Source organism: Apium graveolens, chromosome 9 (assembly GCF_009905375.1).
Source record: "Apium graveolens cultivar Ventura chromosome 9, ASM990537v1, whole genome shotgun sequence".
Taxonomy (NCBI): Eukaryota; Viridiplantae; Streptophyta; class Magnoliopsida; order Apiales; family Apiaceae; genus Apium; species Apium graveolens.
In genome coordinates this window covers 20438024-20506278 of record NC_133655.1, presented here as the reverse complement: position 1 = coordinate 20506278, position 68255 = coordinate 20438024, and the positions used below count along the sequence as shown (strand labels likewise).

General features: G+C 35.5%; 4 protein-coding genes across 4 annotated transcripts; 2 read left to right on the top strand and 2 right to left on the bottom strand.

The window, feature by feature from the left end:
• The first annotated feature begins 48002 nt into the window (after positions 1-48002).
• On the top strand, positions 48003-49226 carry LOC141686844 (early nodulin-like protein 21). The gene is made up of 2 exons (XM_074491931.1): positions 48003-48297; positions 48437-49226. Exons 1-2 carry the CDS (start codon positions 48090-48092, stop codon positions 48751-48753), a joined length of 525 nt encoding a protein of 174 aa, XP_074348032.1. The 5' UTR covers positions 48003-48089; the 3' UTR covers positions 48754-49226.
• A 128-nt stretch (positions 49227-49354) lies between these two features.
• LOC141686843 (GPI mannosyltransferase 1-like) lies at positions 49355-56566 on the bottom strand. The gene is made up of 9 exons (XM_074491930.1): positions 56172-56566; positions 54496-54775; positions 54077-54259; positions 53616-53692; positions 53240-53396; positions 51799-52158; positions 51438-51711; positions 50939-50988; positions 49355-49522 (listed from the first exon to the last, which is right to left on the bottom strand). The coding sequence occupies exons 2-6, from the start codon at positions 54764-54766 to the stop codon at positions 52127-52129; spliced, it is 720 nt and encodes a 239-aa protein (XP_074348031.1). The 5' UTR covers positions 54767-54775; positions 56172-56566; the 3' UTR covers positions 49355-49522; positions 50939-50988; positions 51438-51711; positions 51799-52126.
• Positions 56567-56595: 29 nt separating this feature from the next.
• LOC141686841 (succinate dehydrogenase [ubiquinone] iron-sulfur subunit 2, mitochondrial) lies at positions 56596-61360 on the top strand. Its single transcript, XM_074491928.1, has 2 exons — positions 56596-57360; positions 60801-61360. The coding sequence occupies exons 1-2, from the start codon at positions 56699-56701 to the stop codon at positions 60973-60975; spliced, it is 837 nt and encodes a 278-aa protein (XP_074348029.1). The 5' UTR covers positions 56596-56698; the 3' UTR covers positions 60976-61360.
• Positions 61361-62335: 975 nt separating this feature from the next.
• Positions 62336-65897, bottom strand: LOC141686840 (uncharacterized). Its single transcript, XM_074491927.1, has 4 exons — positions 65355-65897; positions 64104-64278; positions 63162-63439; positions 62336-63007 (listed from the first exon to the last, which is right to left on the bottom strand). The coding sequence occupies exons 1-4, from the start codon at positions 65763-65765 to the stop codon at positions 62900-62902; spliced, it is 972 nt and encodes a 323-aa protein (XP_074348028.1). The 5' UTR covers positions 65766-65897; the 3' UTR covers positions 62336-62899.
• Between the last annotated feature and the right edge of the window lie 2358 nt (positions 65898-68255).

Sequence of the window (68255 nt, the reverse complement as noted above, 5' to 3'; positions counted from 1 at the left end):
TCAAGTAATTTCTTATCATCAAAAGAGACATTGATAGATTCCATGACAACCTTTGTTCTTAAATTGTAGACTCTGAAGGCTTTTTTGGAAAGGGATATCCAACAAAAATTCCTTCATCAACTTTTATATCAAATTTGGATAGCTGTTCAGGATGAGTCTTAAGGAAAAAACACTTGCATCCAAATACATGAAAGTACTTCAGATTTGGCTTCTTTTTCTTCACCATCTCATATGGTGTCTTTCCATGCTTGTTGATAAGTGTTGCATTCTGAGTAAAATAAGTAGTCTGCACAGCTTTAGCCCAAAAGTAGGTTGGTAACTTTGCTTCATCAAGCATAGTTCTTGCAGCTTCAATAAGAGTTCTATTCTTTCTTTCAACAACTCTATTTTGCTGTAGAGTTCCAGGAGCAGAGAATTCCTGCTTTATTCCATGGTCTTTGCAGAACTCTTCCATAATCATATTCTTGAACTCAGTGCCATTATCACTTCTTATGATTTTCACAGAGTCTTTGACCAATTTATCCAGTTGTTTGACATGATCAATCAAGATAGATGCAGTTTCACTTTTTGTGGCAAGAAATACATCCATGTGTATCTGGTAAACTCATATACTATGAACATAGCATATTTCTTCTTTGCAATAGACATAACATTCACTGGACCAAATAGATAAACATGTAGTAGTGAAAAGGCTCAAGAATTGAAGATCCAGTCTTCCTCTTGAATGAAGATTTTCTTTGTTTTGCCTTTTGACATGAATCACAAAGGCCATCAGGAGCAAATACTGATTTTGGCAGTCCTCTCACAAGATCTTTCTTGACTAGTTCATTTATATTGTTAAAATTTAAATGAGAGAGTTTCTTGTGCCAATCCCAGCTTTCTTCAATTGATGCTCTACTTAACAGACATATTGCAGAACCATCAGAACTTGTTGAAAGCTTGGCTTCATAAATATTACCATGCATGTATCCCTTTAGAACAACTTTGCCTGTAGATTTGCTTACAACTTCACAGTGTTCTTCAAAGAAATCTACATGATAACCTCTGTCACAGCTTTGACTAACACTCAGCAGATTGTATTTAAGTCCTGAGATTAGAGCTACTTTTTTAGTGATGACATTCCTAAGATTGATATTTCCATGTCTCAGAGTTTTCCCATGTTGTCATCTCCATAAGACACTCCTGGGCCAGCCTTCTCCACAAAGTCTGAAAGCAGAGCTTTATTTCCAGTCATATGTCCAGAACATCCACTGTCCATAACTAGGATGTTTTTCCTGTTGCCCTGCAATCACAAAGACAACTAATGATTAGTTGCAAGGACCCAGCTTGCTTGGATCCTTTGGCCTTATTAAATTTGTTAGCATTTGCAGCGGATTTAACTTCATATATTATGCTAACATTTTTCATATCAGATTTTACAGTATCAGACTTTGCATCAGAACTTACAATAGAAGGAATAATGCTAACTTTCTTTAAAGAAGGTTTTATTTTAATAATCATAGTACAAACTATGATATTCCTTACAAGTATAAATGGAATGTCATAAACTACCACAATGAAAACAAGGATTTTGTGTTTTAAACCTAAAAGACTGACTCTTACTCCTGATTTAGGAGGTAAAGAGTTTATATTCTTATTCTTCTTGTAAAAAGAAGCAAGATGGTTAGAGTTTTCACAGTTATAGCATTTCTTTCTAGGAGCATTATGAACAGGCTTATAATTATTGCTTTTATTCACACCTTCCTTTCCATTCCTATTTTTCCTAGGTGGCTTGACCTTGTTTACATTCTTAATCTCTTTCAGCTTATACTTAAGCTGTTTCCTTGTCATTAAGCCTATGTTAACTTCAGCTGGTTTATCCTATTTTAACTTATCAGAAGTTGGCTCTGCCTTAACTTCTGTCTCAATATCTTTCATCTTTTCAGAATCAGACTTTACAGTTTTAGCTACAAACTTAACAGGATTTACCTTTGGCTTATTAGTCTATTTAACAATAATTGGCTTAATTTTTTCAGTTCCTGTTTCACTTTTATCATCTCCATAACCTAAGCCCTCTTTCCAGTTTCCACTACTTAGTAAATTCTGAGTTCATCTGCCAGAGTTAGTCCAAGTCCTGATAATCTCTCTTTCCTTTTCTAACTCAGGTTTTAGAGATTGATTCAATTTTAACACTTCATCTCTAACATAAAAAAGCATCATCTCTTTCTTTCTGAGTTTGATGGAACATAACAAACTCCTTTTCTAAATAGTCATTCCTTTTCTTAAAAGCCAGATTTTCAAAAGTTAACCTATCACATGTTAAAGTCTGATCTCTATAGCTAATTAATATGGTTTTAAGATAAGATCTCAACTACGTAATATCATCAGTATGAAAAGCATAAGTTGTTTGAGGTACCTTTAACTCAGCAACATCAGAACTGCTATCGGCATTTGCCATCAAGGCATAGTTCGCCTCATCTTCAGAATCTGAAGTGTCTGTCCAGTTTTTCTTCTTTGTGATAAGTGCCTTGCCTTTGTCACCTTTTCCTTTCTTGCAATCAGGAGATATGTGGCCTTTCTCACCACAATTGTAGCATTTAACATTTGAGTAATCTCCTCTGTCAGACTTTCCTGCTTTGCCTTCAGATTTTCTGAATCCCTTTTTATCAGAGCTTCCACTTTTCCTGGAAAACTTCTTTCCCCTTCTGAATTTCCTGTAGGCTATCTTTGTGATACCCTTCACCATAAGAGCAAACAATTTCATCATCTCTCATCAGCATCCATCTCAGATAGACTTTCAGTTTCTGAATCCTCATCATTATCAGAACTTGATGACTCAGTATCAGACTTTATGATGAGAGCCTTTCCTTTGCCTTTCTTTGAGACAACCACTTTCGGGGATTCCTCCTCAGCCTTAAGAGCAACTATTCTTGACTTTCTCCCATGCCTCTTGTTTCTTTGTTCCATCTCAAGTTCATGAGTTTTAAGCATACCATAAATTTCATTAAGAATAGTTTCATTAATAACATAGTTGTCTCTTATAGAAGTTGCCTTCAAATCCAAACTTTCAGGAAGAGCTAAAAGGAATTTAAGATTAGAATCTTCAAGATCATATTCCTTATCCACCAGTGACAGATCATTCAAGAGTTTGACAAATCTGTCATATAAACCAGTTAATGACTCATCAGGTTTTGAGTCAAAGTGTTCATACTCTTGAGTGAGTATAGTCCTCCTGTTTTTTAATTGCATCAGTTCCCTAGCATCTTGTCTCCAAGGCATCCCATATCTCCTTTGCAGTCTTGCAGTTAATTACCCTGTTTGACATGACATTATCAATGGCACTATGCAGCAAATGCCTTACCTTTGCATCCTTGGTAATAGATGAGATATCTTCAGCTGTATACTCACTTTTCTCCTTTGGTACAGTCTTTGCTGGCTGATCTGCAACTACAACAGAGAGCTTGGATGGCTTATGTGGCCCTTCATTAATTCTGTCAAGGTATTCTGGATCTGTAGCTTCCAGAAACATAGCCATCCTTACTATCCATATGGGATACTCAGAAGATCTCAGTATGGGAACCCTAATAGTCTCATATCGACTATAGATTTGAGTCTTTGGAGTTTCTTCAGTTTTGATGGGCTTGGTTGGAGTTTGTTCTTCTTCAGACATGATTGTTTTGGATCTTTACTGTATATGTGTTAACAGATTGGCTCTGATACCACTTGTTAGGTCATACACACTGTAGAAGGGGGTTGAATACAGTGTATACTACAATCAAATCGAATTAAGAACACAAGTATGAAACACAGAATAATCTTATTAATAAAACAGTATTGCAATGGAATCGTTCTCTCTCAGTGAGGAACAAATATCACGAGAGCTGCTAGGGTTACAATGAATAATATTCTCGATAACAATAACACATCTAGTGTAAAACCTATGCTGTGTTTATATACCACACAGTTACAAGATAATCTTCTAATTGATATCAAATATAAGTATGTATCCTAAAATATATCAATTAGTTATCTTTTCCTCCAAGTCTTCTATTCTTCATAGAATTCTTCTATAATATCCCATATTTTCAAATATTATTATTATTATTATTTGAAGTTGTTTATGTGATTTTTATGTGAATTTTAGTGAATTATATGGTAATTGGAATTGATATTTTGGATGTTTATATGGAATATCCTTTGAGTATTTTAATTTTTATATGTTTAGAATAAAATATAGATAGTTGTGATATTTTCTGGTAATTTTTGGACTGTTATATGATTTTTAATGATTTATAGATTTATTAATTATTTCTTATTATTTATTATAAATAAAAATTATTTATAAAGCTGGGAATCGTCCAACTTCAACTGTTTTTGCATTTTTATAACCCGAAACTCTTCCGAAAACTCCTTCCTACCCTAATCTGGTAATTCTGGACATTTTCCGAGTTTTAACTTTTTCAATCCGGATTACGGTTTGACCCGTACGTGTCCCAACGCAAAATTTTTGATACGATAATCATTTCGATAGATGAATAAACCCGAATTCTCGAGAGACGGGATATTTTTACATTATTTTCGTATATGGTGTTTTATGAAAAGCCCGGTTTTGATGATTATCTAATTTTGGTATTAATTGTATCGTTTTATAGTTATGTAGCGGATAAGTAATCTATTTCGGATCGTTTTGTATTCACTTAACGGCTAAACAACAAATTTATCGATCCAATATGATCCAATGCGTACCAATATTCTATAAGTATAAATAGCTTTTATATTTATTAATAATTATTATTAAAAATCAGTTTTTATTTTTTTTTATTTTTCAGAAAATCAGATTTTTCTCTCAAGAATTAGGGTTAGGGTTTTGATTTGTTCTTGAAGATTAAAGCAAATTTGGAAATGATTATGTGGTCCAAATCACAAGTGTGAATATCCATTTTGAAGCCCTCGATCTTCTCTTTGTTAATCTACCATCAAATCGTTTCAATGATTGGTAAAATTTCAATCTCGAATTTTAGGGTTCATCTTCGAATTTGGGGCTTTTCGTTTAACTGATTTTTGGGTTTTTTGATGATATAGATAGCTTCACTATGTCGTTTACAGTCGAATCATGTATATAATTGTCTTGTTTGATTGTTGGAATAGCTAACCGAGTTCTTGGTTTTTGGGTATTTTTATTTTCAATTTCTGGATTTTGAATGCTAGTTCGATTGATTGTGATTATCCAGACTGATTCTATGTGTGAATAGCTTCATTTTCGTATATAGATTGCGGGATTTGGTTGTTAGTTGCGTATTTTGCAAATTTCCGATGAGGTTGCCGGCGTTAATGGCGAATTTGTCCTGAATATTGTTTTCGGCCTGATTTGTTGTTATTGCGTTGAACTAATTTCTGGAAAGCTTGGGAACGTTTTTGCTATTGAATGGATCAAAAGAGGCCGTTTTGGCTCAAATGGAACTCGCCGGGAAAGACTGCAGTCGCCGGAAACAGCAGAAATTCCGGCATGTTCTTGAGCCTCGGCGGCTGTTCTTCCTTAACCCGGTTAATCCGGTGACCCGACCCGTTTTCCTGATTGTACAACCCGGTTTAGATCTTGTTTTCTCCTATTCCAAAATCAAAAACATGTTTCTGCAGTTTTCATTTTATTTTAAATCAAAATTCAGTATTTTTTATTTATTCTAAAAAAAATTCATTTTTATTTTGAAAATCATTATTTTAATTCTGAATTCTTTTTATTTATTTATTCAAAAATAAATCCAAATTATTTAACTAATTAATTTTAGTTGATAATTAATTTTTTAATTAGTAAATTAATTTAAATATTAATGATAATTAATTTAATTAGTTATTAATTGATTATTTAATTAGATTTAATTACTTATTTTGATTTAAGAATTCCGAAAAATAGTTTGAGCTATAAAATATTATTTTAAATTATTTTCCAGGCTCGATAATTCTTATAAAATTATTTTCGGGTGTTTGAGCCCTATTATTTAATTATAAAATGATTTAGAGACTCGTTTTAATTCTGAAAAAAGGTTCAAAAATTCATATTAAATAAACCGTTTGTATTTAATACAAAACAAACACCTCTAGACTTAGAAAAATATTCTGCTTTTATTAAAAATACTTTCGAGACCCATATCCTTTTGTTTCGAAAGGTCACTCATTTTGCAAGTTATTTTGAGTCAATTGATCAATAAATCATATTTTGACCCGATTTCAGTTTTAAACATACCAAGTGGAACCTTTTAGCAAACCGAGGCGTGTGTTATATGAATTATATGATACGTGAGTTATGTGCTTATGTGCTATGTGAATTACGAGCGTACATGAGTCAAGAGTCTTGTGTTTGACTGTTTTATTTATGTGTGGGCTATCGTATGGGTAGACGATAGGCTTTTGACGCGCAGTTCGTCGAGTGATTATCATCTAGGCGATTAAAGTTATATCTTTTAATTACAGATGCGGATTAGAAAGGCATATGTTAAGCCTATTTGTTTATTCGAGGATTTAACTCAACTCAAATAAGAATGTAATAAGTAAATAGTGGATCTATCGTCAGAGAGATCTCACAGAGTTATATCTGTCAAAGGATTCAGAAACAAGGTTCATCTACAGACTTGAGGAATTAGTTCACTGGAAGAAGTTCAAGAAACTGATCATGCCTCAGTGATATAATCAAGAGTGTGGATTTAATCAAGTGACAGAGATCTCGTCAGGGTATTAATTAATTACAGGGATTTAATCTGAAGAAAATCAGAGTATCAAAGTCAAGACATGAAGCAACGTCACGGAAGTTAGTCACTCATGAACCACACAGTACATCGAGTGTCAACATTGAAGTGGTGGAATTTATTCATATATTTCAGTGATTTTCAGAAGATTTACAGAAGAGTGGTTGCTGTTCAAGAGTAGTATTAATTCTCTTTTAATTAATTAAGTCATTTAATTTAATTAAGAGAATAAATTATATCTGCAAAGATTAATTTATTGATTAATTGAATTAATTGATTAATTAATTCAGAATTAATATTAAGGATTTTCAGAATTATTATTAGATTAAAATCTATTAATAATTCAGTAAGACAATTTGATTTGAACTACTATGACAATCGGTATGACAATTGATAGTCATACCGAAAGTCTTGCTAGTTCATTCTGATTGTCTTGCTAGCTATTGGGATTGTCTTGCTAGTTCAAAAGGATAGTCTCACCGAAAGTCCTACCAGTTCAAATGGATTGTCATACCAGTTCATTTGATTGTCTTGCCGAAAGTCTTGCTGAGTAAACTAGATGGTTTTGTTTACTTAAACAACAAAACACAGCAGAAGACAATAATGCAATTATTCAACAAAAACACAAGTCAAGAACTCAGCAGAAAAAAAGGCTCAAACATTTTATTTTTCATCTGTTTTATTCAAGATCAAAATTCTAGATTGAAAAGTTAAATCCAATCCACTAGAATTATTTATCTTGTTCTTGTGTATCTATCTAGCGGATTAAAATCCCTAGAACTTAATCTCAAATCGCATTTAGCATTTGATCTTTTAATTGCAAAAATAGAAAAAGTTCATGTCGAATTTATTCTAGATTTGTAATAATTGATTTGAGATTAATTCCTTGTAACCGATACCGTAGTTGTAACACCTTTCAAGTTTAATAAAAGTTTTATTTAACTTGAATTTTGTTTCACATTTTTATTCCGCATTTTATTCGATTAAACGGTATTGTTTGCATTCAACCCCCCTTCTACAAACAAATTGGGACCTAACAATTGGTATCAGAGCCTTCTGATTAACGTACAAATCTAGATCCTAGACTTTTGTGTTTCTTTCACTTCTTGAATTTTTTATTCACTCAAAAAATTCATAATGACTACACAAAAAGTTGGAACCGTTAAAATTCCACTTTTCGATAAAGAAAATTATGTATGTGGAAGAAGAAGATGCTACTGTTTTTACAAGTGGCTAATCCCAAATATTTGCAAGTGTTAAAGAAGGGTCCAAAAATTCCTATGGTTATTGAACCAGAGGTAATAGAAAATGATGTGGTGATCACCAAAGCGAGAACTTATGTGAAAGATCCTGAGGATTTCTCTCCTGCTGAAATAGAAGAAGCCTCCCTGGATGCTAGCCTTCAATTAATTTTAGTAGATTCCCTTAATCCCTTGATGAATAGACATGTGATGAATTGTAAAGATTCCAAACATATCTGGGAAACTATTGAGATTATTAATGAAGGCACAGAGGAAGTTAGGGAGAACAAGCTAGAAATCATAACCTCTGAGTATGAATACTTTAAATCCAACCCAGGAGAAGGAATCACTGAAGTGTTTGAGAGGTACAATGCATTGATCAACAACCTGAACATTAATGGTAAATACTATTTCATCAGGGAGGTCAACAAAAAGTTCCTTTTAACACTGCCAACTCATCTCGAACATAGAATCACTGCCATAAGAGAAGCAAGAGATCTGAGTGAGATTTCTTTGGAAAGGCTCTATGGTGTGTTAAAGACTTATGAGTTGGAGCAGATTCAGCAGAAGGAAGTTTACGGGAAAGGAAGAGTGGTCAGCACGTCTACTGCTCTAGTAGCTGATGAACAACAACAACAACCACAATATCAACAATAATCTCAACAGTCAGAAAGAATGGTACAGTCTTCCAAGGTTGAAGATAATGTGATAGTAGCAGAATTTGATCCTCCTACTACAAATCAATCAGGAGATGATTATTATTCCTTGGAAGAACTGGAGCAATTGGAGGATGAGTCAATGGCCCTGATTATCAAGAGATTCTCAAATGTTAGATTCAAAAGGAATCCCAAGTTCAAGTACAGGTCCAACTACAACAGATTCCAGAAAGGTGGATCTTCATCCTCTAACACCAGCAGTGGTGGGTATAAAACAGGGATGGTTGATCGAAGCACCATTCGATACTTCAACTGCAATGAGTTGGGACACTTTGCCATAGAATGCAGGAAGCCAAAACAAGCAAGGAAGAACTCTTACGATTCTAATCAAAAGAGTAAATCTGAAAGGGCTTACCTGGCAAAGGGAAGAAGCTGGGATGATACTGACAGTGAAGATGAAGAAGTTGGGAATCTTGCTCTCATGGCTAGTGATGCAAACACCTCATCGTCAAGAAAAGAGGTAAAATTTACTGATGCTGAATTAGTTTATCATCTAGGAGGTTCCTTAGATTGTGCTCGTCGTGATAATGAATTGTTAAATCAACAAATCAAAGACCTTGAGAAAGAGGTCAGTGAATTAAGACTTGTGCACATTAATCAAGATAAATTAAAAGAACAAGTATCTTTTCTAGAGAATAGAGTTGACTGTTATAGACAACTTGAAACTATTCTCAAAGACAAGATCACCGGTCTTGAGGCTAAGGTTAAAGCTTACTTTAATTCTTGTTCGAAGTCCAAAGAGTTTTACAATAAGCAAGCTGTTAATCAAACATCTGGTATAGGTTATGATTACAATGCTGCTATTGGAAAATTAGGCATAAACTCCCCTCCTCATGTCTGTGCTAAAGGCAGGGAAGTACCACATGTGCTTAAGGATGTTGATGAACCCCTCTATAAAGAATCAATTGCTGAACCATTTGATGAGACCTCTTTTATTATTCAAGAAGAAATCTGTGCTGAAGATAATGCTAATGAGAAAGCTGTCTCTAAGTCAAGTGTGTCAAAAGTTCCAGTCAAGGTTGTGAAAGCAACTGAGACTAACTCAGACACACATGAGTTGGATAACACAAATGCCATGTCTACCATGCATAAGTTGCCTATTGTTAATCCTTCTCATAAAACATGTGGTGTTCCTGATTGTATGTCTTGTGCTTTTAATCTGATGTTTGCTTATTTTAATGGTAAGCATGTTTCTAATGATAAGACTACTCCTCGTCAGCATGTGAATAATAGAAAGAATGATAGGTCTAAGACTGCTAGTCCTCCTAAAGCTAGAAAGGAGACATTTGTGCCTAAGCCTAAACAGAAATTTGTCAAGGATGTTCACAAGGTCAAATGTTCAGTCATTGAGAACGTTGAGAATATTAAAATTAAGAATGTTGTTTTGCCTGATAAAGGCCAATTTTACAAGTATGCCGGACCCAGCCAAGCTTGGGTTCCGAAGAAGGTCTAATCCATTTGTATTGCAGGGCATTAAACAGGTACAACCGGTAGTGTGGATTCTTGACAGCGGATCGTCAAGACATATGACCGGAGATAGAGCCCTGCTATCAAATGTGGTTGAGAAAGCTGGCCCAGTGGTTACCTTTGGAGATAACAGCAAAGGTTTAACGGAGGGATATGGCTGTTTGCTAGCTGGAAATGTTATCATTGAAAATGTATATGTTGTGCAAGGACTTGAACACAATCTGCTTAGCATTAGTCAGTTCTGTGACAACGGCTACAATGTTTTATTCGACAAGCTGAAGTGTCAGATTTTGCACAAGAAAAGTGAAAAACCCTCCTTAATGGGAATCCAGAAAGGAAATATGTTCGTAGCTGACATGAACTCTGGAAGCAATCCTGAAGTCAATTGTTTCTATGCAAAGGCATCGTCAGATGAGAGTTGGCTATGGCACAAGAGACTTTCTCATCTAAATTTTAAAACAATGAATTCTCTTGTAAAAAGAGAATTGGTAAGAGGTCTGCCTCAGCTGGAATTCTCTCCAGAAGGACTATGTGAGGCTTGCCAGAAAGGAAAGTCAAAGAAAGCAAGTCACAGAGGCACTGACACATCTTCCATAACTGGTGTTCTGCAATTATTGCACATGGATTTATTTGGACCAGTTAATGTCCTTTCGATGTCAAAGAAGTGTTACTGTCTTGTGATAGTTGATGACTATTCCAAGTATACGTGGGTTTTATTTCTTCACTCTAAGGATGAAACACCACAAGTTGTGATTGATCATGTCAAGATGATTGAGTTAGATTCTAACGGCCCTATTAGAGCAATAAGGTCAGATAATGGAACAGAATTCAAGAATTCACTTCTCAATGAATTCTGTACAGACAAAGGGATTACCAGACAATTTTCAGCTCCTAGAACCCCTCAGCAAAATGGAGTGGTAAAAAGGAAGAATCGTACATTGATTGAAGCTGCAAGAACGATGTTAAGTGAATCAGGTCTTCCAATGTACTTTTGGGCTGAAGCTGTCAATACTGCATGTTATACTCAGAATCGAACTCTAATCAACAAAGACTTCATGAAAACTCCTTATGAGATTTTGAATGAACAGAAACCTTCTATCAAATACTTTCATGTATTTGGTGCCAGATGCTTCGTGCTCAAGGATGGAGATGATCGTCGTGGTAAGTTCGAGGCAAAGGCATATGAGGGTATTTTTGTTGGATATGGAAGAAGATCATACAGAGTGTATATCATTGATCAACACAAAGTAACTGAAAGTGTCAATGTTACATTTGATGACACTAAACTCCCTAGTATCCAAACTGAAGATCCTTCTGAGAAACTGAAGTTTGATGATATGTCAGATTCAGAATCAGAACATGGTCAAAAACCTGAGGTTGTTGCTGGTGAAGAACCTGTTAATCATGATGATACTCAAGGTAATAGTGATGGAAACTTTGACAACAATGGAGATACCACTGCTACTGACGGAGAATCTTCAAGTCAACATGGCAACAACTCAGGGGGAGATGCTGAAGGATCATCTAGTAGGACACAACATCACAATGAATTTCAAGGCGAATCATCAAGATCAAATCTTCCAAGACAGACTGTCTCGAATAAAGCTCACCCTTTTGAGTTGATTATTGGCGATCCAGATGTTGGAGTCAGAACTAGACGTGCTACTCAAAATGAGTGTCTGTTCTCAGGATTTCTTTCTGAGATGGAACCTAAGAAGATTGAAGAAGCACTAACTGATCCAGATTGAGTGATTTCTATGCAAGATGAGCTCAATCAGTTTGAAAGTCAACAAGTCTGGAAACTAGTACCTAGACCTACACACAAGAAAGCTGTTGGTACTAGGTGGGTATTCAGGAATAAACTAGATGAAGATGGTGTGGTTACAAGAAACAAGGAAAGACTGGTAGCAAAAGGGTATTCTCAAGCTGAAGGCATTGATTATGATGAAACATATGCTCCAGTGGCTAGACTTGAGGCCATCAGGATATTTCTGGCATTCGCAGCATTCTCAAACTTTAAAGTTTATCAAATGGATGTCAAGAGCGCCTTTCTGAATGGAAAGCTGGATGAAGAGGTATATGTAGAGCAACCTCCTGGTTTTGAAGATCCAAATCATTTGGATTTTGTCTTCTTTCTTTTCAAGGCTATCTATGGGCTAAAACAGTCTCCAAGAAAATGGTATGACACTCTCTCTGAATTTCTTATTGAAAATAGCTTTATTAGAGGTGTCATAGACAAAACTCTCTTTTCTAAAAAAACATAAGAATGATACTATATTAGTCCAAGTCTATGTGGATGATATAATATTTGGGTCTACTAATGATAATCTCTGTAAGAGATTTGCTAAGTTAATGCACAGCAAGTTTGAAATGAGCATGATGGGAGAGCTGAAGTTCTTTCTTGGATTACAAGTAAATCAAAGGTTAGATGGAACATTTATTTGTCAGTCCAAGTATCTCAAGGAACTCCTCAAAAAGTACAATCTAGAGGATTCTGCATCAGCAAGGACTCCATCAACTACAGCTGTCAAGCTTGGACCATGTGAAAACTCCATTACGGTAGATGTCACAAGCTACAGAGGTATGATTGGCTCGTTACTCTATCTTACTGCAAGTAGACCAGATATTATGTATGCTACATGCTTATGTGCAAGGTTCCAAGCGGATCCTAGAGATATTCATCTCGTTGCTGTTAAACGAATCTTAAGATATCTTAAGGGAACACCAAATCTAGGTATTTGGTACCCTAAAGAATCTGCCTTGTTGGATATACAGATTCAGATTACGCAGGAAGTGTTGTTGATAGGAAAAGCACCTCAGGAAGTTGTCAATTCCTGGGAAGCATGCTAGTCTCATGGTACAGCAAGAAACAGCAAACAGTTTCCAACTCAACGGCCGAGGCTGAATATATTGCTGCTGGAAGCTGCTGTGCTCAGATCTTGTGGATTAGGAACCAGCTACGGGACTATGGCTCTGTATTGAACAAAATTCCTATTTTATGTGACAATACAAGTGCAATAGCCATCACCAACAACCCTGTGCAGCACTCGAGGACAAAGCACATTGACATCAGGTATCATTTTATTAGAGAGCACGTCATGAATGGTACTGTTGAACTATTCTTTGTTCCAACAGAAGAACAAATAGCAGATATTTTCACTAAACCACTTGATGAATCCACATTTACCAGATTAGTTGGTAAATTGGGCATGTTGAATAGTTTTAGTGATTAATTTAGTTAATATCTGAGATCTGTTCTTGAATGAATTTACAAATGAATTTTTCATAAATGAAAAATTCATTTGCAAATTTGTTTTATCATTCTATCATATTTCCTGCTTATTTCTATGGAATTTTTATTATCTTATCTGTTTTATTTACTCGACTTGTTAACTTCAAATATCTCAGAATATTTTATTTTCTCTAAAAATATTTTTCTATGAATTTTATTTGCTAAAATTCAACAGAAATCTATTTTTGAAATAAAAATAATTAATTCCGAAATATTGTCTTTGTTTTTGTAAATATTTTCTGAATTTTTACTATTAATATAAGAATTTACTTCAGTTTTCCATATTTGTTAATATATTCTGTAAATAATATATATATTCTTTCTACTGGAATGACAATCGGCAAGACAATTAGAATTGTCTTGCTGAAAATCATTTCAGTACACATGTATATATAAATCTGTTAATACTTATTTTTTCTTATTCTAGAATGACAATCGGCAAGACAATTGAAATTGTCTTGCTGAAAGTCATTTTAGTAATAATGATTGGTTATTTTAAAATCAGATTAATTTTATAACTGGCAAGACAATCGGTATGACTATTGATTGTCATGCCAGTAATAAAATTAATATCAGAATTATATTGTTTTATTTTGTACTGGTATGACAATCGATATGACTATCAGATTGTCATACCAGTTATTTATTTTTATTTGTTTTGTTTTATTTGTTTTTTTTCTGTCTTTAAGCTGGTGTAACAATCGGTATGACAATCGGTATGACAATCCGATTGTCATACCAGTTATACTACTTAACATGTTTTTGTGTGTGTTTTTAGGTTCATCAGTTCATTTTCTTCAGTTTTTCAACAGTTTTTTTTCTCTCTTCTCTCTCTTCGATCAAAAACAATTTCAACTGCCTTTGATTCTCCTTTGCTCGAGTCTTTACTCATCAATCTAAATCATCACTCATGTGATATATACTTACATATATATACATACAGGAGTGCTGCCAAAAAATTTTCAAATTTTTTTTAATCATTGTGTTTGTTGATTTTGGATATTTTGATTTAAATTTTAATTTCTGTTTTGTGTCTTTTGGCTTTTCAAATCTGCGTTTGTGAGTTAAGAATTTTAACGAGATACATTTATGTCTAAATTTTTCGATTATAATTAATTTAATTCGAATTATTAAATTAATTTAATTAATTCGAATTTTCTTAATATTATTCTTAAAATTCTGAAAGTGTGTGTCTTATTATTATTTTAAATGGCTCTCAATTTCCAAATTGTCGCGCATAATCAGGTTGGTTATTTTAATCCGGAAAAATGTGATGTGGAAAAATTTAAGCCTTGGATTAGATTTTTAAATGACCATTCGATTGTTAGCTCTGCTATTAAATCAAATGTGATTTTAAATGTCGATCTGCTTAGACTGATTTGCACAACCTCTACTGTGGCCGATGATTCAAAATCTTTTTCATTCACCGTGGCAAACACACAGTATGTGGTTGATGAAACAGTAGTCAATCGGGCGTTAAATTTTCCATTGGACAATTTCTGTAATTTACCCTCTGAAAATGATATCACAAACTTTTTCCATGCTATTCACTATCAGGGGGTGATCAATTTAACCAAACTTTCAAAATCCAATTTGGTGTCTGAATGGGATATTTTCTTCGATACACTTTCTAAAGTGTTTGCCAACTGCACTAAATCCAACTTTCACAACATCACTTCCACTCTGCAGTATATTGGTCTTGCGGTTGTTTTCAATCAAATGATCAATTTTGGCAAACTACTTTTTCCCATTCTCTTGAGACGTCTCACTACTGCTTTACGTGATTATTCTACAAATCGTAGGGTATCATGTTACTATGCTCGTTTTCTCATGCTTATAGCAGATCATCTTCTCACACCTGAGCACAAAGCCCTTTTTGCTAACTCCGCAGTAACCGAACCCCCTCCGGTAAGCAAAAAGATTTACACCCGCCAAGACACAACCTTCAAATTCATGCAAGTTCCAGTACTTGTATCTGCTTTCACGGCCACCTATATTCCTTTACCTATTTTCAATCTTCCCGATCATGAACAGTAACCTCAACCTCCAGTGGTTCAAGCCACCCAGGCTCCTCCAACATCAGATGCTCTTCCATTACAGGTAGTAATTCCTCACCCTCACTCCACTCCTACTTCTGTTGAAAGACCCCCAGTGGTTGATAGGGCTGACCATGAAGTTGTAGAACCACAGCTTCAATCCCAGGTCATAGAGCCAAACACAGAGTCACATTCTATCTCAACCTCTCCCCCACTGTCTAAAATGTTACCCAGAAGATTAATAGGAAGTAGTGCATTGTTAAATGTGAGTGAACCCTCAGCTCTGCCTCCTCCAAAGAAAAGAAGAACTTATACTGAGGCATCTGAAAGCCCATCCTTGTCCTCCCAACAGGATATGGACTTTGAAATGGCCAATGAACAGTTACTAGAGACATTCTCTCAACAGGATGAATCTATTGAAATTCGCCATAGGGCCATGGCATCTTGTACTGAGTCAAGCACAATTCCATTACTCACAATGGAACCATACATACCCACAGATGATACTCAGGACACAGAGCGAGGAGCGCACATAGAGTCTGTTACAGTGCCTGCCATAGTTACGGCAGAAGAGCAGTCACATGCTTCTGAGGGAAAATCTGACTCTCAGCCACCCTTAATAGAGTCATTTTCTCCCCTCCCAGATCAAACACCTCTGGCTCCCTTAAGGGATTCTCCACTCGCAGATTTATCTGGAGAAAGTGGAGGGCAACTCGGTCAATCTATCCCTGAAGCAATTCAGACATCTATTTCACATAAAATGATAGGTTTGACTGAGGATCGGGACTCGTGAATTCCCATTGCACCACCACTGACCTCTCTTGAAGAGGCTAGGGTGATTTTAACTGCAGGTACAGAAGAACAGCAACAGGAAGACTCCTCACGAGCAATTATATTGAGAAAAACACAAGCACGTGAGGTGAGTGAACCAAACACGAGTGAAATTCAGGTGAGAGCACACACAGACACAGATACTGTAAACCTGTTGGCTCAAATTGCTGCTCTAAAAGAAGAACTTGCTAAAAGCCAAGCTGAAGCTCAAGCATTCAAAGCATAAGTGGTTGAACGGTCTTCTTCTTCCACCTCTGTCAACAATCAGCTGGCACTCATAAGGAATGATATCTCAGATCTCAAGAACACTGTCACACCAAAGCTCAATTCCATTCAGGAAACTCCAACTTTATCATCTGATGACATTTCTAACTTCTGCTCTCTACATACAAGGATGACTTCTCTTGAAGATTTGGTGGAAATGAATCATTCACTGGATTCCTCTAGATTTCTGAAGATAGAGACAGGTATGGAACATCTGAATGAAGGGATGAAGCACCTGTACTACATGATCAAAAATTCTCACTGTCCCAATGAAGAACAAAGGACTTACTTTGAAGGGCCGTCTGGTGGAGGCTCAGGCTCGAGAGGTGATGGAGGTCATGGAGGATCTAAGGGAAAGTCAGTAGAGGATCCCTCAACTAAGGGGGAGAAGAAAGGGAGTAGTGGAAAGGGGAAAGAAAAAGATACCTCTGCCGGGGACAAAGGAAAGGCTGATGATGTCTATTACAGTGGAGAACAGGATGACTTTGATATTTTTGACATTCCCACTGAACCAGTCTTGGAAGATAAAGATGGTTTATTTGAAGCTGAAGAGGAAAGTGATTTTGGAGAATGGGAAGAGGAAGCTATAGTGGATCCTATCTTTGAGAAAGAGTTTCAGCAGCAGCAGTCAGAGATGAAAAGAAAAGAAGCTGAACTCAAAAAGGTCTCCCAGATCATTGACAAGAGGAAAGACATACAAAGAACAGAAACTCTTCAAAAGCAACGTCTTCATGACATTAAGGCTCAAGAAAGGAGAAGAGATGTCAGACTGAAGATTGGTGAAAAATGGGATGAAGCTAGAAGAGTACTTGATATGCCTCAGCTGAGCACTAACAATGATAGACAGTTCCTACATCTTCTTGACAAGCTGGAAATCTCAAATCCTAACAATGACATGTACATGAATGCAATCAAGACTGAAGTCTCAAGGATCACAGCTGCTTTTGATAGATCCCTAAATGAGATGAGCATTTTTGTATATTGTCAGAGTGAAGGATCTTTCAAGGTGTCACTTCATCTATTTGAGAATCGTTCTTTGTCAGAAATTTGGGTTCTTCTCAACAAGGTAAAAAGAAGCTCATAATTGAATGAAGTTCTTCGAGAAATGCTTAAAGAGTTTGCCAGCAGGGCTAGTCCTCAAGTGGTCAACAATCCTCATCAGGTGAGATTCTTTAAGTCTGATTGTCTTCAAATCTGTCAGCTAGATGTACAATCTCTTAAAGACTACTCAGCTAAGCATCTGGTCTGGATGGAACATCATTTAAGAACTGCTGGATACTCATCCATGTTGAAGACTCAAGCTGCTGATTTGATTCAAGCTTATTGTGAAAAGAATATTAAAAGGTACAATCAGATCAAGAATAAGCTGAAGTCAGTTGGAGTTCAACCAGTCATACCAACAAACTTCACTTCAGAAAAGGATCGTGTCTTTGACAAAGAATTGCTTCAAGATTTAGAAGAAGGTGAAGTCAGAAGAGAAGACAACTGAAATCAATTAGCTCAAAACTCAATGTAATATGATTAGAGCTTTATGAATCAAGATAGTCTAATGTAGTTATATGTTCAGGCTAGAGGAACATCTATCTTGTATTCACTTGTAAATTTCTTTTGGAATCTGGAAAATGTTAAATATAATCCAGAACTTTTCTGCTATTTACTTTGCATTTCTGTTTATATCTTTTTCTTATTTGTTAGTTGAGTTATCCTCTAGGTATTTGTTGTTATTGTCTAACAAGCAAATAGGGGGAGATTGAAAGACATATGGCATAGCCTATTTGTATATTCGAGGATTTAACTCAACTCAAATAAGAATGTAATAAGTAAATAGTGGATCTATCGTCAGAGAGATCTCATATAGTAACATCTGTCAAAGGGTTAAGAAACATTATTCATCTACAGACTTGAAGACTTAATTCACTGGAAGAAGCTCAAGAAATTGATCAAGTCTCAGTGATATAAATCAGGATTGTGGATATAATCAAATGACAGAGATCTCGTCAGGGTATCAATTAATTACAAGGATTTAGTCTGAAGAAAATCAAGAGTATCAAGGTCAAGACTTGAAGAAAGGTCACGGAAGTTAGTCACTCATGAACCAGACAGTACATCGAGTGTCAACATTGAAGTGGTGGAATTGATTCATACTTGACAGTAATTTTCAGAAGATTTTCAGAAGAATGGTTGCTGCTCAAGATTAATATTAATTCTCTATTAATTAATTAAGTCATATAATTTAATTAAGAAAATAAATTATATCTGCAAAGATTAATTTATTGATTAATTGAATTAATTGATTAATTAATTCAGAATTAATATTAAGGATTTTCACAATTATTATTAGATTAAAATCTATTAATAATTCAGTAAGACAATTTGATTTGAACTACTATGACAATCGGTATGACAATTGATAGTCATACCGAAAGTCTTGCTAGTTCATTCTGATTGTCTTGCTAGCTATTGGGATTGTCTTGCTAGTTCAAAAGGATAGTCTCACCGAAAGTCCTACCAGTTCAAATGGATTGTCATACCAGTTCATTTGATTGTCTTGCCGAAAGTCTTGCTGAGTAAACTAGATGGTTTTGTTTACTTAAACAACAAAACACAGCAGAAGACAATAATGCAATTATTCAACAAAAACACAAGTCAAGAACTCAGCAGAAAAAAAGGCTCAAACATTTTATTTTTCATCTGCTTTATTCAAGATCAAAATTCTAGATTGAAAAGTTAAATCCAATCCACTAGAATTATTTATATTGTTCTTGTGTATCTATCTAGCGGATTAAAATCCCTAGAACTTAATCTCAAATCGCATTTAGCTTTTGATCTTTTAATTACAAAAATAGAAAAAGTTCATGTCGAATTTATTCTAGATTTGTAATAATTGATTTGAGATTAATTCCTTGTAACCGATACCGTAGTTGTAACACCTTTCAAGTTTAATAAAAGTTTTATTTAACTTGAATTTTGTTTCACATTTTTATTCCGCATTTTATTCGATTAAACGGTATTGTTTGCATTCAACCCCCCTTCTACAAACAAATTGGGACCTAACAAAGGGGTCAAGTAACCCTTCCTTATGCAATGTCCACAGTCTATTTTCACTAATATGACCTAGCCTACAGTGCCATAAATAGGTCAGATTTTCATCATCTCATTTTCTTTTATTAGTTTGTTCAATCTGAAGTAAATCATGCTCTACGTCACATACATACAGACCATTATTTAAAATGCCACGTCCAAAAAAAATATTATCTCTAAGGATAGAACATTCATTATTCTTAATAATAAATGAAAAACCATCCACATCCAACATAGGAATAGAAACAATATTCCTCACAATAGAGGGAACGTAATAACAATTATTCAAAATAATAGTCTTGCCCGTAGGCATATATAAACTAAATGATCCTACAGATATGGTCGCAACCCTTGCTCCATTTCCCATACGTAGAATCACCCCATCTTTTTCAAGAGTCCTACTTCCCTTTAGTCCTTGCAACGAATTGCAAATATGAGAACCACATGTGGTATCTAATACCCAAGTAGAAATTTGACCTAGTGACATATTAACTTCGATCATGAATATGCCTGAATCAGAAGCGGTAGTCTTACTACCCTTCTTCTTCAATTCTGCAAGGTAAACCTTGTAGTTCCTCTTCCAGTGCCCCAACTTGTTACAGTTGAAAAAAACAGCTAAATTAGGACCAGTCAACTTGTGAGCATCTAGTATGCTCCGGAATGACAGTGCAGAAGACATGACGAATATAGTAAATCTGTAAATGATAAACACATAACAACACTTAGCAAATATTCAATTTCATTTCAAAACACTATATGAATCGGGTCGTTATTCATAAGTGTCTCCCACTAGTTTATCTAATTTTTTCAACCCCCTAAGTGAAAATTAAGCATTCATAATTGTAGTGGGAATAGGGATCCTACATTCCATCACACAACCTCGGTTGTAGCACGAAACATCATGTGATGTTCAATAGGCTGACAACTCTTGTCAATTACATCTTATGTTATTCCCTAATATAACTTTAGCCTCTTGAATAATTGAGTCACGGCTATGGCACGACAAACTCAATATTCTAAGTCAAGTCTAACCCAATATTTCATACAATTGAATCAGTCTCCAACGGCCCACGGCTGTGGCACGTACCGACCTTTAGATTCTAATTCAATGTACATATCTCTATGTAATAGACAAGTATTTTTTATTTCGAAATCAAAGTCCTCGGCTGTAGCACGAAACGACAATGATTCAAAAATAAGAACTACTTTCTACCATGTTGGAAGGCTTTGACCGACACAAGCCCGTTGTGTCATTGGCCAATTACTACTTGATATTATTTAATTTTAGAGGGATTATATTACGTTACAATCATAATCATATTATAAAGAGATTCTTCCTTTTAAATTAAATATTTCAAATCAATAATCGATAATCAGATGATTCCCAGATCGGGTGGAGCATTGTCAAGAGGCGTCACTTAATAACCCTTTCTTACAGATAGAAATCTGTTGTTGACAGAATCATCCTTTCTCTCAATATTGAAAATTTATATTCAATTACGTGTTTCATAAACACAAGAATCTCATGATTGTATTCATAATATTATTGTTAAGGCAAGAAATGATTCATATTCTAAATTTTCTAGAGCACGCCTTATATTGATTTAAGTTCACCTAAATCTACCATCGCATGGTAAACATAGGCATATATCTCATATATAAATTAAATAAACAAGTAAATGTAAATTGCAATAAAGTAAATGTGTTTGGTTATGGCCCCATCCTATGTGATCTTTATCAAGCTCAAGATAAAGATCATGGTCAATCTAATATGGTGATGGAAATAAATACAACTACTTATTACATAAGTCTTCTTCTTTGTTTAGACTTCTTGTATGCCTCGTCTTCTTCTTTGCATCACCTCCATTGGATAGCTTTCTTGAGTCTTCAATTACATTACATAGATTGAAAGTAAAACTAATCTAATGAACTTACAAGAATAACTCGAGTTACATTCGAGATTTATGATTACAAAGATTGACGACATGCAAGTCGTATTTAAAACGAAAACCATTACACTAAGGTCGAAAGGCCATAACCATCCACCATGCTCATACAACACATAAAAGCATGTTAAAACACATAATATGATCTTAACATATCATATTATCCATGATCTAATCATAAAAAGAAAATATGACAAAAATCAGAAAAATCAGAATCAAATCAGAAAAACAAGAATCACTGTTTACGGGCAGTAAACGACGTCAAACGCCTTACAGATGAGTCGTTGATAGCTATACCTATCAGTTTTGTTCAGACGCTCGTTTACCTATGGAATAGGGTATTCGTTTGCGTAAATCGGACACCAGACCCAGATTTCAGCAAATCTGCAGCAGCCAATTCAGAATCCGTATCTAATATGATTCTCATAATTTGTACAAACATAAATCATGTATATATCAGTATATATACAGATTACATAAACATCTTATGATTATACAACTTACATGAATATCATTTATTCAAAACCATACATATATAAGCATATTATATCAACATCAAATCATGGCGAATCACGTACATGCTCATATATCGAAAACAGTTAAACACATAAACGAATTAAAAACTTTTCGCAAGTAGCTCTGAAGCCATTGAAGGGTTTTAGCACATAAACGCAACGAAAACGTAAATTTAAATCTTAAAAAAAAAACGAAACCCTCCGCAGGATCCATGCGAAAAATAATATTTAATTCGTAGTTCAGTATGTTTACCTTAAGAAGCTTTACGTTAATGGAAAGATGAAGGTCTTTTATGGCGATCCAAAAACGATGAACGGAAATCCCTAGCAGCTGCTCCTCAAGTGTGAAGCACTCCACCGGTATCCACCAAGAGTTCAATGTGATTGAGGAGGAAGAGGTTGAGAGAATTAGTTGCCTCCCTCCTGTTCTACTTTAGAATTAGGGTTTTGTAAATCTTTTTGGTTGAGGCAAAAATAGGGTTTATAATAGTATATTTATAGGCAAAATTTTCAGCTGAAAATTTTCCCATAAAATATTATTATTATTAACCCTTTATTATTCTCACTAATAATTAAAACACCTTTTAATTATTAATCCTTTTTCTAAACTCTTTAGAAATAATTCTCTCACTTGATTTAATTTCCAAAAATTAAATTCTTAATTAATAATATTAAGAACTTTTTCTTAATTAATTTATAATCAATTAAATCTCATTTAATCAATTATTAAATTTGCCAATTAATTATTTATTTTATAAATAAATAATTATCAGCCATTATTAATTAATTCCTCCACCATTAAATCATTCTCTTTTATGGTGTGACCCTGTAGGTTCAATATTAAGCCGGTAGTAGAGAAATAAATAATAATAAAACTATTTTATCATTATTTATATAAATTCTCTAATTCATTAAATATGATTAATTAATTAATCATATTTATTCTACATCGTGAGGGATACTTCTCAGCATATCGCGACTATCCGGATAATACGAATTCACTGCTTTGAATACCAAGAACCTATTCAGTGAGTAGTTACCGTACAATTAATTCCTTCTACCCTGCAATGTCATGATTAAATACAAGGCATGGAACTTGTGTCAAGCCTATCTTATTTAATCACTTGCTTTCCCATTCACTATGCTTAGTTCTATTTAATGTAAATTAGAAACTCCTTTCTAATTTCATTCATTCTGGCCAGAGATTCCTGAACTAACATAAGTGGATCAACATTGAACATTCTCTTCCTTCACTTGAAGGGGTAGATCCTTTATTGATCATGCACTATCTTCGTGTACAAATTCCTATACCCATTAGAGCCCTTATAATTGTCCCTTGAGACTAAGAACTAAACCAAAGCATAGTTCAGTGTACACAAGATGACTATGATGACCTCAAGTCTAAGGATACTTGTACAACTATCACTATGTGAATAACTGCTGACACGTGAGTGAACTCCATCAGTTGTTCAGCTATGTGAGTCATGTTCAGTGAACTTATTCTATAATAAGCACCTACATACTAGCTATAGTGTCACCACACAAATGTCTATGAGAACAAACATCTTTCATAATAAAGCAAACATAGTATGTACCGATCTTTGCGGATTATTAATTACCAGTTAGTAATCCTACGACCAGGAACTATTTAAGTTTAGAGTTATCATCTTTTAGGTCTCATTATTATGATCTCATCACAATCCATAAAAAGCTTTAATCTAAACTGTGGTATATCTTATTTAAACATTTAAATAGATAGAGTCCGCAATAAAAACAAAACAAGTCTTTTATTAATATCAATGAAATCAAAACAGATTACATAAAAGTTATTCCTAAATCCTCATAAATGATTGGACTTAGGACATATCTCTTTCATTTATTACGCCAAAGGCCCAAAATTCCCCAAATTTTTTATGATAACTCCATTGTCGAGAATAACCCAAAATGGAGCGACGAATTTGTTAGACTGACATTTGCCGTAGGCGATTGGGCCAATCTTTTCCGTAGGCCCTTTTGTAAAGTAGTCGATGGTAACCCCTCTAGCATTAGGTTAACTGATGAAGAGGAGGTCGCTTATCAAGCCCTCATTTCAGATGATGGCAAAACAGACATATGGACCCTTTTAGAGGAGTTTTTCCTGAAGAAAGTTTTTCCTGCCTAAGCTGCAGTAACATTTCTTCCTTACCTTTTAATTTCAGTTTCTCTTTTTTTATAAATCTGTGTTAACTCATATTTCTTTGTGTAGAGCAACACCTACTTCCAGGAGGCCCTTCATCAAGCTAGGTCCCGGAAGGGGAACTCAGATGAGTTTGAGAGGGAGATGAAAAAGTGGAAGGAGAGGGCTGAGGTTTTGGAAAAGAAGCTAACGACCAAGGGGAGGAGCTTTCCAAGGCCCATGTTGAGCTGGTGAAGCTTCAAAGTGACAAAGAAACCATCATTGATGACTACATGGATCCTGCAACATTTAAGAATCTCATGGAAATTCACGACGAGGGTCTTTATCCTCTTCAGTTTACCCAGGGGTTGGATGCAGCGGTAAGAGCAATTTCCGAGAAGCATTCGGGCTTAATAGATCCCAAGGACTTTATAAGTCCTGAGCATCCGGAGACAGAGGATAGCCTGGATGCTCTCTTCAACTCTCCCAAGAATGATGATCGTATCTTAGATCCCAATACTACTTCTCCTTCAGCTTCTCCTGCAAAGGATGTTGAGCCTTCTGCTAATGCTGAGAAGGGAGATACTGAGAAGGAGCAGGGGAAGGATGGCTCCAACATGGAGGAGAAGTTTTCTTTAGTCTTTATAGACTTTATGTTTGTTGTTTTTATCTTAACTTATTGTACTCTGAACTTATTTCCCTTCGGGGATTATTTATGTTATTTTAAGTTATTTTCTTGCTTTTTACTATTTTATGGGAGTTAGTTTGCTAGCATTTTCATAACTTTCCCTTATATTTGCTCGTACTTGTACCAGAATAGATAAGTAAACTCAAACATACATGCGATGAACCAAACAGTTCTAGGATAAGTCTATGGAAACTTTATTAATTACAAAATCCTGGGATCCATCCCTTACATAATTCTTTGTAGAACTAGAATTTGAAATAATAGTCTAATAAAAAATAGCATATGAAATCCTAAGCAAGCAAAGCTTCAAGGTGCTTTTCAACCTTGTTACCACTATAGTATGTATAAACTATTGATAGTAAACTTTCAGGTTTTGAGCATGCCAAGTCCGAGGAATTTTTTCTCCTTTCATGGTCTCCAACTTGTAAGTTCCTCTTCCTTGAACACTCTTAACCTTATATGGAGCCTCCCAATTTGGGGAAAACTTTCCTTTTTGCCCTACTTCAGAAGCTTTCACTTTTCTCGAAACCAAATCTCCTTGCTTGAAGAATCTCTCTTTCACCCTCAGGTTGTAATTGAAAGAGGCTTTTTTCTGATATTCCACTATCTTTGCGTGTGCCACATCTCGTACTTCATCTATTAAATCAAGGGCTAATCTTTGCCCCTCCTCATTTTCCTCAGTATTAAAAGCTTGGATCCTGGGAGATGAATGTGATATTTCTACTGGTACAACTGCTTCTGCCCCGTATGCTAACATGAAAGGCGTTGCTCCAGTTATGACTCTACATGTAGTTCTGTATGCCCAAAATATTGGTAGTATTTCATTCACCCAATTATTTCTGTACTTTTCAATCCTCTTCTTTAACCAATCAAGGATGATCCAATTTGCAACCTCTGCCTGCCCATTAGCTTGGGGGTGAGCAACAGAGGTGTATCTCAAGTCGATTTCATTTTCTTCGCAATACTTTTTGAACTCTTCATTATTGAATTGTGTTCCATTATTGGTAACTAAGATTCGAGGAATTTCATACCTGCACATGATATTTTCCCACAAGAATTGTGCAACTTGTTTGGTAGTGATCTTGGCTAAGGGATTGGCTTCGATCCACTTGGTAAAGTAATCAATAGCCACAATCAAGAATTTCCTTTGTGCAGTAGCCATCGGTAAAGGCCCGAGAATATCCATTCCCCACATAGCAAAAGGGATTGGGGAGTTTATAGAAGTCAACATTTCCGGAGGTTTCCTTACTACAGGAGCATATTTTTGACATCGATCGCATCTCTTAACATAATTTTTGTCATCGGCCATCATCTCTAGGCAATACAAGCCTAAACGGGTTATCTTATGTTCCAGTGCTCTGACCCTCAAGTGTTGTCCACAGATTCCTTCGTGTACTTCTTCAAGAGCCAAATGTGCCTTATCAGGTCTGAGACATCTTAAATAAGGAACCACATGAGATCTTTTGTACAGAATCCCATCGATCAAGGAATATCTCAGTGCTCGAACAACCAATTTTCATGCTTCAGTCACATCATTTGATATCCAACCAGTTTGAATATGGGCCCTAATGGGATCTATCCACGATGTCACTAGCCCTATAGGAGCTACAAGCTTAACATCAATTCTCCGTGTTTTCAAAACGCAGAAGTACACACTTCCTGAACTTTTCTCTATCTCTGATGAAGCGAACTTAGACAACACATTCGCCTTAGCATTTTCCTCCCTTGGAATGTGCTCAACATGACATTCATCGAACTGAGTCATTACAACCCTTACTAGGCGGACATACTTAGCCATTGTATCATCTCTTGCCTCAAACTCTCCCTTGACCTGGGATATGACCAGCTTCGAATCCCCACAGACTTTCAATTTCTTGACCCTCAATGTTCCTGCTAGGCCGATGCCAGCTATCAAAGCTTCATATTCTGCTTCATTATTTGTAGTTGGGAAATCCAGCTTCATAGCATATTCAATCAGGAACCCATCCGGGCTTTGTAAAACTAGCCCTGCTCCGCTTGAATTTTTTTTTGATGCTCTATCAAAATAGAGAACCCAATATTCCTTCTCTTTAACGCCCTTTTCTTTGTCTCCTTTATCATCTCGTGTGTCTTGAGGTATGGTATCTTCCTGCTCCCGACTTCATAATTGGTATGGTACATTCCACCACGAAGTCAGCCAATGTCTGGGCTTTTATTGCCGTTCGTATCTTGTACTTGATATCGAATTCTCCCAATTCTATAGCCCATTTAATCAGCCTTCCACTAGCTTTGGGACTATGAATGATGTTTCTCAAGGGCTGATTTGTTAGCACTTCAACTTTATGAGCCTGAAAGTAAGGACGCAACTTCCTTGAAGCCATCACTAAGGCCAAAGCAAACTTCTCAATAGTTGAATAATTCAACTCACCTCCATGCAGAATTTTACTAACATAGTATATGGGTTTCTGGACTTTAAGTTCCTCCTTAACCAAATACAGCGCTCAAGGCATTTTCTGAAACGGCCATGTATTAGTACAAAGTTTCATTCAGGGCTGGCTTGGCCAACAACGGGGCTTGAACCATATATTTTTTCAATCCTTCAAATGCCTCTTGGCTCTCCTCCGTCCATATGAAATCTTTAACCTTCTTCGGGGATTTGAAGAATGACAAACAATTGTCTCCAGATTTGGAGATGAAACGTCCTAGATCTGCAACTCTTTCAGTGAGTTTCTGAACTTCCTTTATGGAATGTGGCGGTTCCATATCCAGGATAGCCTTTATTTTATCAGGATTGGCCTCGATTCCCCTCTTGGAGACCATAAGACCTAAAAACTTTCCAGATGCCACTCTGAAAGCACACTTTGCAGTATTCAACATCATTTTATGATATCTCAGCACTTCAAAGGCTTCCCTCCAATGGGTTATGTGATCAGCCTTTACCAAGCTCTTGACTAACATGTCGTCAACGTAAAATTCCATAGTTTTGCCAATAAGGTCCTTGAAAATCTTATTTACCAACCTTTGATAGGTGGCTCCTGCATTCTTGAGACCAAATGCCATAACAAGATAACAAAAAACACCAAAGTCAGTAATGAATGATACCTTAGGGATGTCATCCTTATGCATTTTGATCTGATTATATCCACTAAATCCATCCTTGAAACTCTGCATTTTGTGACCAGCGGTTGCATCTATCAACGTATCTATCCTTGTCAACGGGAAACAATCCTTTGGGCATGCATCATTTAGATCAGTGAAGTCCACACACATTCTCCACTTTCCATTAGCCTTTTTTACCATTACAGGATTTGCTAACTATTCCGTAAATTGCATCTCTTCAATGAAACCGGTCTCTAAGAGCTTCTCCACTTCTTGCTTAATAGCTTCCTGCCTATCAGGAGCAAAACTTCTTTTCTTTTATTTCACAGTCTTCCGATTTGGATCCACGTTCAGCTTGTGAGTGATCAGCTCCGGGTCTATGCCAGGCATATCAGTTGCTGACCATGCAAATACATCACTATTCTCTTGTAAAAACTTCACCAACTTCCCTCTAAGGGGCTCCTCTAGTGATGCTCCAATGAAATTCACTTTCTCAGGATCCTTGGGAGCTAAAGGAATCGGAACCAAGTCTTTTGCTGGCTTCCCTCTTTTCTCATCATTCTCACATATATCCAAATCTTCAATAGAAAGAACCTGCCCCCAATTCCATCAGCCCTAAGAGAGGCCACATAACAACTCCTAACCATCTTTTGATCTCCTCTCTCTTCTCCAATCCCAATTCGGGTGGGAAACTTCATTACTGAATGGTAAGAAGAAGGGACTGCCTTGAAATCATGTATTCCCGTTCTTCCCATGATTGCATTGTAAGTTAATCCAACCTTTACCACTACAAAGTCCAACATTTGTGTTGCTTTCCTTGGTTCCTGGCCTATGGTCATCGATAACTTAATTATCCCTTCTACGGGGCACTCTACTCCAGCAAATCCATATATCGGCATATCGGTCGGGGTTAATTGAGAATCATTATAACACATCCTTATAAATATATAATGGAGCAAAATGTCCACCGAGGCATCATTGTCTACAAGGACCCTCTTCATCGGGCTGTTCCCTATTATCGGTGTTATGACCAGCAGATCATCTTGAGGAAATTTCACACCCTCCAAGTCAGAATCATCAAATGCCATCGTTACTCCTGTCATAGCCCTCTTCGGGGCTTCTCCAACGATATGCATGACTTCTCTAGTATATGTTTTCCTTGAGTTTTTAGTTGAACCAACATCAGTTGGCCCTCCGAAGATTATATTTATCACAGGCCCTAGGGTCGTGGTCCTCCAAAGATTGTATTTATCACCGGTCCCCTGGGCTGGGGATTTCGCCCCTGATCATCTTGATCCCTCCTACGATCATCAAAATTCTTTCTTCCATTGTTATTCCTATCTCCTCCATCTCCAGTATACTTGCTCAACCTTCCTTTTCGAATGAGGAACTCTATTTCATCCTTCAATTGTCTACACTCATCGGTGTCATGACCAGCATCCTTGTGAAATCTGCAATATTTGTTCTTATCTAGCTTGGTAGGATCAACCTTCAGAGGCTTAGGCCAACGAACATCTCTATCCTTCTCAATTTCCATCAAGATCTGACTTCTAGGAGCATTCAACTTAGCATATTCAGTGAACTTTTGTCCAGGTCCTCCCTTTTTCGGGGTTGAATCATTGTTTTGCTCAGTTCTAGGATACTTGTCCTTAGCAATATATTTCATATCAGTTTTTCGCTTCTTGCCACCAGCGGGTGAAAGGCATAAGTCATAGCCTACTCGTTTATTCGAGTATTTAACTCAACTCAAATAAGAATGTAATTAGTAAATAGTGGATCAAGCATCAGAGAGATCTCACAAAGTAACATCTGTCAAAGAATAAAGAAACATTGTTCATCTGCAGACTTGAAGATTCACTGGAAGAAGTTCAAGAATTTGATCATGCCTCAGTGATATAAATCAAGATCGTGGATTTAATCAAGTGACAGAGATCTCGTCAAGGTATCATTTATTACAAGGATTCAATCAGAACAACAAAGTCAAGACATGAAGAAACGTCACGAAAGTTAGTCACTCATGAACCAGACAGTACATCGAGTGTCAGCATTGAAGTGACGGAATTGATTCATAAGTCTCAGTGACTTTCAGAAGATTGTCAGAAGAATGGTTGCTACTCAGGGTTAGTATTAATTCTCCATTAATTAATTAAGTCATATAATTTAATTAAGAAAATAAATTATATCTGCAAGGATTAATTTATTAATTAATTGAATTAAATTGATTAATTAATTTAGAATTAATATTAAGGAATTACAGAATTTTAATTGGTTTAAAATCTATTTAAATTGGAACAAGGCAAACTGATTGTATTAGTATGACAATCGGTATGACAATCAATAGTCATACCGAAAGTCATGCTAATTCATTTGATTGTCTTGTTAGAATTTTTATTAGTTTAAAAATCTGTTATTAATCTTTGCAAGACAATCTGAATTGTACTTATGTAACAATCGGTATGACAATCAATTGTCATACCGAAAGTCATGCTGGTTCAAAGGATTGTCATTGCAGTTCATTTGCATTCGGCTGTTTACTTCAAAAGAGAAAAAGAAGCAGAAGATCATATCATCCAAAAAAATAGAGCAGCAACATACAGAACAAGAAAAAAAGCAGAGAACAAAAGAAAAATATTTCATCATCCATCTGCTTATTCAAGATCAAATATTCTAGTTTGTTAATGTTAAATCCAAACCACTAGAATTACTTATCTTGTTCCTGTATATCAATCTAGCGGATTAAAATCCCTAGAACTTAATCTCAAATCGCTTTTAGCATTTGATCTTTTAATTACAAAAATAGAAAAAGTTCATGTCGAATTTATTCTAAATTTGTAATAATTGATTTGAGATTAATCCCTTGTAATCGATACCGTAGTTGTAACACCTTTCAAGTTTAATAAAAGTTTTATTTAACTTGAATTTTGTTTCACAATTTTATTCCGCATTTTATTAGACGAAACGGTATTGTTTGCATTCAACCCCCCCTTCTACAAACGGTATTGTTTGTTAGACGAAAAGGTCCTACATGTACACTACACCACACCATTGTTGTTTCTAACTACGGATCCTATTGTACGGGAGAGGTGGTAAACACAAGGTGATTTCCTAGTAAGGGAAGAAGCTGTTAGGGGAGTACCATTGGTTTTTATCTGCGGATCCTATTGTACGGGAGAGGTGGTAAAACGAAGGTGATCTTCTTTAATCAGTTGATTCTCATAGGGGGAGAAGCAAGAGATATGGGCTTCTCAACAGGAAATGTGGTTGTACAAATGAAGATGGAACTACTTGAAGATATGTTCAGTCTAGAGGAACATCTACTTGGAATCTGGAAAATGTTAAATCTCATCCAGAAATTTTCTGCTATTTACTTTGCATGTATGTTTATATCTTTTTCTTATTTGTTAGTTGAGTTATCCTCTAGGTATTTGTGTGTTATTGTCTAACAAACAAATAGGGGGAGATTGTAAGTCATATGTCATAGACCTATTTGTATATTCGAGGATTCAACTCAACTCAAATAAGAATGTAATAAGTAAATAGTGGATCTACCGTCAGAGAGATCTCGCAAAGTAATATCTGTCAAAGGATTCAGAGACAAGGTTCATCTACAGACTTGAGGAATTAATTCACTGGAAGAAGTTCAAGAAATTGATCATGCCTCAGTGATATAAGTCAAGATTGTGGATTTAATCAAGTGACAGAGATCTCGTGAGAGTATCAATTAATTACAAGGATTTAATCTGAAGAAAATCAAAGTGTTAGAGTCAAGACATGAAGAAACGTCACGGAAGTTAGTCACTCATGAACCAGACAGTACATCGAGTGTCAACGTTGAAGTGATGGAATTGATTCATAATTTTCAGTGATTTTCAGAAGATTTGCAGAAGAATGGTTGCTGCTCAAGACTAGAATTAATTCTCTATTAATTAATTAATTCATCTAATTTAATTAAGAAAATAAATTATATCTGCGAAGAATAATTTATTTATTAATTGAATTAATTGATTAATTAATTCTGAATTAATTCTAGGAATTTTAGGAATTTTCAGAAGTTTAATTGGATTAAATTCAAGGCTTAAATCAGCAAAACAAATGGAAATGAACTAGCATGACAATCTGGATTGTCATACCGATTGTCATGCTAGGCCATTCTCCATTGTCATACCGAAAGTTACTCTAGGAGGGTAATTGTCTTGCTAGTTCATTCTGATTGTCTTGCTAGTTCATTCAGATTGTCTTGCTAGTTCATTCAATTGTCCTACCGAAAGTCATACAAGCTATAGGATTGTCATGCCAATTCAATTCTATTGTTGTGCTGATTTAAAAAGAAGCAGAAGACTTTTCTTTCAACAATCTCAATCAAAGACAAGAACAAAAGAAAGCAGCCGCCTCTGAAAAATATCATATTTCATCTGCAGAAATTCAAGATCAATTTCTAGTTTGTTAATGTTAAATCCAAACCACTAGAATTATTTATCTTGTTCTTGTATATCAATCTAGCGGATTAAAATCCCTAGAACTTAATCTCAAATCGCGTTTAGCATTTGATTCTAATTATTGCAAAAATAGAAAAAGTTCATGTCGAATTTATTCTAGATTTGTGATAATTGATTTGAGATTAATACCTTGTAATCGATACAGTTGTTGTAACACATTTCAAGTTTAATAATATTTTTATTTAACTTGAATTTTGTTTCACATTTTTTATTCCGCATTTTATTAGACGAAACGGTATTGTTTGCATTCAACCCCCCCTTCTACAAACAAATTGGGACCTAACAATTGGTATCAGAGCCTTCTGATTAACGTACAAATCTAGATCCTAGACTTTTGTGTTTCTTTCACTTCTTGAATTTTTATTCACTCAAAAATTCATAATGACTACACAAAAAGTTGGAACCGTTAAAATTCCACTTTTCGATAAAGAAAATTATGTGATGTGGAAGAAGAAGATGCTACTGTTTTTACAGGTTGCTAATCCCAAATATTTGCAAGTATTGAAGAAGGGTCCAAAAATACCTATGGTTATTGAACCAGAGGTAATAGAGAATGATGTGGTGATCACCCAAGCGAGAACTTATGTGAAGGATCCTGAGGACTTCTCTCCTGCTGAAATAGAAGAATCTTCCCTGGATGCTAGCCTTCAATTAATCTTAGTAGATTCCCTTAATCCCCTAATGAATAGACATGTGATGAATTGTAAAGATTCCAAACATATCTGGGAAACTATTGAGATTATTAATGAAGGCACAGAGGAAGTTAGGGAGAACAAACTAGAAATCCTAACCTCTGAGTATGAATACTTTAAATCCAATCCAGGAGAAGGAATCACTGAAGTGTTTGAGAGGTACAATGCATTGATCAATAACCTGAATATTAATGGTAAATACTATTCCATCAGGGAGGTCAACAAAAAGTTCCTTTTGACACTGCCAACTCATCTCGAACATAGAATCACTGCCATAAGAGAAGCAAGAGATCTGAGTGAGATTTCTTTGGAAAGGCTCTATGGTGTGTTAAAGACTTATGAGTTGGAGCAGATTCAGCAGAAGGAGGTTTACGGGAAAGGAAGGGTGGTCAGCACGTCTACTGCTCTGGTAGCTGATGAACAACAACAACAACAACCACTATATCAACAACAATCTCAACAGTCAGACAGAATGGTACAGTCTTCCAAGGTTGAAGACAATGTTATAGTAGCAGAATTTGATTCTCCTACTACCAATCAATCAGGAGATGATTATTATTCCTTGGAAGAACTGGAGCAATTGGAGGATGAGTCAATGGCCCTGATTGTCAAGAGATTCTCAAATGTCAGATTCAAAAGGAATCCCAAGTTCAAGTACAAGTCCAACTACAACAGATTCCAGAAAGGTGGATCTTCATCCTCTAACACCAGCAGTGGTGGGTATAAAACAGGGATGGTTGATCGAAGCACCATCCGATGCTTCAACTGTAATGAGTTGGGACACTTTGCCACAGAATGCAGAAAGCCAAAACAGGCAAGGAAGAACTCTTATGATTCTAATCAGAAGAGTAAATCTGAAAGGGCGTACCTGGCAAAGGGAAGAAGTTGGGATGATACTGACAGTGAAGATGAAGAAGTTGGGAATCTTGCTCTCATGGCTAGTGATGCAAGCACCTCATCGTCAAGAAAAGAGGTAAAACTTTCTGATGCTGAAATGGTTTATCATCTAAGAGGTAACTTAGATTGTGCTCGTCGTGATAATGAATTGTTAAATCAACAAATCAAAGACCTTGAGAAAGAGGTCAATGAATTAAGACTTGTGCACATTAATCAAGATAAACTTAAAGACCAAGTATCTTTTCTAGAGAATAGAGTTGACTGTTATAGACAACTCGAAACTATTCTCAAAGACAAGATCACCGGTCTTGAGGCTAAGGTTAAAGCTTACTTTAATTCTTGTTCGAAGTCCAAAGAGTTTTACAATAAGCAAGCTGTTAATCAAACACATGGAATAGGTTATGATTACAATGCTGCTATTGGAAAATTAGGCATAAACTCCCCTCCTCATGTATGTGCTAAAGGCAGGGAAGTACCACATGTGCTTAAGGGTGTTGATGAACCCCTCTATAAGGAATCAATTGCTGAACCATTTGATGAGACCTCTTTTATTATTCAAGAAGAAATTCGTGCTGAAGATAATGCTAATGGGAAAACTGTCTCCAAGTCAAGTGTGTCAAAAGTTCCAGTCAAGGTTGTGAAAGCAACTGAGACTAACTCAAACACACATGAGTTGGATAGCACAAATGCCATGTCTACCATGCATAAGTTGCCTATTGTTAATCCTTCTCATAAAGCATGTGGTGTTCCTGATTGTATGTCTTGTGCTTTTAATCTGTTGTTTGCTTATTTTAATGGTAAGCATGCTTCTAATGATAAGACTACTCCTCGTCAGCATGTGAATAATAGAAAGCATGATAGGTCTAAGACTGCTAGTCCTCCTAAAGTTAGAAAGGAGACATTTGTGCCTAAGCCTAAACATAAATCTGATAAGGCTGTTTTAAAGGTCAAATGTTCAGTCATTGAGAATGTTGAGAATAGTGAAATTAAGAATGTTGTTTTGCCTGATAAAGGCCAATTTTACAAGTATGCCGGACCCAGCCAAGCTTGGGTTCCGAAGAAGTTCTAATCCATTTGTATTGCAGGGCATTAAACAGGTACAACCGGTAGTGTGGATTCTTGACAGTGGATCGTCAAGACATATGACCGGAGATAGAGCCCTGCTATCAAATGTGGTTGAGAAGGCTGGCCCAGTGGTTACCTTTGGAGATAACAGCAAAGGTTTAACGGAGGGATATGGCTGTTTGCAAGCTGGAAATGTTATCATTGAAAATGTATATCTTGTGCAAGGACTTGAACACAATCTGCTTAGCATTAGTCAGTTCTGTGACAACGGCTACAATGTTTTATTCGACAAGCTGAAGTGTCAGATTCTGCACAAGAAAAGTGAAAAACCCTCCTTAATGGGAATACGGAAAGGAAATCTGTTCGTAGCTGACATGAACTCTGGAAGCAATCTTGAAGTCAATTGTTTCTATGCAAAAGCATCGTCAAATGAGAGTTGGCTATGGCACAAGAGACTTTCCCATCTCAATTTCAAGACAATGAATTCTCTTGTCAAAAGAGAATTGGTAAGAGGTCTGCCTCAGCTGGAATTCTCTCCAGAAGGACTATGTGAGGCTTGCCAGAAAGGAAAGTCAAAGAAAGCAAGTCACAAAGGCACTGACACATCTTCCATAACTGGTGTTCTGCAATTATTGCACATGGATTTATTTGGTCCAGTTAATATCCTTTCTATGTCAAAGAAGTGTTACTGTCTTGTGATAGTTGATGACTATTCCAAGTATACGTGGGTTTTATTTCTTCACTCTAAGGATGAAACACCACAAGTTGTGATTGATCATATCAAGATGATTGAGTTAGATTCTAACGTCCCTGTTAGAGCAATAAGGTCAGATAATGGAACAGAATTTAAGAATGCACTTCTAAATGGATTCTGTACAGACAAAGGGATTACCAGACAATTTTCAGCTCCTAGAACCCCTCAGCAAAATGGAGTGGTAGAAAGGAAGAATCGTACATTGATTGAAGCTTCTAGAACGATGTTAAATGAATCAGGTCTTCCAATGTACTTTTGGGCTGAAGCTGTCAATACTGCATGTTATACTCAGAATCGAACTCTAATCAACAAAGACTTCATGAAAACTCCTTATGAGATTTTGAATGAACAGAAACCTTCTATCAAATACTTTCATGTATTTGGTGCCAGATGCTTCGTGCTCAAGGATGGAGATGATCGTCGTGGTAAGTTCGAGGCAAAGGCATATGAGGGTATTTTTGTTGGATATGGAAGAAGATCATATAGAGTGTATATCATTGATCAACACAAAGTAACTGAAAGTGTCAATGTTACTTTTGATGACACTAAACTCCCTAGTATCCAAACTGAAGATCCTTCTGAGAAACTGAAGTTTGATGATATGTCAGATTCAGAGTCAGAACATGGTCAAGAACCTGAGGTTGTTGCTGTTGAAGAACCTGTTAATCCTGATAATACTCAAGGTAATAGTGATGGAAACTCTGGAAACAATGGAGATACCACTGCTACTGACGGAGAATCTTCAAGTCAACATGGCAACAACTCAGGGGGAGATGCTGAAGGATCATCTAGTAGGACACAACATCACAATGAATTTCAAGGCGAATCATCAAGATCAAATCTTCCAAGACAGACAGTCTGGAATAAAGCTCACCCTTTTGAGTTGATTATTGGTGATCCAGATGTTGGAGTCAGAACTAGACGTGCTACTCAAAATGAGTGTCTGTTCTCAGGATTTCTTTCTGAGATAGAACCTAAGAAAATTGAAGAAGCACTAACTGATCCAGATTGGGTGATTGCTATGCAAGATGAACTCAATCAGTTTGAAAGTCAACAAGTCTGGAAACTGGTACCTAGGCCTGTACACAAGAAAGCTGTTGGTACAAGGTGGGTATTCAGGAATAAACTAGATGAAGATGGTGTGGTTACAAGAAACAAGGCAAGACTGGTAGCTAAAGGGTATTCTCAAGCTGAAGGTATTGATTATGATGAAACCTATGCTCCAGTGGCTAGACTTGAGGCCATAAGGATATTTCTGGCATTCGCAGCATTTTCAAACTTTAAAGTTTATCAAATGGATGTCAAGAGCGCCTTTCTGAATGGAAAGTTGGATGAAGAGGTATATGTAGAGCAACCTCCTGGTTTTGAAGATCCAGATCATATGGATTTTGTCTTCTTTCTTTTCAAGGCTATCTATGGGTTAAAACAGTCACCAAGAAAATGGTATGACACTCTCTCTGAATTTCTTATTGAAAATAGCTTTATTAGAGGTGTCATAGACAAAACTCTCTTTTCTAAGAAACATAAGAATGATACTATATTAGTCCAAGTCTATGTGGATGATATAATATTTGGGTCTACTAATGATAATCTCTGTAAGAGATTTGCTAAGTTAATGCACAGCAAGTTTGAAATGAGCATGATGGGAGAGCTGAAGTTCTTTCTTGGATTACAAGTAAATCAAAGGTTAGATGGAACATTTATTTGTCAATCCAAGTATCTCAAGGAACTCCTCAAAAAATACAATCTAGAGGATTCTGCATCAGCAAGGACTCCATCAACTACAGCTGTCAAGCTTGGACCATGTGAAAACTCCATTAAGGTAGATGTCACAAGCTACAGAGGTATGATTGGCTCGTTACTCTATCTTACTGCAAGTAGACCAGATATTATGTATGCTACATGCCTATGTGCAAGGTTCCAAGCGGATCCTAGAGATATTCATCTCGTTGCTGTTAAACGAATCTTAAGATATCTTAAGGGAACACCAAATCTAGGTATTTGGTACCCTAAAGAATCTGGTTTTAACCTTGTTGGATATACAGATTCAGATTACGCAGGAAGTGTTGTTGATAGGAAAAGCACCTCAGGAAGTTGTCAATTCCTAGGAAGCAGGCTAGTCTCATGGTACAGCAAGAAACAGCAAACAGTTTCCAACTCAACGGCCGAGGCTGAATATATTGCTGCTGGAAGCTGCTGTGCTCAGATCTTGTGGATTAGGAATCAACTACGAGACTATGGCTCTGTATTGAACAAGATTCCTATTTTATGTGACAATACAAGTGCAATAGCCATCACCAACAACCCTGTGCAGCACTCGAGGACAAAGCACATTGACATCAGGTATCATTTTATTAGAGAGCACGTCATGAATGGTACTGTTGAACTATTTTTTGTTCCAACAGAAGAACAAATAGCAGATATTTTCACTAAACCACTTGACGAATCCACATTTACCAGATTAGTTGGTAAATTGGGCATGTTAAATAGTTTTAGTGATTAACTTAATTAAATATCTGGAATCTGTTCTTGAATGAATTTACAAATAAATTTTTTCATAAATGAAAAATTCATTTGCAAATTTATTTTATCATTTTATCATATTTCTTGCTTATTTCTATGTAATATATATTATCTTATCTATGGTTATTTACTCTACTTGTTAATTGAAAATATCTCAGAATATTTTATTTCCTCTAAAAATATTTTTCTATGAATTTTATTTGCTAAAATTCAACAGAAATCTATTTTTTTATAAAAATAATTAATTCTGATATATTATCTTTGTTTCTGTAAAAATTATAAGTTTTACTATTTCAGTTTTACTATTTTTGAAATGAAGGTTCAGTACTTAATTAGATGTCTGTACATATTCATTTTATTTTAATACTGCAAAGACTATCGGCAAGACAATTAAAATTGTCTTGCTGAAAATCATTTCAGTATTCATGTAAATATAAATATGTTAATAGTTATTTTATATTAATACTAGAAAGACTATCGGCAAGACAATTGAAATTGTCTTGCTGAAAATGATTTTAGTATATAATGATTGCTTATTTTAAAATATCAGATTAATTTTATAACTGGCAAGACAATCGGTAGGACTATTGATTGTCATGCCAGTAATAAAATTAATATCAGAATTATTTTGTACTGGTATGACAATCGGTATGACTATCAGATTGTCATACCAGTTATATTTTTAATACTCTTTTTATTTGTTTTATTTTCCTTCTTTTTGCCTGGTATGACAATCGGTATGACAATCCCGGATTGTCATACCAGCTGTTATATAAGGCTTGTACTGCTTTGTTTTCAACCATTTTAATCACAGCAGTTCATTTTCGAAAAATTCTAACAGTTTTTTACTCTCTTCTCTCTCCTCGAACAAGATCAAAACCAAACCAAAAATCTGATTCATTTCTTTGCTCGAGTTTTTACTCAGCACACTTAATCATCACTTTGTGATATATACATACAAGTATATACATAAAGAAGTGCTGCTGAAATTTTCTTACTTGTGTCTTTTGGTGTATCAAAATTGTGCTTGTGAGTTAAGAATTTTAACGAGATACATTTCGGTCTAAATTTTTCGATTATAATTAATTTAATTCGAATTATTAAATTAATTTAATTAATTCGAATTTTCTTAATATTATTCTTAAAATTCTGAAAAGCTTGTGTCTTATTATTTTTCTTTTAAAAAAATAAATGGCTCTCAATTTCCAAATTGTCGCGCATAATCAAGTTGGTTATTTTAATCCGGAAAAATGTGATGTTGAAAAATTTAAGCCGTGGATTAGATTTTTAAATGATCATTCGATTGTTAGCTCTGCTATTAAATCAAATGTGATTTTAAACGTCGATCTTCTTAGACTGATTTGCACAACTTCTACTGTGGCCGATGATTCAAAATCTTTTTCATTCACCATCGCAAACACACAGTATGTAGTTGATGAAACAGTCGTCAATCGTGCTTTAAATTTTCCACTAGACAATTTCTGTAATTTACCCTCTGAAAATGATATCACAAATTTTTTCAATGCCATTCACTATCAGGGGGTGATCAATTTAACCAAACTTTCTAAATCAAATTTGGTGTCTGAATGGGATATATTCTTCGATACACTTTCCAAAGTGTTTGCCAACTGCACAAAATCTAATTTTCATAACATTACTTCCACCCTGCAGTATATTGGTCTTGCGGTTGTTTTCAATCAAAGGATCAATTTTGGCAAACTACTTTTTCCCATTCTCCTGAGACGTCTAACTTCTGCTTTACGTGATCATTCTACAAATCGTAGGGTATCATGTTACTATGCTCGTTTTCTTATGCTCATAGCAGATCATCTACTCACCCCTGAACACAAATCACTTTTTGCTAACTCTGCTGTAACTGAACCCCCACCAGTTAGCAAAAAGATTTACACTCGCCAAGACACAACCTTCAAATTTATGCAAGTACCAGTACTTGTATCTGCTTTCATGGCCAATTATATTCCATTACCTATTTTTAATCTACCCGGCCATGAACAGCAACCTCAACCTCCAGTGGTACAAGCCACCCAGACTCTTCCATTACAGGTAGTAATTCCTCTCTCTCACTCTCTTCCTACTTCTGTTAACAGACCCTCAGTGGTTGATAGGGCTGACCATGAAGTTGTAGAACCACAGCTTCAATCCCAGGTCATAGAGCCAAACACAGAGTCTCATTCTATCTCACCCTCTCCCCCACTGTCAAAAATGTTACCCAGAAGATTATTAGGAAGTAGTAAATTGTTAAATATGAGTGAACCCTCAGCTCTGCCTCCTCCTAAGAAAAGAAAAACCTATTCTGAGGCATCTGAAAGCCCATCCTTGTCCTCCCAACAGGACATGGACTTTGAAATGGCCAATGAACAGTTTCTAGAGGCATTCTCTCAACAGGATGCATCTATTGAAATTCGCCATCGGGCCATGGCATCCTGTACTGAGTCAAGCACAATTCCATTACTCACAATGGAACCATACACTTCCCCAGATAATACTCAGGACACCCAGCGAGGAGTGCACGTCGAGTCGGTTACAGTGCCTGCCATAGTTACGGCAGAAGAGCATTCACATGCTTCAGAGGGAAAATCTGACTCTCCGCCATCTTTAATAGAGTCATTTTCTCCCCTCCCAGATCCAACAACTCTGGCTCCCTTATGGGATTCTCCACTCGCAGATTTATCTGGAGAAAGTGGAGGGCAACTCGGTCAATCTATCCCTGAAGCAATTCAGACATCTATTCCAAAAGATTTGATAGCATTGACTGAGGATCGGGACTCGCGAATTCCCATTGCACCACCACTGACCTCTCTTGAAGAGGCTAGGGTGATTTTTAATGCAGGTACCCAAGGACAGCAATTGGAAGACTCCTCACGAGCAATCATATTGAGAGAAACACATGCACGTGAGATGAGTGAACCAAATATGAGTGAACTTCAGGTGAGAGCACACACAAACACTGATACTGTCAACCTGTTAGCTCAGATTGCTGCCCTGAAAGAAGAACTTGCTAAAAGTCAAGCTGAAGCTCAAGCATTCAAAGAACAAGTGGTTGAACGGTCTTCTTCTTCCACCTCTGTCGACAATCAGCTTGCAATCATAAGGAATGACATCTCAGATTTAAAGACTACTGTAATACCAAAGCTCAATTCTATTCAGGACACTCCAAACTTATCAGCTGATGACATATCCAACTTCTGCTCCCTACATACAAGGATGACTTCTCTTGAAGACCTCGTTGAGATGAATCATTCACTAGACAACTCAAGATTTCTAAAGATAGAGACGGGCATGGAACATCTGAATGAAGGCATGAAGCACTTATATTACATGATCAAGAATTCTCATTGCCCTAATGAAGAACAAAGAGCTTATTTTGAAGGACCGTCTGGTGGAGGATCAGGCTCTGGAAGTGGTGGAGGTTTCAAAGGAAAGTCTGTAGAGGATCCCTCAACTAAGGGGGAGAAGAAAGGAGGGAGTAGTTCCAAAGGGAAAGAAAAAGATACTTCTGCTGGAGATAAAGGAAAGGCTGATGATGCCTACTACAGTGGAGAACAGGATGACTTCGATATTTTTGACATCCCCACTGAACCAGTTCAGGAAGATAAAGATGGGTTATTTGAAGCTGAAGAAGAAAGTGATTTTGAAGATTGGGAAGAAGAAGATACAGTGGATCCTAGGTTTGAGAAAGAATTTCAGAAAGAACAGTCAGAAATGCAAAGAAAAGAAGCTGAACTCAAGAAGGTCTCACAGATCATTGATAGGAGAAAAGACATACAAAGGACAGAAACTCTTCAGAAGCAACGTCTTCATGACATTAAAGCTCAAGAAAGGAGAAGAGATGTCAGACTGAAGATGGGTGTAAAGTGGGATGAAGCTAGGAGAGTACTCGATATGCCTCAGCTATGCACTAACAATGATAGGCAGTTCTTACATCTTCTTGACAAGCTGGAAATATCAAATCCTAACAATGACATGTACATGAATGCTATCAAGACTGAAGTCTCAAGGATCACAGCTGCTTTTGATAGATCCCTAAATGAGATGAGCATTTTTGTATATTGTCAGAGTGAAGGATCATTCAAGGTGTCACTTCATCTATTCGAGAATCGTTCGTTGTCAGAGATTTGGGTTCTTTTAAACAAAGTGAAAAGAAGCTCAGAGTTGAATGAAGTTCTTCGGGAAAGACTTAAAGAGTTTGCCAGCAGGGCTAGTCCTCAAGTGGTCAACAATCCTCATCAAGTGAGATTCTTTAAGTCTGATTGTCTTCAAATCTGTCAGCTAGATGTACAATCTCTTAAAGACTACTCAGCTAAGCATCTGGTCTGGATGGAACATCATTTGAGAACAGCTGGATATTCATCCATGTTGAAGACTCAAGCTGCTGACTTGATTCAAGCTTATTGTGAGAAGAATGTTAAAAGGTACAATCAACTCAAGAATAAGTTGAAGACAGTTGGAGTTCAACCAGTCAGACCTGCAAGCTTCACTTCAGAAAAGGATCGTGTTTTTGACAAGGAATTGCTTCAAGATTTGGAAGAAGGTGAAGTCAGAAGAGAAGACAACTAAAGTCAATTAGCTCAAAACTCAATGTAATATGATTAGAGCGTTATGAATCAAGATAGTCTAATGTAGTTATATGTTCAGGCTAGAGGAACATCTATCTTGTATTCACTTGTAAATTTCATTTGGAATCTGGAAAATGTTAAATATAATCCAGAACTTTTCTGCTATTTACTTTACATTACTGTTCATATCTTTTTCTTATTTGTTAGTTGAGTTATCCTCTAGGTATTTGTTGTTATTGTCTAACAAGCAAATAGGGGGAGATTGAAAGGCATAAGTCATAGCCTACTCGTTTATTCGAGTATTTAACTCAACTCAAATAAGAATGTAATAAGTAAATAGTGGATCAAGCATCAGAGAGATCTCACAAAGTAACATCTGTCAAAGAATAAAGAAACATTGTTCATCTGCAGACTTGAAGATTCACTGGAAGAAGTTCAAGAATTTGATCATGCCTCAGTGATATAAATCAAGATCGTGGATTTAATCAAGTGACAGAGATCTCGTCAAGGTATCATTTATTACAAGGATTCAATCAGAACAACAAAGTCAAGACATGAAGAAACGTCACGAAAGTTAGTCACTCATGAACCAGACAGTACATCGAGTGTCAGCATTGAAGTGACGGAATTGATTCATAAGTCTCAGTGACTTTCAGAAGATTGTCAGAAGAATGGTTGCTACTCAGGGTTAGTATTAATTCTCCATTAATTAATTAAGTCATATAATTTAATTAAGAAAATAAATTATATCTGCAAGGATTAATTTATTAATTAATTGAATTAAATTGATTAATTAATTTAGAATTAATATTAAGGAATTACAGAATTTTAATTGGTTTAAAATCTATTTAAATTGGAACAAGGCAAACTGATTGTATTAGTATGACAATCGGTATGACAATCAATAGTCATACCGAAAGTCATGCTAATTCATTTGATTGTCTTGTTAGAATTTTTATTAGTTTAAAAATCTGTTATTAATCTTTGCAAGACAATCTGAATTGTACTTATGTAACAATCGGTATGACAATCAATTGTCATACCGAAAGTCATGCTGGTTCAAAGGATTGTCATTGCAGTTCATTTGCATTCGGCTGTTTACTTCAAAAGAGAAAAAGAAGCAGAAGATCATATCATCCAAAAAAATAGAGCAGCAACATACAGAACAAGAAAAAAAGCAGAGAACAAAAGAAAAATATTTCATCATCCATCTGCTTATTCAAGATCAAATATTCTAGTTTGTTAATGTTAAATCCAAACCACTAGAATTACTTATCTTGTTCCTGTATATCAATCTAGCGGATTAAAATCCCTAGAACTTAATCTCAAATCGCTTTTAGCATTTGATCTTTTAATTACAAAAATAGAAAAAGTTCATGTCGAATTTATTCTAAATTTGTAATAATTGATTTGAGATTAATCCCTTGTAATCGATACCGTAGTTGTAACACCTTTCAAGTTTAATAAAAGTTTTATTTAACTTGAATTTTGTTTCACAATTTTATTCCGCATTTTATTAGACGAAACGGTATTGTTTGCATTCAACCCCCCCTTCTACAAACAAATTGGGACCTAACAGCGGGCTCGTTATTCACTACCGCTTCCTCATGCTCTCCTCCACTTTGATGTACTTCCCGGCCCTATATTGGAGCTGCAACATGCTTTCAGGGGGGCGCTTGACTAATGACATCTTGAAGAACTCGACCCTAGTTTCCTATTGCAGTGCTATCATAGCTACCTTTTCATCAAGGTCTGGGACCTTCAAAGCTTCTTTGGTGAAATGATTTAGATTGTCTCTTCTCAAGGACTCTTTTAATCCTTGCACAATACTCATGAGGGATGCTGAACTTTTCTCATGCTCTCTCCCACTCATGAATTGCTTAATAAAAGCTTGACTTAGCTCTCTGAAGGACCCAATAAAATTTGGAGGCAAACGGCTATACCATCTTTGAGCTATTCCCGTCAGGGTTTGAGGAAAGGCCCGACACTTAATAGCGTCGTTCACGGGCTGCAGCAACAGTGCATTAGAGAATGTCCTAACATGATTAACGGGGTCTCCAGTGCCATCATAAGCTTTGATGGTGGGCATCTTAAACTTCCTTGAGATATGGGCATTCATTATCTTTTTAGTAAATGGTGTAGTGGGATCATCAGGATCTCCTAGGGGCAGAAGATCACTTGGATCAGTCCTTGGGACAACAACCCTTCTTTGTTATGGACCATCAAGGTCTATGATTGGAGGATGGTTTCTCCTCCTCGGTGGTAGTAAGGGTCTGGGGGTCAGGTGCGCCTCCAGGTCGCGCTTCAGCCTTTGAATCTCAGCTTCGTGAGCCCTGATTCTCTCCTGCACTTCTTAGGGATTCGTCCCTCGGGTGCTCCTAGGGTGCCGGTTACCATCAGACATCGGCTCTTTACCAGCACGCCTCCTTCTTGGGGCCACATCATCATCCGAAGATTCAGAGTCTCTCTCAGTGTAAGGATCCGAGAATTCTTGATCCTCCGGGATAGGAGCCAAGCCACGTATATATTGGGGCGTCTGCCTTTGCGCTTCACTCTGATTAGCATGTCCACTTCCTCCATATGGGGGGTTAGTGGTCACAACAGTGGAATACTCATACCCAACAGGTCAAGGATTCACAGGTGCATGTAGCTGCTGAAATTGGGAATTCATCCCTTAAGGACCCGGGGGATTTGTCCCTTGTAGAGCTGGAGGATTCGTCCCTTGTGGCGGAGGCTCGGTTGCCCCTATCGAGGTTCCTCCTTGGGTAGAGGCATAAGACGAGTGTGGGGGTATCTCTGCCGTTGACGAAATCGGTTGAGTTGTTCCAGCTGGTGTTCCTTCAAGGGCGCTGTTTCCAGTTCTTGTTCTCGCCATGGTTGTTGTTATGTTTCCCACAGACGGCGCCAAATGTTATGGATAAAAACTTAAGGTATTAATTACTGTATTTACTATTAGGGTTCGTGAACTTCGAGACTCGATTTAACTGCTCATATGTTTCGTGACTCGATCTGCCTTAACAAGATGCCTACGTACCTTGCTGATTGCCAATGATCAAGTCAAAAACGTAGTTCTGATTTGGTGGGGTGAGGCCCCTTATATAGATGTTGGGAGTCCTTGAATTGGACTGGAATTGGGAGACTTGGTGGGCAAATCTCTGAATTAGAACGGACTTTGGAGTCCTAGGAAGTAGGAAACTAATTTTTTATCCTATGAGATTTCTTGGAGGTCAATATTCAAGGAATTGTATTCTTAATTGGACTTTATTTATCAGCTGATTTATCCCTTATTAATTAATTACGAAATTAATTAATATTCGGGGTTTTGGGCCCTTTCTAATGGACTTTAGTGTTAGCCCAATTCTGGTATAATTAATACGATATAAATTACACAATCAAAGTTTATTTTATTCTTTATCATTTATCAATATTAATATGATATCTTATTCATTTTGGATGCAATAGAATTAATAGGTATGTGAATTTGCATCAAAATATTAAAATAATAACTTATAAGTAATTGAAAGAATATAGTATTAATATAAGAATTTGGAACAAAATTTGGAACAAAATTTGGACCAAATTGTTGAAATAGAAAGTTGTTTCGATTTAAATTTAGGTCAAGATTTAGGCCAAAATTTTCGGTCACTCTTTAAGTTGCCCTTAACAATGATTTTTAGGTTAATGATTTCTTGTTGGCAAATCATTTTTTGCATAAATTTTATCGAATAGTTAAATATCAAGAAAACTAAAAATAAATGCAAAATAAATTAATGTAAATTCTACATTAACTTCTCTATATTTTAAATAATTATAAAATATATATAAATAAAAATTATTGAAAAAATATAATATATATATATATAATATTATAAATACCTTATTTTTGTAAAATTGAACTCGAATTTAACGAAAAAGTCGAACTAAAGCCTAACATGAACCGAACTCGAGGGGAATATCTTAAAATTCTAGTTTTGATTTGTTAAAATTATCATATAAAAATATTATTATAACCCGTATTCGATAAATTTATCGAACGAGTTTACAAAATCGAATTCGGACGAAGTCGAACAAGTTTAACGTTAGTTTGGTTTTATTTGATTTGTTTGGAGTTCATCATATCCGAGATTATAGATATGTGGAATTTTCGTGGTATTGATTCGGTGATAAAGGTTTTTATGGTGATACATTTTTGGTCGATTGCTTAAAACAATAGTTGGATGATTACGACTCCGTTTGGTATTGCTGTTGCACACAGATACAACAACTTTTTGCTGCTGAAAATTTGTCAAAAAGGTGTTTGGTAAATTCTTAAAGCTGCTGTTAGCAAAAGCATATACTCACATGCTTTTGGAAAAAACTGTTTTCAACTTTTGCAGGAGGTAGGTATTAGTTTCACCATCAAACCTTAACAAAAATATTATTTTTATATATTATATCTCAAAATATGCATAAATTAGAAAATATTACCAAACAGTCATCTAATTTTCGTTACAACACTTTTTCCACCGGCACTTTTTCTCACTTCAAAAAATCGCTTGATTGCCTATACAAGAAGGAAGGATTCAACGACGATATAATTATGTGTTTGTTCAATTTCGATTATATGTATAGATGTCGTATGACTTTTTATTATTAAATTTAATATTTTTTTTAAAAAAAACAGCCTAGAGTTATTTTTCAAAGATATGTGTACGTCATTATACATTTGAACATTTGTGTAGATAAATTATAGTAGCTGCGGTGTAATTGTGCACAACATTATGTTTTTAGAATTTTTTTAATTACTAAGAATAATTTTGATTAAGTAGATAGTTTCAAATTTAAATTTAAATTTTAATTATTCGAATATAATTTCTTATGCAAATCAACTAAACATAATTTTCATAGCTTATCCATGTTCACCACTCTGTCTTTAAATGCGGGGTTCCTGCTGGAGTACCTAGTACTAGTAACCATCTCATAACCGCTCCTACGGTGCTTCAATTTAATCCAACACTCTGTCTTTGTAATCACTTCTTTTGCTTTTGTTTATTCCATCTCCTAAACAATTATTATTATGGCCTCATATCATCATTTTACTAGTACTACATTTACAAAACTTGTCATCTTGTTCACCATTTTCTCCTCTCTTTATCTCCTTCATGCCTCCGACATTGAGTTCCTAGTCGGAGACGACTCCGGTTGGACCGTTCCTCCTGCAAACAACTCCGAGATTTACAACCAATGGGCCTCCGGTAAAAGGTTCACAGTTGGTGACACCGTCCGTAAGTTCTACAATTTTGCTGCCATTTTAAGTCTTAAAATTTTGTGTTCTTCCTAATTTCCCTACACATGCATGCAGACGTAATGTAGGCAAGTATTAATTAGTTAATCTTGATTTAAATGTTTAATGTATGTAAATAGGATTCAAGTACAAGAAGGATTCAGTTATGGAGGTGACAGAGGAAGGGTACAAGCATTGCAACGCTACACATCCTAGCTTTTACTCCAACAGTGGTGACACTCTCTGGAAATTGGACCATCCAGGTTTCTTCTACTTCATCAGCGGAGCTAATGGCCACTGTCGCAGAGGACAGAGAATGGTCATCAGAGTCATGTCGGATGAACACGAAGACGACAAAGCTACACCTTCTTCCTCTTCATCTTTCACAGTTGAAGTCTCCAAATTTGTGGTGGTTCAGTTGTCTGTCGTTCTGTTTCTTGCTTCCGCTTTCTTCTAAATATTCTTAGACCATGTTTTTAGATATCCCTTCTTTGTTTCTTGTCCTAATCAAAGTCTAATTTAGTTAGTTAGACATTTTAGATGACTAAAATACATCCTATGAATGTTTCATTTCTCCGGCCTTTAATGTTATTATTGTACATTGAGTCTTAATCCTGCATTGTAGTGTGAGATCAGCCCCTTTTGATTTAGGAGTAATGTTATGTGGGTAACTTCCCCAAACCCTGATTTTTCCGGGATATACCTGGTATGTTTGGTTAGTTATGAGGGTAACGTATGATGAAAGAGGCATAAAAGCAAGAGAGACTTTTGTATTCAGGCAAAAACATATTTTTAATAAGAATGAGGGATTAAAGTATATGTTGAATGTTACACATCTTTTCCCTATTACATATTAGAAATTAGTAATGGAAAAAGATAAGAGGCCCTGGCCTTGCATTTGATGTTCCAGCACTTGAATTCTTAAACTTTGCCATCAACAAACAGGCATGCTTAGAAACAGCAAAACCATTTTTTCTGCACCCACAAGAATGAAATACAATCAGAGTTAAGCTTTTTTCCAAGAAGGAATAATTTCTAAAAAAAATCAGACTCCATACCTTAGGCTGGTCATTTTGCGGTTTAGAATTGTTGGCCTGCTTTCCACCATTTGCAGCACCACCACCTTTATCATCTTTAGCCTTTGCAAATATCACTGTGAAACCATCTGCAGATGCTGGATTGTTTACATCCCATTCACCGAATTTCGGCAATGGCCGACCTTGTTGCTGGTTAATGTGGCTCCCAAGTGAGATACAGACTAATTATTATATAAACTGCATAGCTTTTCAGTACAGAAAAATGTTTCGAGTTCTACTACAAAAAATTCCAGTTCTTCAATACAGAGCATTAATCCGTGCTAATAGTACAAAAAAAATGTATAAGAACTTAAAGGTGCATTGTGTTGCAAAAGAGTACTAATTATCTGTTGTCATATAACATTCAATATCATTTTGTGCACATTTGTTAACAAATCTTACATACTACATAGTATCATCCTGTAGAAAAATAATTGAAATATATGATATTCTTATTACTAAACATATCTTTCACAAAAAAGTTCGAATCCTCGACTTCTAGCTTCCTACAACGGTGTAGTAGTTAGGAAGGTATGGTAGTAACTAGTAAGATCTCTACATGTAATTTTCTATGATTGGTGACAGAAAGGACGGTAAATTTGTTATTGCAGATAGAAGAAACCACCCTCCTCTACCCCCAGAACAAGAAGGGAAGACAGAAGGACCATCTTCAGATGATATTTGACATTTACAGTACCATGCAGGGAGTTTCATGTAGAAACGCCTACCACATTATCCGAAAAGTGCAATTTATGGTGAATATCCTTATTTAGTTTTCGTAAATTGTTATCAACCAGACATGAGCATGATCTTTAACAAAACAAAGAAAACTTGTAAAATAATTCCATCAGAACAATTGTGCAGGCATTAAGACACACATTATATTCTTGTCTCCTGCATGAAACAAATACTGCAAGCTGATACGATCTAAATTTTTCATCCGTAATTATCAAAAATTAACCAACAATTCCATTACAAAATGCAGCTGCAAATATTAGCAAAATGTATGTAGACGTGATATAATATTTGTGAAGAGTTTAGAAACAAAAAATATGAAAGAACTTACAGCGGACATTAGGGGATTGTTGCAAGAGCTTCCGATAGATTAACAGGAAATTAAAGAGGGCAAGGAAGGCAGGTGTTCGTAAATATATATGAAAATATAGAGAAAGGGATTAGAAAATGAGAAAACAGAAAAGTTGTTAAAAGAAAGAAGCCATAATTAGAGGAAGTTTCTTGAAAAGATTCCAAAGGGATGATTTGTTTAGAAATGAAACTTTCTCCTTTGTTGCTATCAAAAATGAATAGACAGCTCCATGGCTTCAATCTTTACAATTTTTAGGTTATTCTAAATTAGGATAACTTATAAATATTATTGTCTATAAATAGATGTTCTCTGCCTTTTTATGTATTTTCAAATGCAAGTCATCAAGTATAATTAGTTTATTTAAACATAAATTATCTAAAAATAGCGGTCATTTGTCACAAGACTTGAGCACAAAAGTACAGGAGGATGAGAACAACATTTTAAAGTGATCTGGCTTGGAAAAAGAAAGTATTTCATACCAGACTTGATTGTTCTCATCTAGCTCGACCGAGAAACGTTCCTCACCAGCCTGTTTCTTTAAAAAACAGATATAACATTACCTCCATGTTGAAGAATAGATCTTCAACAAAGTGCATTCTTAATAGTTTAATGCAGCTTAAATAGTTCAGGGTATATTGCGCACAGAGCTAATTAATTATTACAGCAACTATAGAGTAACAGAGATATTTACATTAACTTAATGAATGATTTACTTGCAAAAGGTATAGAAGTAAAATGTACTAAGCATGCAGATTTATCAAAGAATCCACAAAACGAGAAGTCGAGTTATATTCTTGGGTACTTAGGTATCAAACAAGCTGTCAAGCTGTGCTTCTTTTTGACAAACAAACAATTAGATTCAAATGTTCTTTAGATGAACCTCTGAAGGTGAAATGAATAATCTTTTCCAAAGCATATTGAAGATGAAGTCATTCAAATAAAGTATGTATAATAATGAGTTTGAAAAAAAAAACTAACCCATATCTATTGGCATGATTAGATGCCCAGGACTTGCAGTGATTACATGCTTAGAACTTGCAGAGAATCACCAACCAGTAGGTGTCCTTTGAAGGTGTGGCTTCCAAAACTTAAAGAGGCCACAGGCTTCTTAGCCATCTTCCTTTCATTTACAAATAAAACTTATAGAGGCATCAGGATCCATGGTACAATCTCCTTCATGCAAACACACAATTTCACTACTGTTTGGAGTGGAGTCTTTGAATGAACAAAAACCCAATTCATTCCAGAATGCCTGTGATCAAAATTCCATTTGATACAAAAATATCCATTCATATTTACTATTGTAAATTATCTATTGTGTAGAATTCTATTTACTCACTTCCAAGTCCGCAGATCAGTCGTGCCTTTCTCACAGGTATCAGGCCCTGAACCCAATAGAACTTTTGAGTAATTTACAAAGAAACCGTCTTTCTGAAGCTCCTCATTTTCTCGAAGCAAAGAAACAGACTTAACGCTAGCTCCTTTATAGTTACTATCATAGTTGAAAGCAACGAACCTGGTCTTTCAACACTAGGGACCCGTCCGTGATTCTCTTTGTGACGGTAGCTTTGACGGTATAGCAATCAAAACATAAGATTCATATTAGTCGATCTCCTGGTGATGATAACTTTCACAATACATTATTGCAATCAAAAGATTGGTTGCATTTAGCAAAATAATGCGTAGGTTACTCGAATATCTACAGAATAAATTTTAAAGGGAGAATCAAAAACTCAAATAATAATTAGAACAAAACCAAGAAAGGCCTATATAGATGACCTCCACTTGCCAAGACTAAATTCAAGTTTCAAGTCCTATGTCATAATAAAATTTCTACTCTACACCATAATGTTTCAGCGATAACAATCATACGAAATTGGCCTTGAACTACTACTGTATACAACTCAAAGCATGACACATTGGCACCACAAGACTACATTTGAAGAAAAAATTGTTGATTACCATAGACCTTGAAGTATGATCATTTGTACACATAAATCCTTAATGAATAAAAACATACACATCAACCCTTGATGTATTGAATGTGTATATTATAACCCTCGTCTCTTCAATAACTCATAAATCCTAAACTAGAATTATTTCTGGTACATAGTAGCTAACATAAGAAGCATTAGAGCTTTAGTCTACAAGCTTTGTGCATCTGGGAGCCTACATCTACATGTGGTAGCTTCATTTGGCCACCTTTTTGTGCCAACTTGGTCGTCATGTTCATAACATGGTAAACAAATAAACATAAAAACACCACAGCCACCCATACAAGTCTTTTGCAATTTCTCTTCTTAACAACTGCAACTTTAAGAATGTGTAATTCTCCTTCAAGCATCTGAACTTTTTGTTCAAGCATCTCAACCTTATAGGGAAAGGATCAGTTTAGCTTCTGCCGAGATTACCCTGCTGTGATGTCCTTGGCCAACAGATTTTGAGTTCTTGAATATGCAAGGGTCAGAATATACACATTCAGTACATCAAGGGTTGATGGGTATGTTTATTTTCTTCAAGGGTTTATGTGCACACATGATCATACTTTAAGGTCCAATGTATAATTAAGCCTTTCTAAAATCATGACATTAAATCTTGATACAGGTAAAGTTGTGATTCAGGTCATTGATTGTATTTTGTTGATTTCGTTCGATTCACATGCTCCAAAGACTTGAATAACGGGGAACATGTGTGATGAATAATGACACAAATGAGGACAAAAGTATTGACAGCCAAGAATAATAGACTTGTCACCCAGAGGTACATAAAGACTTGCTTGCCTTCCAATTCAAGAAGGTAGCCCCATAGTAACCAGTGTGTTTGTGCTCCAACCCACAGAGAAATGCATAGTAAGCCCTGTTTTAACTTCATACTAGTCCAGGGGAGTATAAGAGGCAATAGGCAAAAGAACCATACAAAATACTGTGCTGTTATGACCTATAAAAGAAGTAAAATATGTATCAGAATACAATAACCCAAGAAAGGCTAATTTTTATTTTTACACAATGTTAAAGCACAATAGGGTCTTCAATGTTCACACAAGTGTGTGTAGCTTTTGCAGACTCAAGTGCTCAACATTCCTCCAGATAACATGGAGCTGAAGAGTGACTGACTATAACAGATCCAAAAAAAACTTCCGAGTTGTAAACTACAAACCTTGTTGAAAGTCTGCAAGAAGAAACAGAAAGGCAAATCCTTCCTAAAGCGAGATATGAGAACAAGCTGCACTATAACTTGAGGCAGAAAAGAGACAAGCTTCTCTAGAAGTTATAAATCTTGTTCATAATGGAGATATATATGAATAAAAGTACATAGAAAAGTTATGCCTCAGATCTGTACGAGTAAGATGGTATAATAGGGCCTCGTGCAAGAACTCTAATTTATAAAGATAAAAGAAAATTCCCGTGAAGAAGATGAAAATACATTGTACTGTTGGAATACATTGTTTTCTCTTCTACCTTTTAACTCTGAGTTCTGTTGGCGACCAGATAAGGATAATTTATTTACAAAGACTGTAGTTAATACTTTTACCATCAGAATAAATTAACAAGGCAGTCGGCAAATAAATTTGCAGTACAAAGTAACTTGAGAAAGTCATTACAAAGAAGAGGATATACCTTTCATGAGACATAAAATAATCCACAAAACCATAGCACAAATAATATGCTCGTAATTCCCCCGGGTTCCAATTGTGAAGGTGAATGGATTGAAAAGCCATACCATTACAGAGTATATACACATTTTATCAGAAACGCCTTGTAGCTTCAGAATTGACAGGATGAAAAGTCCCACTAGCATATCTTCAAAACGAGTATAACACAGTTTTCAGTATTGTCCAATAGTTTTAATATGAATTATATATGAATAAAAAACAAGAAATCAACAGTAGGAAAGATTCAAAATTATGCCAATTATCTCTGTAGTTGTTTTCATTACGATTTAGTAATTTAAAAAATGAATAACGAGATAAATACGAAAGAGAAAATATTTGAAGTTCCATTGTAGACTTGTACTAAGCATAAAACATAAATGATACCTGAAACAGAAAAGAGAAGCTTTCCCCATGACCGGTGAATAATTGAATTTGGGGTGACAAGATATGCAATCAAGGGTGAGTATCGATACGTAGATCTTTTGTAAGGAGAGACTCCCGAAACCACTAGGGCAGCAGCATCAGAAAAGACAAGGTAATCGACATCTGTGTACCTAACCTCCATATGAGTGTCTTGCCATTCTCCATATATAATTAAAAATATTCGAAGAAATGCTGAAAACAGGATTGCAGAATGGAAGTCTATCTGTGCCATCACTCATCACTGAAACAAATGACCACATACTAATTAGTAAAGAATAATCTTTAGGCCAACAGCAGCTGCCTGCTGAAGGAGATGAGATGGTCATATTATTACTGAACAACATACAACATTTACGCATAAACTTTATAAACCTCATAATCATGATAAAGCATAGTCAACCATCCCACTAGAATTATGTAGATCGATTCATTACACTAGGAGAAGCTTCAGTTTAGCATATTGCAAGATTTTTGGTTATCCCTATCAATCACAATCTTATTGCAGCAATTACACAAATGCAAGTTCACTGGTTCAAAAAATTCAACTGGTTATCAGCAGTGAGAATTATCTGGTAGATAGTGGACGAGATGCTTAATAAAATGAGATTTTAGTATGTCAAAAGAATATATTAATGTCCTTGCGGAACTTCATGGAGCTTCTAGCACCATGATTAAAAACAAGAAGCCAGATAACCCTGAACCACCTCTCACTTTTAACCGAGATAGATGTATCACTTGCACAGCCAGGCTTGGGAGTCCAAGATTGCAACAAGTGCTTGGTGGGTCTATCCTAACCAGGTCAGTAATACTGCTCCCACCGGAGAAGGTTCCAAAGTTGGAAGTTTCACGCTCTGGAGGAAAAAAAGTATTTTTCTTCCTGCACACCCTCTTCTTGTCAAGATATTTGGGATGTTATTCCGTTTGGATGAGAGTTCTTTGGATTCTCATTTAAATGAAAGGAGGGTAAGGGGTGAAGGGGAAGGAATGAATTATAAGAAAGAATTGAGCATTTTAAAGAACTATCAGAATCCAAGTCCGGGTAAAAGGTTCCACGAAGAAGCACAATCAACCATCGGGAACTAGTCCAGAGTTTAGAGAAAAACCAAGACTTGAAGCAGTGTCTACTGAGTATGATAATTCAAACATCACTAAGATAAAGCTTGATAAGCGTCTACATAACCTGAATATCATCAAATTCCTGACACTTGTTATGGTAAGTGCAAATTGAAATATGAAAATATCTAAGTTGTTTGAATTTTACGCAAACATAATCTCGGTTTTAATCCAAACAAAAACGTTCTCCGGAATCATACATAGAGGTAATGTGTATTAAAATATACTTTGGCCTATTTGTGACTGATTGGCCACTTTTAACTTGAGCAGCCGTATGCAATCCTACTAATGCATAAATATACAAGTTATATATGAAGATTGAATTCGAAAATTACATCACAAAAAGCTAAATAAACATTAGTTACTTGCTTAAAACAAAGTAGAATCAACAATTAAGTTATGTTGAATACAAATGAAAATGCGCCGAGAGATTACGAGTTCGACTCCTGACATTTGTACTTGATTATCAAAAAAAAAAAAGAGGATACAAATGAAAATCATAGATGGTGAAAACATGGTCTTACCATCCAGGCGGGTCTTGTAGAAGAATCAAGAAGCAACATAATCAAATGAGTTTGGGAGTGATGCTATTAATTAACCTGTGCATTGCGTCTATCTATCTTTTTCGTGATTTTTTTAACATTTTATTTGGCATAATTAATTGATTAAATTATATACTATTATTTTTTTAATAAAATTAGTTTAGCGTTTCCTCAGCCTACACATCTCAATTATACTCTCCACGAGCTCACCACACGACCACCGGACGGCGAATATCCCTCCACGTCAGCACAATTCCGGTCAAATTACCACATTACCAAATCTACCCCTACTCATAAACCATTATTACTACCCAATACACATTGACAAACCCTAATCCACACTTTCTTTAAAACCCCATTTTAGTCATTTCAGACAATCCCCACAATACAAAACCAACCCAATCACACTAATAAAAAAGAAACATTTACATCCCCAATCAAAAAACACACAAACCTATACACACACCTATACATACAAAACAAACCATCTTCTTCAGCCACCCAAGAAAATGGCCACCGCCCTCCTCCGCCGCGCAATTACAAAACCGACGATGACCCACCTCTCAAAACTCCAACTTGTTCGTACCCACGTCACCGAAATCGAAGCCCAGACCCGAGAACCCACGGCCCGACCCGACCCATCTCTCAAAACCTTCCAAATCTACCGATGGAGCCCCGAGAACCCGAGCAAACCTCAACTCCAGGACTACAAAATCGATCTTTCTGAATGTGGGCCCATGGTTCTTGATGCCCTAATCAAAATCAAGAACGAACTTGACCCATCTCTCACTTTCCGGCGATCTTGCCGGGAGGGAATATGTGGATCATGTGCAATGAACATTGATGGGTGTAATGGATTAGCGTGTTTGACAAAGATTTCCGATGCGAAAGAGGTTTCGATGATAACCCCATTGCCTCATATGTTTGTGATCAAAGATTTGGTTGTGGACATGACTAATTTTTATAATCAGTATAAGAGTATTGAGCCTTGGTTGAAGAGGAAAAGTGAGAATAAAACTGGGAAAGAGATTTTGCAGAGTAAGAAAGATAGGGCTAAATTGGATGGAATGTATGAGTGTATTTTGTGTGCTTGTTGTAGTACTTCTTGTCCTAGCTATTGGTGGAATCCTGAGTCTTATCTTGGCCCTGCTGCTCTTCTTCATGCCAATAGGTATCGTATCGATTTCATCCCTCCGTCTGTCGGTTTTTTTTGTTTTATACTCTTATGTGTTTGTATGATAAATGGTATGTTTTAATTATTGATTGGTTATTTATATATTTTGTTGTTTTATTGGTTTACGGAGAATAAAATAGGATAGTTATTGATTTGTTTTTTTTTGTTTTCGGAATGTTTTGTTTGTTTGTTAGTGTGTATGTTATGTATTAGTCAGTGAAAATAAGTAAATAGGAGTGTAATTGACTGCGGCTAAGGTGACATTTTTGCTGTTCAAGCTTGTAAGGTCGGCTCGTTTCAATATAGGCTTGCACAAGCATGAAATGAGTTCAGATGTTGAGAATGTTTTAGGCTTTCATGAGCTTTCTAGGAGCTTATTTATATTTAAAAACTGCAAACAACTTGTTTAGAATGTTTGTTTTGCTTCTTGAGCGTCTGGTTCCCTATGTTTGTTGAGTTCACTGCATAGGAAGTGAAATTTGTTTTTAAAATGGTTAGTGGTGAAAAGAGGTTTTGTTTACAAAATTTGTTGTCCCGGGTATTTATGCGGAGATTGTTAAAATTGTAATGTATTCATCATATTTTTTTTAATGTGATACTGCTTGCAACCTACAACCATGCTTGCTTGAGTGCTTTTAGGCGGAGCTTTGACATGCCAACAGTCGACTTGAGCCTTGAAATTGTGCTCGAGCATGGCTCAGTTATAAATGAGCTGAACTTTGTCACTGAGCCGCTTACAGGCGTTGTTCTTATATATAGAACTTTTGTTAATGGGTCTTTATATTGGTCATTCTTTTTTATATAGTGTGTTGTTTTGAGTACTAGTATTGGGTTTATATGGGTAAAGATTTACCCTTGCTCAAATTAGTTGAATCCCCGTACGTCATTCATTATTAAGATACTTTTTGGATTTTATAATCGTTGCCTTTCAAATCATATATATGTCATTCATTGTAAAGATAGTTTTTGGATTCTCTTATTGTTTCCTTTTGAATCTTATATCAGACTTTACAAAACTAATTCTTGGAGGACTTATTTTGGTGGGTTTGTGAAGGAATTTTTTCAAAAGTAGAGTCTACTTATTTAGATTTATTATAAATTAGCGTTATCACAATATATTTTGTTGTGTCTTATTGATAAAGATATATTAACTGCTATCATGTATTGCTCACCAGTGATTCATTACCTTGCATTGTTTATGTGGGTGTGTTTATGTTTGTATAAATTGATTGAAACTGAATATACATGGTATAATCAATTTATATATTTGTATAGTCAGCTTATCAACGTGAGTATATAGAAGGAAAAATAGAGATGTTAGTGTTTAACATCTCTATTTTGTGATTGATATACATATGAGTATGAGAATGTTGGACATTTGTTGTGGAAAGCATGTATATAAGATATACCTTATTATATATGATTTAATTAAATACTATCAATTTGTCGACTAGTCCACGACTATTCGACTAGTCGACAAGCTGGACCTCCATCGACTCGATTTGTCGACGTGACAACCATATTACCTTGATTATGTTGGTCTCGTCCTTGATTTGTGATTGCTGCAAATTTAATTATTTTCTAGCTGAACGAACATGTTATGAAGTGCGAAACATCTTGGCCTTAGTTGCGTGGCAGTTAATGTCGGGATTCTTTGTGACATTTTTACATATTGGCCTATTGCTGATTTTCTACTTGTTTATCATAAATTAGCACTGGAATTAATTTGAGAGCTGATGCATGTGACCCTTCTTTATGATTCACATTTTAAGTTTTTTGGGATTCGTCATACTTTGCATTAACATGAAAGTTATGAGCAAACTGCTAGTTGCCTGATATAATTATTTACTTACTATTAAAGGTGGTTATAATTTTAATTAATGATTCATGTTTTAAGTCTTTTTGGGTTTTGTCGTCTTCTGCATCAGCATAAAGTTACAAGCATATTAATAGCTCCTGATGTGATTATTTATCTACTATTAATGTAAGCAGAGGTGGTGATTATTTTACATTTTTTCATTCTGGTTGGACTTTTCTTATGGTTTAGCCATATTATGATTTAGGTTTATCTTACCTATTAAAGACCATATAAAAATATGTCCGTGGACTAGTGACCATGGCAAACTGCACTCTGTTTTTTTGTCAACCATTTTCACCCAACTTGTAAGTTGTACATATAAACTTTTTTTAATTATTTTCAAACAGTCAAATGTTGTTGCATATTGGAGAATGGAGGTTTTGAGTTGAAACCACATATGTTTTATCTTATGTGATAGAGATAGTTTATTAAAATTTGATAAAGATATTTAAATATGTGTACAATTATTTTGGCTAATATCTTTCCTGAAAATAGAGTAGTTCAATATTCAGATTTCTTGTCTCCTAGGACAGTAGTTCTCTATGAAACTATGTTATTCTGACTCGGGTACGGAGTGTCGGACACGACACATATCCAAGTGTCGGACTTTAGAAGACTAAAAATTGGGGACACGGGGACACTGTCCGATTTTTGGACACGGGTACGGGGACACGACATATTGTATTAATAAACAAGTATGTTAAATTAGACATCTTAGAATAAAGTAACAATTGAACTTCTATTAAACTTGATTTTTTTAAGAACATTGTGAATTTGGCATCTACTTTTATCTCATTCCCGCTTCTTTTTTCTTCTTAAATATGTATTTTGAATATGAAGTTTGACTAATATTTGATCTATAAATTGGTCAAAGTGTCCATAGTTTAGTCAAAGGATCCGACACGGAATAAGTGTCGTGTCCGAGTGTCCAAGTGTCCGACACGGGTACGGTAACCTAAACAGAAGAGTCGGAGTAACATAACTAAGAAAGGATAGTTTTATTGATATTATGGCCTAACATTATTGTATACATCTTTGAAACCAATAAGAAAACATAATATTTTTTCAGTGGGGGTGAGGCGATGAGCCATACACAGTTTGCAGTTTATCTTGTTTACGCCCGACTCATTCCATACATCCAGATATCTGTATATGCGTATAATTATGTTATATTTTCACCTTAATAAATATTAAAGAAGGTAATTGTTTCCTATAACGGCACGCTGTAAAGATCCTTAAGCTTAGATATACAGCAATGACTATGCCTTTTTTGTTTGCTCAGATGAAACAGTTGATGGTTTTTTTGGAGGATGAATTGGTATACATCTACATGGGATATTGTAATGGTCTATAGTAGAATTCAAAACTTACACACTTACGGATCCACTGGGCTTGAGCAACCTTATGTTACAAAAAGAGGAAGGGTTATCTATATACTAGGCTACACTGCTTGTAAAGGATGGGTGGATTGATGTCTGATTATCTTGCCTTCAGTCTTGCGAAGTTTACTACATCACGTTGGAGTAATGTTTTAATATGTATTTGCTACATATTGGATTGATCAAGTTGTATTGTGCAGATGGATAATGGACAGCCGAGATGAATACACTAGCGAGCGACTAGATGCAATCAATGATGAATTCAAGCTATATCGTTGCCACACAATATTGAATTGTGCTCGTGCTTGCCCCAAGGGACTGAACCCTGGAAAGCAAATCAGCAACATCAAGAAGCTGGAGGCTAAAGGTGCATAAAAGCTTTTTAGAAGTATGCAGACGTTGAACAAAACCTTATTTTGGATTATTTGCAAGAACAGATTTTTGAATAGCTGGCTGTAATAATTGGTGACCTGGTTGTATCCGTCAATCAGATCTTGCTAGTACTTTAGATGAAAAGCTCTGCAATTTACATAAACAGGTTGGCTGACCTTGTTTTTACTGTATTGGAACATTAGTTACTTTTTCCATACCATTTACTGGGCATGCTTTGAAATTTTATGCCGCAAGCTTCTAGCTTTCAGGGTGTTGAACAAGTAGCAGAACCCCCAGACAATGTTATGCAAGGGGTTCTGGACAGGCTTCTGTTTATTGCCTATTGACATGGCATGTTAAAATAATTTGAACATCAGAGTTTTGTGTAGTTCTATTTGTAGTTTAATTTAGTATAGAGGGAGGTGAAATCGCTATTTACAACTCATGACACTATGTCTTTGTCACCGTTGGAGCAGAGCACACTGGGTTAATTTTTGAAGTAATAGTTTAGAAGCATTTCATGGTTCTACAATATTATTTGACATTTTAGCTTACCCAGTGCAGTATGATTATAGATACCTAAAATTGGAGTCAAGAAATACTTTAAAACGACACTGAAGGATTGGAATTTACAACTTTCGGATCAGTTTGTAAACATTGCTGCTCTGTTCTTTTGTAAAATTTATCGATGAAAACATAAAAATGAGATGCACAAACAGATGGTCAGAACAAGTTACATTTAAAATGCGAACAGAAGGCTAACATCATTTGTTAACTTGTATTACTTAATAGTCATACTTTCTGTTGAGTAAATATATTAGTGTTTTTAGCTTTGGCATTCATGAAACTTGTGTGATCCTTCTGACATGCCCTTAGTTAATCTCAATCTATAGGTAGCAAATCTTCCTAGATTCAATTCTTATTGTCACACAACCATTGAATGATCCACTCAAAAACAGTACTGCTGAATCATAACATACAGTTTTTATAATTTTATTCGAGTCATATGGAAAGAGTTCATCAATTTATAACTAATTTTAACTGTAAGACCCGCTATATAAGGAACATCTAAGAGAACATACTACCAACTCAGCAGCTACCGAACATCAAGTGTCAATTGTTGCTCCCTAACCAATCATGAAGTTGTTGGTAGCAGCTTTGTTTTTATGTTGTATGATTTGCCTTCAGGTTGGGACTTATGTCAAAGCAAGCACACGGCTTCCACTGATCATAAATCCGCAAACACTCGACTCATCTCGATACATAACTGTCATAGGTAAGCAACTTAACTAAAAAAGGCATCCGTAACTAAGGAGTGCTAACTTCTTTCTCCTCGATCTTTTGTGACAAAGAACAGAACAAATTAGGTAACAAAAAATATAAATTTTCTCTTTCAAATTGACGAGATTTTTTCTGTCACAGGGTGCAGCAGTAATTGCGACACTTCTTGCTGCTATTGTAATATAAAGAAACAGCCACCAGTGTGCCTAAAGTGCTGCCATGAAAGTCCTTGACACACAAGTATGCAGTACCTCAACTTTTCCCGGCTTGCAAACGAGCAAATTACACAGGCTGCACTATACATCGTCCGCGGAGATGGTCATGTAGATTGCCACCACAATAAATGAAAACGTATCCTACTACCAACAGTTATTCAGCCGAATTTAAAGCAAAAACAAGTAAATTGTAGTTGAATAAAAAGGTCTTCCTGTGATTATTAGGCAATCTTGGGCCATCAGGACATCACGTAACAAAAACTGATTGATGGTTTGACATCAATTTCATGATGCTAGACTCTACAGATTTAATACAAGCTCTTGAGCAATAAAATGTGATCAACTGTAAAAAACCATGTAAACATTAATCTAAATGAAAAAGGTAGATTATGATATACTTAATTTATTATAACGGATATACTGCACAGTACTTAAAATCTTCTTGAAAGTCCAAGAAACACAACAGCTGATGCTATTTGAACCTTAAGATCAGCAACATCCAGATCATGTCCACCTTCTACAAGACCCCATTTATCAACCTGCAAAGTTCATAAACTATGCAACTTAATACTGACAAATAATTATTTGATGTATTAAAATATTCTCCATGTAATTGTCATCCATATAAATACAGAATTTTTTCACTCCCGCGTCATAGGGAAAGTCTGGGCTCAGGGAGTAGGGATTATTTACCTGCAAATCTTCCTCAAGTCTAATTAATTCAATGGCTTCATCAATCTGCAATCTACCACGAAAGATTCCAATCGCAATAATTAAAGAGTGTGCTGCCGAAGCAAGAGCATCAATAGCTGCCAATTCACAGTCATTTGTTGCTTTAAGGAGGCTCTTAATTGCATTCACAAGTCCGTCATCCTGCTTACCCCCAAAAAAACTGGAGTGTAGTACAGGTTTGAAGCCAAATTCAGATTCTACCCACTTAAGTAAAGGATCAATCTTCTCCTCTTGCCGTTCTGCAGATTAGAAATTACAGGACAACAATAGTAAATCACTCATTTCTCCACAGTGAAACTTAAAAAGAGGTCAACAACAATCAAAAGCTGAATACACAATCAAACACATGAAATGCCGTTTCTAGATGGCTTAAGAAAAGAACCCAGCTTAAGTGTTAATGGGGAGTTATATTTCATCATCTTATATGCTTACTAATTGTTAGGTTCTCTGATTAGATCATACTCATCAGATGCATACTGTGTTGTCGAATCCCCAAGTACATTTCAGCAACAAACACAGTTGATTTGCTTGTCTATACTTCATATCTACATACTACAACATTGTGTATATTACTATATTAGACACCCCTGGCCCTGGCTATTATGCAAATCAAGTTTAAGATGCACGTCATGCAACATGGGGTGAAGATGCAACTGAAGTCTTAAAATTTCAGGACATTACATGCGAAATGGGGACATAAAGTACATGTTATGACACGTATATCACACAGAACAAGCCAAATTAGTTCCCACATCCAACATCCATTTTTAGGTCTAGAAGGCTACAAGCATGGCTTAAATTTGGACTTTACCGGTTCGGTACTTCTGTTAACATCGATAGATAACTATACTATTTTCTCGTAACAAGTAATGAAGTAAGTTGAATTGTTGAAAAGTTACATACCAAGGACACCGCTAGTAAGGTCATTATCTCCAGGAGCACGACAGAATACTAAATCTTGAGGAAACCTCTGCATCAAATGATCGATTATCTTTGTCCTTGTGAGAGGAACTCTTTCCAAAGCTGTACATGCAAGCTTCATAATAGGCATAGTGAATGGCCTGATTCCATCTGCTTGCTACAATCACCATATCGACAAATATAAATTCCCCATACGTAAAACTGCTTCAAAGGCAGCCTGGTATCTAATAGTTAAAAAATATAATAGATTCAATACTCCTGATTTTAAATTATCTCAATACCATTGTCTAACTAGTTGAACAAAGGAATGTAGATGCAATGGCTAAAAAGGCTTTCGCATAAAAGGTAGAAGTAAAAAAAAAGAGGAAAAACTAGGGTAGTATGTAAGGGGCTTAGAGTAATAACATATCAAGATTGCAACTTCTTGTTCTTCGTGTCACTTTTCACTTGTCCTCGGTTTTTACAAGCTGAAAGGCTACAGTACTAACTTGCTTAATTTCTAAGAATGAAACAAATCGTAACAGGGGTCGGAACAAATACAAACCAAATTAAAACGGGAACCAAATAGAACCACTAAGATTCACACATTTATAACTGGGGTACAAGTACATATCCATCTGGGCTTCACCATTCCTCAATTAGGGTTTAGATTTCCTGGGGTTGGACATATGTAACTAGCAAATTGTTGGAACCTGAGTAGCAAAAGTGTTAAGCCTTAGTAGTTCCGATTTTGGTTCCTATTCAGTAGTTTCTTACTGGAACTAGACCCAATAGTAACATTCAGTGGTCTCTCCAGAACTCCACCACTTTGGCAATACCCAAAAACTAAAAACCTATGTTCCCTCCATACTTAAAAACAATTCCTTGATACAAAAAATTGAATTGGCAGCTGCTTAAAGTCGATTAGCAAGTTCATCTAATCACAAAATCCCTTTGTTTAACATCAGTCATGCAAGTTGAATTGTTAATTAATTGATCAACTAGGCTGATCTTCTTAACTAACCACGGAGACATTGTTAAACTGCAGTAATAGTACCGCACAAGAAACATAAAACCCGAGAATTATAGCTAAAGTACAAGTTCCCCCCTCACATTTCACTATTTCAGCATGATCCAATCAACAATCAAATCGACTAAATTTAACACAACAAACCCATTAAAAAACAAACATTTCGAACCTCGAAAACACTAAACTTGCTCAATTAACATCCAAGAAACACCTATTAGAACTACCTGATAATCCCACTCAGCAGCAATAGCCATAGCAAGCAAATGATTAGGACATTTCAACGACCTTTTCGACGGAGTCTTCAAAGTCCTATAATCCAGCATTACATGCCACCCATTCCCATCTTCAGCCTCTCTCGTACTCACTTTCTTGTAAAACTTCTTCCCCACTATTGACCCTGTCATAAACGACATTGGCATCGTCACTGACGACGTCGTTTTGGGCTTACCCTTTACGTATATGTTGTCGTTTTTGTCATCTGGCTTGGTTTGAGGCTCGGAGAAGGTGAATGACGATGATGGGTCGTCGGCTGCGGCGGCGACGGCGGCGCTGAGGTGGCGAGATTGGGGAAAAGGGGGCTTGATTTGAAATGGGGTTAGTGAAATTAGGGCTTTTCTTATCAAATTTATTGCCATTAGAGAAGAAGGAGACTTGATTTCAGGTGATTTTTGTGAGTGGGGTTCAACTGAGAGAAAAGATCAGAACAGTGTATAAACATGTATATAGGTTTATTGTTCAAGATAGAAAGAGTAAAAAAACAACTGGCCGGATTTCCGTTTTTTTTAAGCCAAAAATAAATCAGATATATACTCTAAGTATAATTCACTTTGAAAACATTAGCAATAAGTTAGGGGTGATCTTGTTAAATTAGAAAATGTAGTCGTTAAAATTAGGATTGTCAACAAAATTCGAAAAATTCGATATTTGTCCGAAAAATTTGCATTTGTATCCGAAATAAAACGGATATTATCCGTATTTGAATCCGACGATTGCGAATACGAATACAAATTTAGACATATTCGTATCTGATAATATCTGAATCTGAATAATTATATTTTATATTTAAATAATTTAAAAATATATTATATTATATTTTTAGTGTGTTTATGTGTGTATATATATATGAATATATATATTAAATATTATGTTTATACAAATTTTATAAACATATAGAAAAAATCATTTGAGTTCAACAATTTAAAGATAACGATTATATTGAAAAGATAAATAAAATTAATTTTTTTAAAATTAAAATATGATTAAATCACTCTATCTCCTATTTTAATTTTTAAAGATGAATTTTTTATTTTTACTATATTTTTAATAAAAACCAATTTTTTTTAATATTTAATATAAAATAAAAAAATCTGATTGAAATTATGATTCAGATCCTGATATTATCTGTATCCGGATAGTATCCGTCGGATCTGGATTCGGATATTATTCTTTAAATATTTCCGGATTCGGATACGGATACGGATTTTCGGATTTGGATCCGGATACGGATATTGACATATTTGTATCCGAATTATCTGTTTGGCAACCCTAGTTAAAATTAGTATCATGTTGAATTTGTTGTTATTACATTTTTGTTTATGAAATTTTATAATATCCTTAAATTTAACGGTATCGGAAGTCAAAAACTCGAACGTGTTAAATGTCGGGTCATACTTATTAATTATGACATCCTCAAACATGAGGTCATGATTGGGTATCAGTAAACCCTTTAAACAATATAACTTTGTATATTAAGATAAATATACTATTGACCCCTGAAATCTGTATCGATTACATGTTATGGTGTGATGTGAAACAAAAATCTTAGCATCTAATTTTTTATAACAACTAACTCAAACTTCATTACCTCTTTACCAATGTCTTCACCTTATCCACTCCGACATATCCAATTTTCTGAAGCTGATATCTCTCTATTTCGTTGCCTACTATGAACTATCTACAGCTATCACTAAGTGATACTGAAAAATAAAAAATAAATAACAAAACAATAGTGAGCCAAAAATGCCTAGCAAATACCATAATTTAGTTTCCAGGTATCAGTATCAAAAGAAACCACTTGAAATAATTTTTGAATGGTTTTATAAACATCTTTGTTCATTTATTAATTAGGCGAATAAAACATCAGCCTTAATTAGCCTTCAACCATGGATCATATTTCTCTAAAAAAGAAAAATGAACAATTTACTAATTTATTTCTTGGATCAATTATTTGTTCAGTTTTGTAATCGTGAAACTTTTAAAGAAGGAATCTGTTAATGACGATCAATAATAAATTAGACTGAACACTAGAATCAACATATGTACAATAATCTGCTGATCAGTAGGAATATAGTACGGATCTATACCCATCCGCATAGACCCACCATCATATCAGGTACCCAGGCACACTTTGGCTTAATAAATCATAGGGTCCAGTTCATTCCTGGTCCTTTTCGTAACCATACAGTCCGTAGAGTATTTGATGATAAACCATTTTGTTAAAATATCATAATTCAGGATTCGCAAATGACCTAGAACAAAGGTATTTGCTCAATATATCAATAAATAATAACGACCGAATAAGAATAAAGAATACTTGCATAGTCAAGATTTATTGCAGCGAAATATAAAATATTTAACTATTCTGAATTTTGAATATGAGAGAAAAACTTGCCTCAATTGATCAACTATTTGATCTTTAACCATCGGTCACGTGATTCAGCTATGGTCTATCTGTATCTCCATCGACATACTATTTGACCTTCATTTGTCAGTTATCATTCTATGTTCACCTCGTATTTTAATCTATTTGTCTCAGATATCACATATAAACAAGCTTTACTTTTATGACTATGAATGTCTCGAACTATGTGCATCTATCATAAAAGATATTATTTTAATCAACGGACAATATATAATTGTCTAACTCATACATATATCTTTATCGTCTACCCGCCCGATCACAGTAGATAAGGATCGCATTCAATTATAAAATTTTAAAAATCACGTGGGCACATAATTCATATAACACGTAAATATATAAGTCACGTAACACTTAAGTCATTTCGTCAATAGATGCAGCTCGACGTGTTTAAACTGAAATCGTGGCAAAATATGACTTTTCGAAA

Bases quoted from the DNA above. Each gene is read 5' to 3' on its own strand.
- LOC141686844 (XM_074491931.1), top strand. From the start codon at position 48,090: ATGGCCTCATATCATCATTTTACTAGTACTACATTTACAAAACTTGTC. The intron at 48,298-48,436 runs GTAAGTTCTACA...GTATGTAAATAG, and splicing joins CACAGTTGGTGACACCGTCC to GATTCAAGTACAAGAAGGAT.
- LOC141686843 (XM_074491930.1), bottom strand. From the start codon at position 54,766: ATGGCACAGATAGACTTCCATTCTGCAATCCTGTTTTCAGCATTTCTT. The intron at 53,693-54,076 runs GTATATCCTCTT...TTCTGCCTCAAG, and splicing joins TATTTTATGTCTCATGAAAG to TTATAGTGCAGCTTGTTCTC. The intron at 52,159-53,239 runs GCAAGCAAGTCT...TTTATTCTGTAG, and splicing joins CTACCTTCTTGAATTGGAAG to ATATTCGAGTAACCTACGCA.
- LOC141686841 (XM_074491928.1), top strand. From the start codon at position 56,699: ATGGCCACCGCCCTCCTCCGCCGCGCAATTACAAAACCGACGATGACC. The intron at 57,361-60,800 runs GTATCGTATCGA...TGTATTGTGCAG, and splicing joins GCTCTTCTTCATGCCAATAG to ATGGATAATGGACAGCCGAG.
- LOC141686840 (XM_074491927.1), bottom strand. From the start codon at position 65,765: ATGGCAATAAATTTGATAAGAAAAGCCCTAATTTCACTAACCCCATTT. The intron at 64,279-65,354 runs GTAGTTCTAATA...TGGTGATTGTAG, and splicing joins CTGCTGAGTGGGATTATCAG to CAAGCAGATGGAATCAGGCC. The intron at 63,008-63,161 runs GTAAATAATCCC...TGAACTTTGCAG, and splicing joins GACTTGAGGAAGATTTGCAG to GTTGATAAATGGGGTCTTGT.